This window comes from Canis lupus, chromosome 27 (assembly GCF_003254725.2).
Source record: "Canis lupus dingo isolate Sandy chromosome 27, ASM325472v2, whole genome shotgun sequence".
NCBI lineage: Eukaryota > Metazoa > Chordata > Mammalia > Carnivora > Canidae > Canis > Canis lupus.
Window position 1 is genome coordinate 15,426,945 of NC_064269.1, and position 72,089 is coordinate 15,499,033.

The 72,089-nt window shown below is 34.0% G+C and overlaps 1 long non-coding RNA gene across 2 annotated transcripts; it reads left to right on the forward strand.

Moving 5' to 3' along the window:
• The first annotated feature begins 17,473 nt into the window (after positions 1-17,473).
• Positions 17,474-51,332, forward strand: LOC112665605 (uncharacterized). 2 transcript variants are annotated; one of them, XR_003140488.2, is made up of 3 exons: positions 17,474-17,624; positions 23,717-23,786; positions 50,095-51,332. It is a non-coding gene; the product is annotated as an uncharacterized LOC112665605 (long non-coding RNA). The 2 variants fall into 2 exon arrangements; XR_003140487.3 differs by lacking the exon at positions 50,095-51,332 and adding an exon at positions 32,386-32,748.
• Positions 51,333-72,089: the final 20,757 nt, after the last annotated feature.

Here is a 72,089-nt window from a genome sequence, read left to right on the forward strand (position 1 = left end):
TGAGTCGTAATCCTGGGGTCCTGGGTTCCAGCCCTGCATCAGGCTCCCTACTCAGTGGGGAGTCTGCTTCTCCCTCTCCCTCTCCCTCTCCCTCTGTCCCTAACCCTGCTCATGCTCTCTTTCTCTCTCAAATAACTAAATAAAATCTCAAAAAAGTCAAAAAAAAAAAAGAAAATATTAAAAGTACCAAAAGAAAAGAAGCTTGCAAAAAAAAGGAAAGAAAAGAAAGAAAGGAAAAGAAAAGAAAAGAAAAGAAAAGAAAAGAAAAGAAAAGAAAGAAAAGAAAAGAAGAAAAGAAAAGAAAAGAAAAGAAAAGAAAAGAAAAGAAAAGAAAAGAAAAGAAAAGAAGCTTGTACCTTACAGGGGAATTTCATAAGACTACCAGTGGATTTTTCAGCATCAACCTTACAACTAAGAGAGAGTGGTATGATATGTTCAAAATGCTGGGCATAAAAAAAAAAAAAAAAAACACTGTCAACCAAGAGTACTCTCTCTGGCAAAACTATCCCTCAGAAATGAAAGAGAGATAAAGAATTTTTCTTTTCTTTTTTTTTTTTTTTAAGAATTTTTCAGACAAAGAAAAGCCTAGGATATTCATCACCATTTGACCTGTCTTACAAGAAATGCTGAAAATAATTCTTTAAGCTGAAATGAAAGGAAGTAATTAGTATCACAAAAACATGTGGAAACATACAACACAATGCTAAAGGTAAGTACATGGTCATATTCAGAACACTCTAATATATCATAAAATGATGGTGTGTTAACCATCATTAACTCTATTATAAGAGTGAAGAATAAAAATATTGAAAATAACTTTAGCTACAATAATTTGTTAATGAATACATAATATAAAAAATGTAAACTGTGACATCAAAACCAAAATTGGGGGTAAAAGATAGAGTTTATCTATGCAAAGTTAAGTTGTTATCAGCACAAAATAGACTATTACATCTTTACGATTATGGAAGCCTCATGGTAACTATAAAGCAAAACCCTAATAAAATAACAAAAGACAAAGAGAAGGTAATCAAAGCATACAACTATGATAAATCATCAGTTCACAAAGGAAGGCAGCAAAACAGAGAAAGAAAAAACAAGGAACTATATAAAACAGCCAGAAAACAGTAAGATAACATTATTAAACCCAAATTTAGCAGAAGGAGGACGTAACAAGGATGGAAGCAGAAATAAATAAAATAAGGACATAAAAGCAATAGAAAAGATCAATGAACTAAGAGCTGACTTTTTGAAAAGATAAAATTGACAAGCCTTTAGCCAAACCAATGAAAAAAGAGACAACTCAAATAAAATCAGAAATAAAAGAGGAGACATTAGAATAGATAACAGAAATACAGAAGATTATGAGAGTATTATGAATAATTACTACATGCCAACAAATTAAACAAACTATAGGAAATGGATAAATTCCTAGGAATTTACAACATACTAAGATGGAATCACAAAGAAATAGAAAATCTGAACAGACCAATAAGGAGGAAGGATATTGAATAAGTAATAAAAATCTCTCAACAAAGAATAGCCCAGGACAGATGGTTTCCCTGGTGAATTCTATCAAACATTTATTTATTTTATTTTTTTAAAGATTTTATTTATTCATGAGAGACACAGAGAGAGAGAGAGGAAGAGACACAGGCAGAGGGAGAGGCAGGCTCCATGCAGGGAGCCCGACATGGGACTCGAACCCTGGACTCCAGGATCGTGCCCTGGGCTGAAGGCGGACGCTCAACCACTGAGCCACCCAGGGATCCCCTCTATCAAACATTTAAAGAAGAATTAACACCAGTCTTTCTCTAACTCTTCCAAAAAATTGAAGAAATGGGAACATTCCTATATGCATTATATGAGACCAACATTACACTGATAGCAAAGCCAGATAAGGAAACTAAAAAAAGAATACTACAGGTTAACATTCCTACCAAATTTGGATGTAAAATATCTCAATAGAATATTAGCAAAATGAATTAAATTAAGTATTAAAAGAATCATACACTGTGATCAAATGGGATTCATCTCTAGGATGCAAGGATGATTTAACATATACAAATTAATGCATTTGATACAGAACATTATGAAAGATAAAAATCACATGATCGTCTCAAAAATGCAGTAAAAGCATCTATATGACCAAATATATTTTCATGATAAAATTTTTCAATAAATTGGGATAAAAGAAATGTACCTAATGCATAATGAAGGCTATATATGACAAGACCACAGCTAATACCACACTCAGTGATGAAAGTTAGAAAGCTTTTCCACTAAGATCAGAAAAAAGACAAGGATATCCATTCTCATCCTGCCTATTCAATACAGTAGTAGAAGATCATAGTGAAAATAGACAAAAGTAGGAGGAGGAAGAGGAGAAGAAGAGGGAAAAGAAGAAGGAGAGGCAGGAGAAAGGAGGAAGAGGGAAGGGGAGGATGAGGATAAGAAGAAAGAAGAAGAAGAGGGATAGGGAGGAAGGAGAAAGAAGAAAGAAGAGAATGCATCTACATCAGAAGGAAGAAATAAATTTGTCTTTATTTGTAGATAACATGGCCTTATATATAGAAAAACCCAAAGACTCCTCCAAAAAGTGTTAGAACTATCAACAAATTCAGTAGAGTTGCAGGAAATAAAATCAGCATAAAGAAATGAATTGCATTTCTATACACTAACAATAAAATATCTGACAAAGAAATAAAGAAAGCAATATCATTTATAATCACATCAAAAGCAATATAACACTTAGGAATAAATTTAACCAAGAAGGTGAAAGACCTATACACAAAAAATTACATAAGACTTCAATGAAAGAAACTAAAGACACAAAGGGAAAGATATCCTATGTTCATGGATTGGAAGAATTAATATTGTGAAAATGTCCATAGTACTCAAAGCCATCTACTGGTTCAATGTAATCCCTATCAAAATTGAAATGCCATTTCTCACAAAAATAGAAAAAACAATCCTAAAATCTGTATGGAACCTCAAAAGACCCTGAATAGCCAAAACAATCTTGAGAAAGAACAAATGTGGAGCATTTCATTTCCTAATTTCCAACAATATCAGTAAGTTATAGTAATCAAAATAGCTTAAAGTAGTATAAAATAGGCACAGAGACCAATGGAACAGAATTGAGACCCCCAGAAACAAACCTTTGAATACATGGTCATCTAATATTTGACAAGGTTAGCCAAGAATAATCAGTGGGGAAAAGATAGCTTCTTCAGTAAGTGCTTACTGAACACCAAGTAACTACATGCAGAAGAATTAAATCGGACTCCTATCTTACAACACTCATAAAAATTAACTTGAAATGGATTAAAAACTCAAAGGTAAAACCTGAAACCATAAAACTCCTAGAAGCAAACATATATAAAAAGCTCCTTGACATTAGTCATAACAATGATTTTTTGGTTATGACACCAAAAAACACAAGCAACAAAAGCAAAACTGAGTAAGTGGGACTCCATCAAACTAAAAAGCTTCTGCACAGCAAAAGAAATAACTGACAAATTGAATAGATAACAATCCACATAATGGGAGAAAATATTTGCGATTCATATATCTGATAAGAAGCTCATTCCACAAACGGTAAACAAACAAACAATCTAATTTTAAAATCAGTGGAGAAGCTGAACATATATTTCCCCAAAGAAGATATACAAATGGCCAACAGACACATGAGAAGATGCTCAACATCACTTACAATCAGGGAAATGCAAATTAAAAACACAATAAGGTATCACCTCAAATCTGTTAGAATGGCTAGCATCAAAAAAATAGATAACTAGTGCTGGTGCAGATGTGGACAAAAAAGAACCCTTGTGCACTATTGATAGGGATGTAAATTGGTGCAGTTATGTGAAACAATATGTAGGTTCCTTAAGAAACTAAAGCTAGAACTACCGTATGACCCAGCGATCCTACTTTTGGATATATATCCAAAGGAAATGAAGTCAGAATCTCAAAAAGATATCTGTACTCCCAAGTGCATTGCAGTATTATTCATAATAGCCAACCTAAAAGTCGGTCTACAGATGAATGGATAAAGAAGACACAATATATATGATGCAATATTATTCAGCCATGAGAAAGAAGGAAATCTTACCATTTGTGACAATATGGATGGATCTTGAGGACACTATGCTAAGTGAAATAAGCCAGATAGAGAAAGACAAAATACTGTATAATATTACTTATATGTAGAACCTAAAAAGCCAAACTTGTAGAAACAGAGATTAGAATGGTGGTTGGAAGGGGCTGGGGGAGTGGAGTAGATAGGGAAATGTAGGTCAAAGGATACAAATGTCCAATTATAAAGTGAGTAAGTTCCGAGGATGTAACATAGAGCATGGAAATTATGGTTAATAATACTTGATATGTACCTGAATATTGTTAGAAAGTAGATCTTAAATGTCCCCACCACAAAAAAGAAATGGTAATTATGGGAAATGATAGAACTGTTAACTAACTCTACTGTGGTCATCATTTCACAATTTATAAGTGTATCAAATCCAGACATTGTATACCTTAAACTTAATGTTATATGACAACTGTATTACAATAAACTGGAACAAAATAAATGTTAGCTCAAATTATTTTGTAAACATTATAGGAAATATAGTAATCTATGGACCAGAAAATTGGTCTGAGGGTACCTGTGTCTCCCTCTGATGCAGTTATAGCTATTTTTAGCAAGTTTGTCTCCTCCTCTGGAATATAGATATTTTTTTCTTCATATTTCATCTTCTCTTTTGTAGATGCTCTCTCTCTAGCTGTTCATATCACTTCCTATGATAAATAACTTTTACCTCTAAGCAAAGAGATCTCACACTATCCACATTCCAAGAACTCTTTTGTAGTTACTGCACTTTGCTGAACACATTATGCATTATTCAGATGTCCTAAGGCTCCTCTGCTATTGCAGTAAAACTGTAGCCAAGTAAGAAGATTTCATCCTTCCTCACTCTGGTCATGGGGAGCAAAGCTAGGTACTCCTGCCAGGGAACAGTCATTTTGCATGAGACCTAGTTAGTTTCCTTGAAATGCAACACTACGTAGATCATAGTGCCAGGCAGGCCGCCAGAATGTTCTATCAAAAATATCTAATGCTTGTAATATGTGTATGTTAAGATACATGTCACTTTCGTTGTTAATTATTTATATAATGGAAATTTCTTGATTTGAGAGGTTTACATTTATCCTCAGCAATCCTGGCTTTTACATGCTTCTTAACTTTGTGAATTATTTTAAAAAAGCATGTGCTACTGAGAAAAATATAAGCCATTTAAATTGGAAATCCAGTCATTACTCATAGTTATACTTCAATTTGTGGATTACATGAACCTCCTGAACAACAACAAAACTGACAATACCAAATGCTGACACAGTTATGGAATAGCAGGAAGACTCATTCATTGCTGGTGGGAATACAAAATAGTACAGCCAATTTGGAACAGTTTGGCAGTTTCTTACCAAGCTAAACATAATCTTACTGTACAATTCAGCATTCACACTCCTAAGCATGTATCCAAATGATTTGAAAACTTGCATTCAACCAAAAATCTGCACATGAATGTTTATAGGAGTTTGATTCATAATCACCCCAAACTGGAAGCAATCATAATATCCTTCAATAGATGAGTGGATGAATAAACTTGTACAACCATGCAATGTAATATTATTCTGTGATTAAAAAGAAATGAGCTATCAATCCATGAAAAGACATAACCTTAAGTGAATATTGCCAAGTGAAAGAAGTGAGTCTGAAAAGGGTATATACCATATAATTTTAGTCACATGACATTCTGGAAAAGGAAATAGTATAGAGAGTATGTGGAACTCTCTGTGGAACTCTCTGTACTATCTGCTCATTTTCTTAGAAATCTAAACTGTTCTAAAAATTAAGTGGAAAAAATACTTTGGTTTCTGATTTCAAGTAAATCTTATCACCTATTCAACTGCACAAGGTAGAAAATTAGGCATTATTTCTGACACCTCTCCCTCATGTTTTGATGCACTTTGCTTCCTAATTATCTTGTAAAACCACCTTCTTCTCTCCCATGCCTAACTCTTGTGAAAACAACTTGGGGCCCTGCTAGGATGTTAGGATAATTGAAAGAGCCTCCACCTACATCCACCTTGAAACTTCTATCCTCTTTTACATACAATGCCTATGGAGTAACCTTTGCAAAATGCAAACCATGTCATTCTCTCCACTCAAACCATTTAATTATGCTCCAGTTCCCTAGATAAATGCAAAGATTGCACACATCTATGCATGCACTGGCCCCTAACTCCCAGCCTCTCCTCTTACTATACTATCTTGATTTTTGTTTAGCCATGCTGATTTTCGTGTAGCCTTGCTCTCTTTATTCTTCCTCTCACTATAGGGATATTACATACCTTGTTGACTCCAATATGACTTTTTTTCTCTGCCACTCCCCTTGTTTGTTTTATTTAAATTCTAGTTAGTCCCCCTCCCCCCTTTTTTTTTTTGAGCCATCTGCTCATGAAGCCACCTGCTGCTCCTCCTGCCACTGCCACCACCATCCTGGGTCACTGCCTACATAGCTCTAGCAGCCTGGCTCCCCATGCTAGCCACCAATATTTGGAGTTCTTACAATACAGCAGGCATTGACAACAAAGAACAGCCTGAATTTGATCAAGATTTGGATGATGTTGAATAAGTAGTAGAAGAAACTTGTGAAGAAATAATAATCAAGGCACATCACCTGACTATTTGGATAATGCAAAATCCTCATATTCTTGCAGCCCTTCAACAAAGGCTTGGTGGTCTGATAAAAACACCAACAGGATACATTGGAAGTTTGCCTAGGAGAGTTAAAAAATGAATGAATGCTCTCAAAACCCTTCAAGATAAATGTGCACAGATAAAAGTCAAATTTTATGAGGAAGCTCATGATCTTGAAAGAAAGTATGCTGTTCTCTATCAGCCTCTATTTGATAAGCTATTTGAGATTGTTAATGCAATTTATGTACCTATGGAAGAAGAATGTGAATGGAAACCAGATGAGAAAGATGAAATTTCAGGATAGCTGAAAGAAAAAGCCAAGATTGAAAATGACAAAAAAAGATAAAGAAAAAGAAGACTCAAAGGAACTCCTGAATTCTGGTTGACTATTTTTAAGAATTTTGACTTGTGAGGTGTCTGGGTGGCCAGTTGATTAAGCACTGGACTCTTGGTTTTAGCTGAGATCGTGATCTCAGGGTCATGGAGCCCTGTCCGGAGCTTGCATTCAGCAATGATGATGATGAATGTGAAGAAGCAGGTGAAGAAGGAGAACAAAGAAATGAGGAAAATGATCCAGATTATGACTCAAGGAAGGATCAAAACCCAGCAGAGTGCGAGGAGCAGTGAAGTAGGATGGTCTACCTTCTGCTTCCCTGGAAAGAATGAATTTACATCGTTTGATAAGCCTATTTTAAGTTTTTTGTTATTATTGTTTGCTTGCTTGTTTTTTATTTTGCACCCTAAAATAAGAATGTCAAATATAATTTTAATTCTCACACAGACACATACAAAATCTAGTTAACATATGGTGTAATATTAGTTTTAGGACTAGAATATAGCTATTCATTACTTACTTATGACATCCAGTGCTCATCCCAAAAAGTGCCCTTCTTAATGCCCATCATCCATTTCACCCACCCCTCACCAACCTCCCCTCCAGCATACCTCAGCTTGCTCTCTCTAGTTAAGAGTCTCTTTTATGGTTTGCCTCTCTCTTCTTTTTTCTTTCCCCTATGTTCATCTGTTTTGTTTCTAAAATTCCACATATGAATGAAATCATATGGGATTTGTCTTTCTCTGACTATTTCACTTAGCTAAATACTCTCCAGCTCCATCCACTTTGTTGCAAATGCCATTTCCCTTTTTAAATGTTCTGTACACATGCTATTTGGAACCATACACTGGCGTACTTGACATGGTACAATTTTCCAATGGTCTACTTTAGTTAGCACTGTTTTTTCTTCCTTGCAGCCTTTGTCTGCATTTCTAATTTGTTTTATGAGTTTTATGTTTTTATTTGGATACTTTCTGCTCTACTTTTGCTCTGTAAGCTCTACAAGAGTGGGGATTGGCAACAATTTTTTCCTTACTTTTATCTTCATTATTTGCTATTATCTGACATACAGTAAAAAGTCAGTATATATTTTGTTGAATGAATAAAATAATGAACAAGTCAGTGAAAGTTTAAGTGAGTTTTCCAATGTGTTCTAAGAAACAAAAATCATAGTATTGAGAAAAGAAGAATAGCAGACTGTAAGACAGAGGATCTAGGAACAAGTTAAACAACAAAAAGAACCCCTTTTTGGGTAGCCCCAGTGGCCCAGTGGTTTAGTGCCTGTGTCTCTGCCTCTTTCATGAATAAATAAATAAAATCTTTAAAAAAAATAGAACCCCTTGTTTATTCTTTTCCTTTAGAATATAGAGCAGTCATATTTAGTAACAGATCTACTTTTTCCTTCTAAGCTATAATTCATTTCAAGGTATGTTGCCATTCAATGAAGTCTGCTAGAGCTGTTCAGTCTTTTTTGTAGTGTGTTCAAGAACTGTGCGGGCAGGAACAGTGTAGCTTCTGTAGCAGAGCAAAGGGAAAACAGAGTATTCAAGTTCTTTTCGTAATCAGCCAGGAAAAGAATGTAGGCCCTAGATAAAACTAAGAGGTGTGAGAATAATCATGTGATACAGAGAAGCAGCATACAAAGCAACAACAAAGGACTGGTCCGCAAATAAGACCCCTCTTTCCCAAAACTTCTAAAAGAAGGTGAACGATGTGGGAGTGGTTAAATCTGGTTAACATAAGTGAAAGTCTTCAATAGATTTTGCTGAAATAAGTACTTTTCTTTTTCTCATTCTCATCTAATAATCTTCCGTTTTAGCTTACTCAGAAAACAGAAGCACAGTTCCACAGCTTTTGAGATGCATGAAGTCTTTAATGAATGAGGTCAGTGGGTAACACAGGAAATTATAGGTCCAGTGGATTCGAAATGTCTTAGAAATAAAGGCTAAGTAGTCCTGTAATTATGTATAGAGAGTTGTTTGAGCACCCTTGCTGCTGCCGTGTTGCCATTATTGTATAATGCAAATCTAAACCTGTTTATTTACTGTTTTAAAAGTATGCAATAAGCCCTTTTAGCAGCATGGTATTTAAAAAAAATAAGTAAATTCTTAATGACACATTAAACACTGAATTTTTGTGCATCAAGGAGGTTAATGATAAATGTGTACCTTGCACTAAATGGTTATATTTATCATTCACCCTGTAGACCATTATGTCATAAAGAGCAGAACACAAAATTCCAATAACGTAGTAAGCCCATCTATTTCAAACACTATTTTTATATTAAGTAGATATTTAATGTGACAATTTAAACACATGCAATGGCAAAAGTTGTGTTTGTATATTGCTCTATGAAGCAAGACATTTTGCTCCAAACAAATGAATGTGACTATTTTCTATTCGTTTTTTTGGTGCATGCATGAGAAATGAATTGATAGCTGTCATTGTGTTGGCTCCATTCATAGATTATTCTTTTTTTTTTTTTTTTTTTTTTTTTTTATTTACGTTAGTCATACAGAGAGAGAGAGAGAGAGAGAGGCAGAGACACAGGCAGAGGGAGAAGCAGGCTCCATGCACCGGGAGCCCGATGTGGGATTCGATCCCGGGTCTCCAGGATCGTGCTCTGAGCCAAAGGCAGGCGCTAAACTGCTGTGCCACCCAGGGATCCCCATAGATTATTCTTAAATAGTTAAATGGTATTATTTTATATCAATCAAGAAATGTTTCAAACAATAAATTCATTAAACTCTACCAAAATAATTGGATTTATTTCATCCAGTTTGGAAGGCCATTCTGTCACAAATGAAACATCTAATGTATATATTCAGTTAGAAAAAAAATGACCTTGAAAATATTTCAGCTTTTGAAGGAACTAAATAAAATAGGGTGACAAAACTGTTAATATATGCAAACACATATGCATGCATGCATACACACATACAGTAACACCCTACAAAAGTAAAATAAGAGTAAGGAGTTTACAAACAAGTATTGATTATTGAGCTCCTTTCACAAATGACTGAAAAACTAGTCTAGAAATAAAATAGCAAATAATTAAAGAACAATGTACAAAAGCCACAATGTGTGGTAGAAAAACAGTAGGAATCTTATTAAAAAGAATAGACCAGGAAATTGAACTAAGAATGGGATTTACAGATACTGAAAACTCTATTGATTTATTTTCTACTTTCCCTAAATAATTCTTGACAGAACATGCTATAAAATAAAAAAGGGTACTATCTCTTTAGTTGAATGTTTATATATAACAATATATATTCTGCCTATATCTATTTAACTAATTGACATGACTGTGTTCAGTGATCAAGAAAGCAGAGAGGTTTAAGTAAATTTTTTGATACGACTCTTAATTCTTGGAATGACTTGACCATAATGGCTGAAATAATATGTTTTAAAACACAGCCTTAATGCTCTGGGCCTTTCCTCAATTTTACTAAATTAATACTGAAAGACAATATTATGTGATATAAACCAGATTATACTGTAAACATACTTAAATTTGGGGATGACTAATAAAAATACAGTAAAGAATTTCTAATAAGTTGCATTGAATGAAATGTCCCTTTAATTGCTCAACTACATATATATATACACACACACACACACACACATATATATATGTAGTTGTGGTAGTTGCTACATGAAGTCCTGCTGTGGCTCCTATTGTTCATTTATGAACTGTAAGAACACATTATATATGCACTCCCAAACCCAATATACACTAGCATAACAAGGTGAGATAATGCAATAAACAATTATATTCAGAAAAGGAAAGATGAGCACTATGGAAGGTCTGGTGAAATCTGCTGGGTAGATGGGAGCATGTTCTCTAGGTACACCCCTCTTCTGTGGGTGGGCCCTCTAGTCTACACTTCTCCTGAACCTTGATTCTGGCCTTTGGGAGGTTCTTTCTTTCTTTTATGGTGCTTGGCGACATCGCTAATGGTCATTGGAGAATGTGCCCTCTTTAAGGTCCTAGAGAATGGCTGGTCTAAAAGAAATGGAAAAACTTTCAATGGAAGATTTCATTCCTAAATCTCAGTATCTTCCTTAAATCTTCCTTAAAATCTTCCTTAACAGATTAATAAGCTTCCTTAAAAGCTCAATGACCTCTGTATCTATTTGTCTCCAGTGAGTTCTATGTTCCAATTATTCTCCTTAGATCTCTCATGTTCTACTCCCTTTCTATTTTAACTTAAATGTGGGTATTTTAATAAAATTTATACCTTAAATCTCTTTTTACTGAGCCATTTTGTCCAGTTAAAATACTTTACTAGATGTCATACCCTTAGATGACTCTTTAACATGAGACGTTTTAATATTTTCAGAGATTTTAACAATGATTGTGACAGCCATACTACTCCAATTGTCTTTGCCATGTAACAAATCATCCCTAAATTAGTGGTATAAAACAGTAACTGATTATGTTCATGGATTCTGTGGGTCAGGAAGCCAGAAAAGGCAGCACAAGGATGGTCATTCTCTACTCTAAGGTATGTGGGGCCTCAGTTGGAACAACTGGAGCTGAAGGATGCACTTACAAGATAATTTCTCTACTTAGATGGCTGGTGATGGAAAGTAGAATGGTGGTTGTCAGGGAGGGGGCAGGAAATGAAAAGTTACTGTTTAAATGGGTATAATTTCTATTTGAGAAGATGACAAAGCTCTGGGGATAGATGCCAGGATGGTTGCCCAAACTGTGGATATACATGATGCGATAGAACTATACGCCTAAAAATGGTTCAGGTGAACTTTATGTTGTCTTTTACCAGATTTAAAAAAAAAAAAAAAAAAAAAAGCTAGGGCAGCCTGGGTGACTCAGTGGTTTAGCGTTGCCTTCAGCCCAGGGCCTGGTCCTGGGGTCCCTGGATCGAGTCCCAAGCCAGGCTCCCTGCATGGAGCCTGCTTCTCCCTCTGCCTGTGTCTCTGCCTCTCTCTCTCTCTCTCTCTTTCTCTCTCTCTCTCTCTGTGTCTCTCATGAATAAATAAATAAAATCTTTTAACAAAATAAAAAATAAAAATACAAACAAAACTAGCATTGGGCTAAGATGACTTAAAAGCTGGCTAAAGTGGAACCGTTTATTGGAGCATCTAATATCTGGCCTATGTGGTTTGGGCTGCGATCTGTAGGGGCCATTCCAAAAAGAAACCTCCAGACAGTGAGCTTTCTGACCTACTCTTGAAAGTCATATAGAATACCTTCTGCCACACTGTATTGGTTGAAATAATCACAAACCCATCCAAATTGAAGAGGAGGGGTAGTAGACCCTACCTTTCAACAGGAGGAGTGTCAAGGAATTTGAGAATATGTTTTAAAAGTGCTGCATGTATCCCTGACTTAACCCTTGTGACAAAGCTCAGTTTATTTTAGTCTTTGTCATTAAAGGCCTTCTCTGTTTCATTTTCTACTTATATTTGTGAAGGAGTTCTACATTTCAACACTGCAATTCACCAAATTTCTGAACTTCCCTTTTCTTCTTTGCTTGCAAAACATTCTTTTTATTCTAAGTTACTATCTCTTATAGTCCCTTGCCCAAATGCTACCAACTAAAAGAAAAAATTAACATTTATTTTTTCCAACTTCTCATAGGAGTTACCATTCTAAACAAGTAATTGTGAGAATTTGCAAAATATGTTGCCACTACATAATGGATTGTAGTATTTTTTTCCAGACTACCAATATCAGTTTCCTCAAAGCTCTTTAAACCCCCCTTTTTAAGGCAATTCCCCATATTTTAAGCTACTTTGTGGTATTAGTTAGTCAAGATAGGTATTATGTGTTATAGGAAATGGCTTTAAAAATTCAGTGAATTAGCTACATGAAATTTTATTTCCTACACACACTTCCATTTCCTACACACACTTCCCATCCAACTCAGGTCATCAGGGACGCTCTGCTTATGACAGTCACTTGGGAGCAAAGCTGATGGAGACCTCATTTCAACATGTGGTGAATCAAGAACTGACTTTTAAAGCTTCTGCCTAAAAGAGATCTAGCCCTCACTTCTGCTCACATTTAATTAGCTAAAGCAAGTTACTTAGTCACACTTAACTTCACAGAGCAAAGATGTCCAATGTTACTGTGTGTCCATAAAGAGGAAAACTGGAAACATTTATTAAACAGCACTAATGATTACTAAAGGGTTTTATATGATAAGGTCAACAATATCTACTTTGGTAATTTGTATTTTGATGCCCTGTTTTGTAGATTCAGTGGCACTGTAGTACTGGGAATAATTACATTTTTAATTTTATTCAAATGTAATACACTTAGGTAGATTCTTTAAAACTGTGGATATATAATTTTAAAAAGAAAGTTAGGAAATAAAAATTAGAATTCCTCCAAATAAATAAAAAAGCATTTCCTGACAAATAGGGTCCCTAAATACTGAAAATTTTTCCGAGGAAAATTATGTTTTTCTGTAAAAGATCTACTATCAGAGAATGAGATTGAGACGTTTATGCACATTGAGCTTTCTGAAATAGCGTGTAAAACAAAATGGTATAGATGACTGTTTAACCCTATAGATACTGCTGGTTGGATAGTAAATTGATAAAATCTTTCTTGAGAATAGTTTGTCAATATGTATCAGTAGACTTAAAATATTTATCGTACTTGACCTAGTTATTTCACTTGAATCTATAAGAAAGAAATAATCAGATGTAAAATTATGGTTTTGAAGATTTATTTTTAAGCTTGCATACATATATAATCATATGTGATATGATTTTGTTTATACACACATTCTACAGATACTCATATGAAGAGAAAATATGTAAAAGTATCATTAGTGCTTATACATATGTTTTAGATTCATGTTAACTTTTGGGGTTCTTTTATACTTTTGATGCTGTTAATTTTCTATAAAGTGTAATTATTTCTTTTATAATTTAGAAAATCAATCCCTAGTTAAATTAGCATCATTCTATTGAACTACCTATCCCTTTGAACTCATTATCTTTAATGAGTCTTTCCATATTACTTCAGGGCTAATAATGCAAATCAACTATTTGTCATTGTATTATCTGCCCAGGATGCCGGAAAAAGTAAAAATGCTTATTATTATATAGTATCTTTTATCAGGAATATGTGTCATCATAGCTATTAGAATAAAAAGATAAATTGACCATTATTTTTGTTTGTTTATTGGAGGAAGAGCCCTAGATAAAAACAATGGAGTCTTGGACAACTTGATTTAAGAGGTTTCCCCCCATTAATGAAAATTCCAGGGTTTTAGGCTTTAGCTTCAGTCTGTATAAAGTCCTACTTTCATACTTTCCATGATTTTCATTTTTATTTCCCAACAAAAAGCTATCTTCTAATAGAATGGGTTATGAAACACTCATTTTCTTTTGTCAGGTTTTAGTCACCTGATACTAAAAGTGGCTGTTATATAATTAGAGGGGAAAATGGTGGTTCTGTTTTAATCAGTGACAAAACAAAAGAGAAAAATCAGCATTCAGCTCTCTTTTAATTTCAACAAAGTACCACAAGGATATTATTTTCCCATTAATAAATAATTGTATTTATTTAGGTCTGTAAAAGCTGAGCTTGTCCATATATATTTTTCAGTAAGAACGCTAACTTATAAAACTGAGAAATTAGTAAAAATTACATTAATTTTGATTAGAATTGCTCTCTGCATAGCGTGTAATTTCTTTATACAAAGGACCTTTAAATTAGTTACAATTATTTGCATAAGTGAACAAAGGTTAGCCCTTTTATCATTTTTGTCTTCTTTGAAAAATATGTTATAGTAAATAATACATTTTAGCATGCATATAAAAAAAAAACAGGAAAAGTTTGGAATATCTATCCCTGTGTGCGGCAGATAGCCATTACCCACAAAATAATTCTATTTCACCGGGCATCAAATACAATTTGAGAGTAATAACATAATTGTATAATCATGATATAAACCTATTAGTATGCTACTTCTCTGAAATTATCATTGCTTATTTAATTTCTTCCTCCTGCTTTTACTTTAAAAAAAATTATATCCCTAATTGAAATGTGAATCTAGAAGCAGCTGTCAGCAATTTCTTTAATAGGTAAAATTATTTTTGTCATCTGCCACCTGAACTCTTGGCTCTATCACACCACCTTCTTCAGCCTGTTTTCACCTCCATTTCTGACTCCCACTTTCTGTTGATACCTTTGCCTTTACACTAAATTACTAGTGATCTCATTTTTTCCCCTTTTATCACTTCAGAAAACCTATTCTGTAAACACAAGCCTCTGCAATATAGATTTTTAACTGTAGCCAGTGATAAGAATTACTGAAGTGATGAAATCAAATACTTATAGAGGCCAAAGCAAGTGTCCTTTAAGAGTTAAGTGGCTAAGTGAGATCAATAGTCATGGCCAAAGAGGTAAATAAATGGCGGGGGAGAAGGGGGCAGAGGGGGTGTGCTGATAAAATAGTAAAGAATTGAGTAGAAAATTAGCTACTTCACAACTAAGGAACATTTAATATCACCTTTTCCAAATCAGGAAATTAAAAGTTGGAAAAGGGATAAAAATTGGGTAATGGTGAAATTCTTAAAAATGCCCAGAGGGAGTATGATGAACTAGTGTTACGATGTAAGAAATTTACTTGAGGCCTAGAGGCAGCATTTGCCCTAATTAAAAATTCACACTCTGGGGGTGATCCTCTACCCTTTAATATAAAAGGCCACCTCCAAAGGTGGCTCCTACAGGTGTTTCAGCTCTCTTGATCTTCCATGGACACCTGAAGATACACTAATTAACATAAGCAAAGTTATAATGCTTTAATCCATCGGTATGACTTATCCACCAGCATAGAGGCTTTTTAGATAGGAACACTCATTGGCAAAATTGGTGTGCTTTTATTTAACTAAATTTGTGTACCCATTGCTGATCAGGAGGCTCTCACTCCAATAACTGACTACCAGAATCTTATTACCAGACCATTGTCGTATTTGCCTCAGATAAACCTTTCATGCAAGGCTTTCCAATAATTCAGAAATGATGGAGAACTAGGTCCTCACCCGTTTCTTGCTAGATAGATTGTACAGCAGTTTGTTTTTGGTTTTTTGCTGGCTAGTTAACAAATACTGTGTTTCAGAGTTTATTCTGAGGCCTGTTCCCATTAGAAGCTAGTAGTGATAGTGGAAAGAAGAATAAAAAGGAAGAGGAAAGAGGAGGGAGAAAAGGAGAAGGGGAAGAGGATGGAGGAGGAGGGGAAAGAGGCCTTAACAGTTACAGGTTTCCTAACTGAGTTAGGCTGGTTCACAAAAACTGGTTTGCACAAGTAAAAGCAAAATAGGCATGAACTTAAGGAAACCCCATAGACATGATAGAATGTTTAATACAAACAAAAGAACCAATAAACTCACTTTTTTTTTTTTTTTTTTTTTTTTAATGACAAGTGATAGTTTTAGATCTAGGCTCCTACCTAAAGTTAGGCTCTTTCATGGAAACTGGGAGACAGGATGCCGTCTTTCTTGATAGTTACATTTCGAAGAGATAGCTCAAGGAAAGACATTCCTGATCTTAAAGTTAGCAAGAGGTCTATCCAGCTTTTTAAAAAGATTGTACATATACTTAAAAAGGACAGAGAAAGAACTTACAGGTTTTTCTAAAGTAAATGCTCTTAGAGAAGGGAGGGGGAGAGAAATCTCTTCTATTATTTTGAATAAGGAGAATTAAGCCCCATATTCTTATTTGTATATGCCCATATACATCTCAATAATTCTCAAACACACTAACATCTGACAACACTGATTTAAGCCACTGTTTAAATATTTTGCTTCATTTCTGAGAATAAATTTTGGATTCATGGGGATAATCTCTGTGATTTTGAGGATGAAGCAGACAATAACTAGCTAAAAGACCATTTTCAAAACATAGATGAAACCAGCTCTCTCATACAGACAGATATAAAAATGCACACGTTAAAGATTTTATTCTAATCCTTAATCATGAGGGGACCAGGCAGATGTTATAATTAGTTTATAGATAAGAAATATGTAAAAACTGTTTTATCCAGGGAAGGAGGGAAGACAATTGAACCTCTACAGGCAGAACAGAATTTGCATTATTTGTCATTTCTATCAGCTACTATCTTGGTCTATTTGCACTTCTATAACAAATAGACCATAAACTGGGTGGCTTATAAACAACAGAAATTTATTTTTCACAGTACTGGAGTCTAGGAAATCCAATATCAAGGCACCAGCTACCTAGATCACCATCTTTTCTTTGTAACTCCACATTGAGGAAAAGGCAATGACATCTTGCCAGGCTGCTTTTAGAAGGGCACTAATTCCATTCATGAAGATTCTACCCTTATGTCCTAATCACCTCATAAAGGCCCCACTTCATAATACCATCACCTTGGGAGTAAGGTTTCAACATATGAATTTGAGGCAGGGGGACACAAAGAGAGCATAGTGGTTACCTGCGATGTACTGCATTACAAAATAAAACAGCTCAAAGACAATCGAAGAGTTGATTTAGATAATCTGGAGGGGGGTCTTCCAAAGGTATATAAGTGTATTTTTTTCCTATAAGACTGGTGATTTCATTTTGAAATATATAATTGATTCAAGACATGATATTTTAACTTGTAAGTTATTAAATAATTTGATTATTGGTATGCAGTAGTTGAGTACTTCAAAACAAGCTGATTTATTCCATGTATATATTTGGTTTATTAGATTTGTAAGAATTGCTCTGATAGCATTAATGGCCTTTCAATTCTACATGCATCTTACAGCTCTTAGAGCTGGAATTATAATCGAGACCTCTTTCCATATTTACCATTCGGCTTTCCAAATTATGCTTAAGAATTAGAATGGTAGTGTCTTTTGTCAGCTTCTAAAGAGGTAACCTAGTGGGTGACCACAAATTAGAGAGCTTGCAACAGTTCAGACATGTAGAATAGTGTTTCTCAGTCTTTATTCTCCTACAATTTATATGATCTTGCTTCCATAAATAAATACCACTTGCACTTTTATTTATATAGAATTATGTCATATTTATGTAGAATTATGTCATAACACATAACAATTATGTTATTATTTATGAAGTTTAATTCAATATTACAGTTACACATTTTAAAATTTTGTTTAAGCTCTGATGTCTTTTTTTTTTTAAGATTTTTTATTTAATTATTCATGAGAGACACACAGAGAGAGGCAGAGACACTGGCAGAGGGAGAAGCAGGCTCCATGCAGGGAGCCCGATGTGGGACTCGATCCCGGGACTCCAGGATCACGCCCTGGTCTGAAGGCAGGTGCTAAACCACTGAGCCACCCAGGGATCCCAAGCTCTGATGTCTTTGAAGTCATAGATTCAATATACTGTTTTTCTAAAATTATTTTTAAATATATAATCATTATAGGTATAAGTGATTATCAATGGACTACCTGCCATTACCTTATACAGCACTGCATGTGTACAGAACCCATTCTGAGAAACCCTGAGAGGAAGAGGGAAGGTCTATTATGGTGGGTAAAAATACATTAAAAAGAGCACAGAGCTTTCACATAATTGTCAGGTTCAGGGTCATTACTTTTCAGTTCCATTTTCAACTGAAGATAGAATGCAAGAAGGTTATAGCTCTAATGACCCCGGAAATTGAACAACCAACATGTATAAACATTATTAGAATGAATTAACTTATTTGAATGCATTTTATAAACTACAAAAGATAAACGAAATAATTTAAAACACTGAAGAGTTTCAGAAATTCACAGCAAGTCCTGCCATGGTTGTGGGATAAGCAAAGATTTCTACAATGTATAAATTATTAAGGAAGACTATATAATTTTTTAAAGTTTAGATGAAGTAGAAAGGTAAGTCCTAAAATTTAATGCATGCTTTGAATTAATGTCTTATTTCTTTACTTTTTGAAAAAAAAGTTGACACTTTTTGAAATATAAAGTTGATATTTACAAATAGTCCATTAAAAATTGTAGCTCTTTTAAAAAATGCATGAGTAGCATCTCTCAGTTCCTCACTTGTGATGAGACTGCCAATCACCAAGTCTGTGTGTTAATGATGTCCCATTATCTCACTGTTGTCATAGGCCCAGAATTACTCCTTTACATTCATGAATTAAGTCTGGAAAGTTCATTCATAATTCAGGGCTGGCAATTTTCTCAAGAATGAATTTGAGGAAAAGATGTAATGTCTCATACAGTCTTTAATAGTTGAGATTCTTTGCCTAAGTGATATACTTTGTATAAGATCCTTCAAGTTTAGGGTTTTCTTGTTTTAAGTTTCAAGAATCAAATATTGTGCCAACTACTTAAGATTGAAAATATTAATGTATCTGGATACTCTCCCAACTATAATCTTGAGGCCATGGTGGTGCTAAAATTATGCCTCCACGCATCCATTTTATGCAACATAGTGCGACTTGAATTGATAAGAACAAAATAGGCTGACATAACAGTGAGACAAAGAGAACATTTTCTTTCTTTTTTAAAAAAAAAGATTTTATTTATTCATTCATGAGAGACAGAGAGAGAAAGAGGCAGAGACACAGGCAGAGGAAGAAGCAGGCTTTCCACAGGAGCCTGATGTGGGACTGGATTCTGAACCCTGGGATCACACTCTGAGTCAAAGGCCAATGCTCAACCACTGAGCACCCAGGCATCCCAAAGAGAACATTTTCTAAAGTAGGTAGTACTAAAGTAAGTAGTAGCATGACTACATGAACTTCATGATAAATGAAACAACTTCATGTTTGAAAAGTTGAGCACCTATTTTCAAATTCAGTTTTATATTACTGCCAAAAATTTTAGAATCCTTTACTTTCCAGATTTGGACTCCTGGCTCTTTCTTAGTTTGCTTCCATCCTTCTCTTCTGGGAAAACTTGCTTTGCTTTATAGACTCTTCTCCTGTGATATTTCCTATTACTGATTCCTCATTCTATTACTTACCCTGAATTCAATTTCCAGAAAATGCTCAATTTCCAGAGATAGAACAAGTTGACTGTTTGTTGTTTTCTACCGAAGTGCACTTTGTGTCATTTCATTTAGGTATAACCCCATAAATATTATATAACCCCATAAATATTATATAACCAAGTATATGATTCAAAATCAAAAGCAAAACTCCTACTAAAATTCCTTCATTTCAGGCAGCCGGGGTGGCTCAGTGGTTTAGTGCTGCCTTCAGCCCAGGACCTGAACCTGGAGACCCCGGATTGAGTCCCACGTTGGGCTCCCTGAATGAGGCCTGCTTTTCCCTCTGCCTGTGTCTCTGCCTCTCTCTCTCTGTGTCTCTCATGAATAAATAAAATCTAAAAATAAAAAATAAAATAAATTCATTTAATTTCTATTGTGAGCTATATCCATTTTGGAGAATTACTTTACTTGCATATTTTAAAAAGAGGAAAAGATAACAAGGTAACTGTTTAACTTAGTCAAACAAACAAATTTTTCACTGTATAGACAGTCATTATATATAACTATGTTTATGAGCTGTCCCATTATACAGCATATCAATTTATTATTTCTTTCAACATAACTACTTTTTGGGGATTATAAATGAGGCAAATTTTAAGGTATAATTATTGCTTATAACAACCCAAGGCAATTAAAACAAACTCTTTGATTCATTTATTTGCATTAGATTATTCTTATTTTCATGTTATCCATTTTAAGTTTAAATACAGCGAATTCAACAAACTGCTCAGTGGAAGTGTAGACCTATTACATTAGTGTGGAATCATATCACTTTGTATCAGAAAAGTGTTATTCATTATTCAGATGCTTAAAGCTAGAATCAAATCTTTTCCATGCAAATAATATCAATATTAAACTTACTTCAGAAACAAAGTGTTTTAATTTAATACTGTAAGTTGTTTAACAAAGAGCAGAACTAGATAGAATAATTTTCTGATACTTATGAAATAATTTAACCTTTGGATATGGCATCCACACTTTCAGAAAACAACAAAGGATCAGGATGTATTGTTACATTAAGATATATGATGAAACATTATTAGAAGCTACAATTTTTTGGGTGGCTCTGATGGGCCTGGCATTGAACTATGCTATTTTCCAAAACAATCCCATTTAATTGTTATTTTTAACATTATTCCAAATGTTAATTTCAACATACTTTAATTAAGAGAATTTTAAAGTCAACAAGGGTTCTTTTCTTTATTTAGTAAATGCTGTAGTATTATATTTTAATATAAATTAATTTAGTCATAAATTTAATCTGTTACTTTCTTCTATATTTCTATCCTATTTTATTATTAATATTCATTGAACCATGATCTTCCAGGGTATGATTCATACATGGACAGTTTGGGCTTACTCAATATGGACAACTCTATCATTTTCCTAACCCTTTATTGCTCTTAGTATGAACCATCCTACTTTATAGCAAATCACACTCAGTAACTAAGGAATCAGAATATTTGATGTAAATACTCATTAGTCATTTTCACTATGCACAAGCCATTCAATACACTTTAAGGAACACACCTTACTCAAAAAACTTTATATTCTTTTTGTATTGCTGTGTAACATATTTATTACCATAAACTTAGCAGCTGAAAAGAATATATATTTATTATCTCAGTTTCCATTGGTCAGAAGTCAAGGAGGGCATAGCTGGGTTCTCTGCTCAGGATCTTACGAGGCTAAAATTAAAGTGTAAGCTAAAATGTGTTTTTATCTGTAGTGTGGGGTCTTTTCCCAAGCTTATTCAGGTTGTTGGCAGAATTCAAATCCTTAAAGTTGTACAATAGAGACCTTCATTTTCTTGCTGGCTGCTGGTGGTTCTCAGTTTCTAGAAGCAATGCCCAAGTCCTCTACATGTGGGCCTTTTACAACATGGCAACCTTCTTCCTAATTAAAGTCCAACTGCAGAATCTCTTTAAGCTTGTCAGAGCAGGATCTTACATAATGTAATGAAATCCCAGATGCGACTGTCCTCTCATATTCACAAGTGCTACCTATACTTAAGGGGCAAGGATAATACACAGAGCAGTACAGCAGGAGACAGGAATCTTGGAGGTCATCTTGGAATTTCTAAGTCAAATTAGAAACTAGAGGGATATCAGAAACATTTATCAATGGGGATCCCTGGGTGGCTCAGCGGTTTAGTTTAGTGCCTGACTTGGACCCAGGGTGTGACCTTGGGGTCCCGGAATCGCGTCCCATATTGGGCGCCCTGCATGGAGCCTGCTTCCCCCTCTGCCTGTGTCTCTGCCTCTCTCTCTCTCTCAGTCTGTGTCTCTCATGAATAAATAAATAAAATATTTTTAAAAAGAAACATTTATCAAGATTTTTATGTGTACTAGATGCCATGTCAGGCCTTGAGTTACAAAGATAAACAATATAAGGTCTTTGACACAGAGGACACTTAGGTGGACACTGAAGTATTACAATGTAATCATAGAGAATCTTCACAATACATGTAATTATAGCCAGCTTTATCCATTTCTAGGTCTGTGAAGATTTTAAGGGATGTTTTTATTCCTAGGGTAAGGACACACTGGCTTTCAGTCTTTCTCCCTCTTTCTATCTCAATAAATATTTGCTGTCTTATCTTTTACTTTTATAAATATCATTGGGAGAAAGCTATAGTAGACCTACTTAATATGCAGATACAGCAATACTTATGTATTGTTAATTGAAAGTCAAAGCATCAAAAGAACAAAGAAAAGAACAGCTTGAATGTACAAATGTGATTCGTGTGCTGAACTAAATAGAATATTAGGAAATCAAATCCATATGTTTTTTGTTGCACATTTTCGTTTTTTGTTTCCAAAGAAGTATTCCTTAAACTTTAAATCAGTTGACATCTCTAATTAGTGGCCTTTGTTGATTTTTAAAAAAGATTTACTTATTATGTTAGAGAGAGAGAGAGACAGAGAGTGCACAGGGTGGATGAGCATAGAGAGAGGAGGAGAGAATCCTAGGCAGACACCACACTGAGCATGGAGCCGGTTTGGGGGCTCAATAACACAACTGTGAGGTCATGACCTGAGCCAAAACCAAGAGTCAGAGGCTTAACTGACTGACTTAACTGACTTAATTGATCACCCAGGTGCCTCCTTTGTTGATTTTCAGAGTGTTTTACTATTGATAAGCTGAAATATTAAAGCATTCATGGTTTATTTAAAGAAAGTGATGGTATTTTATTCCTGGCATGAATTGGTATCATATGCAGTCTATAATAACTCACATTATTAGGACCAAAATTCTGCCTCTTCTCTAGGGAAAAATATTTACTGAGTTACTGGTTAAAACACTTTTAAAAAAAGTAAAAATATGCTCCTCCAGTATCAGAAGAAATTGGGAAATAAGGAACATTTAGAAAAGTACTGTCTGTGAGTTGGAATATTTCAAAATTAAAATCTTTACTAAAAATATCCCAAATGTTTTACCCACACTCAAAAATCATAAGTTACTTGAGAAACCATATAATTTATGATTAAAAAGAAGACTTCTAAAATTCATTCTTTCTACTCATGACTGAGGCTGAATTCACAAGGACATTTGAATTGAGATGCATAGAACAGTAGCTATAAATATTTTTGGCCCATGAGTCACATTGCAGAGGCAGAAAAGTGTCTCACTTTTATTTTTCCTTTCCTTGTTGTAGAGAGAAAACTATCTCCCCCAGACTGGTTCATTTTGAATGACTGAGTCTCAACTTTTGGAGCCAGGCAAGTGTAAGCCTTCTTCTTTAATCATAAATAAAAAATAAAAAGGTAATGAAAACCTAAATAGATAATATAGTTATAAGAGCCAATATGAAGGAATAACAATAATAATTTAAAAACTATATTGAGGTAACTTCCTTCTACCTCTACTTTCTTGAGGATTTTTATCATGAATGGATGTTGTTACTTTGTCAAATGCTTTTCCCACATCTATTGAAATTATATTGTGGTTCTTATCCTTTCTTTTATTAATGAGGTATACCACACTGATTGCTTTGCTGATATTGAATCACCCATGCAACCCAGGAATAAATCCCACTTGATCAGTGAATGATTTTTTTAAAAAAATGTATTGTTGGATCTAGTTTGCTAGTATTTAATTGAAAATTTTTGCATCCATGTACATCAGGGATATTGGCCTGTAGTCCTCCTTTTTAAAAGAGCCTTTATCTGGTTTTAGTATCCAGGTAATGCTGGCCTCATAGAATGAATTTGGACGTTTTTCTTCCTTTTCTATTTTTTTGAAGTAGTTTGAGAAGAAAAGGCATTAGCTTTTCTTTAAATGCTTAGTAGAATTCACCTGTGAAGCCTTGCACATTTGTCAGGAGTTTTTTGATTACTGATTCAATTTATTTGATGGTTATGTCTGTTCAAGTTTTCAATTTCTTCCTGTTTAAGTTTTAGTAGTTTATATGTTTGTAGGAATTTATCCATTTCTTCCAAGTGGTTCAATTTGTTGGCATATAGTTTTTCATAATATTCTCCTATAATTGTTTGTATTTCTGTGGTGTTGGTTGTTATTTCTCCTCTTTCATTTGTGATTATATTTATTTGGATCCTTTCACTTTTCTTTTGGTAAGTCTGGCTACAGGTTTACAAATTTTATTAATTTTCTCAAAGAACTAGTGCCTGGTCTCATTGATCTGTTTTATTATTTTTTCATTTCTACATCATTTATTTCTGCTCTATTATCTATTATATCCTTCCCTCTGTTGGCTTTTGGCATCATTTGTTGTTCTTTTTCTAGTTCCATTACATATAAGGTTAGGTTGTTTATTAGAGGTTTTTCTTGACTCTTAAGGTAGGCCTGTATTACTATATACTTCCCTCTTAAAATCACTTTTGCTATATCCAAAGGTTTGGACCATTGTGTTTTCATTTGCATTTTTTACTATGCATTTAAAAAAACTTTTTTCTTTGATTTCTTGGCTCACCCATTCATTGTTTAGTAGCATGTTATTTAAACTCTATGTATTTGTGTCTTCCTAAATTTTTTCTTGTGGTTGGCTTCCAGTTCCATAGTATGGTCAGAAAAAGTATGTGATATGATTTCAATCTTTTTGTATTTGTTAAGGCCTGTTTTGTGACCTAATATGTGATCTTCTCTGAATATCCCATGTATACTTGAAAAGAATGTGTATTCTGTTTTTTTAGGATCGACTATTCTGAATACATCTGTTAAGTCTATCTGCTCTAGTGTGTCATCCCAAAACATTGTTTGTTTATTTTCTGTTTAGATGATCTGTTCCTAGATGTAAGTGGGATGTTAAAGTCCCCTACTATTATTGTGTTATGAATTAGTTCCTTTCTGTTTGTTATTAATTATTTTATATATTTAAGTGCTCCCATGTTGGGCACATAAATATTTACAATTATTATATATTCTTATTGGATTGTCCCCTTTCTGATTATAAAAGGCCATATATGAAAAACCTGCAGGTAATATCAACCTCAGTGGGGAAAAACTCAGTTTTTCCCCTTTAGTCAGGAATAAGATAGGGATGTCCACTCTCACTGTTGTTATTTAACATAGTACTAGAAGTCCTAGCCACAGTAATCAGACCAACACAGAAATAAAGGCATTCAAATCAGGAGGAGGAAGTAAAACTTTCACTATTTGCAGATGATATAATTCTCCATATAGAAAAACCAAACACTTCACCAAAAAACTGCCAGAACTGATAAATGAATTCAGCAAAGTTGCAGGATACAAAATCAACATAGAGAAATATGTTGTATTTCCATACAGCAATAATGAAGCAGCAGAAAGATAAATTAAGGAATTAACCCCATTTATAATTGCACCAAAAACAGTAAGACATAATCAAGAGGTGAGGGACCTGTACTCTAAAAACTATAAAACACAGATGAAACAAATTGAAGATAACACAAAGAAATGGAAAGATATTCCATGTTCATGAATAGGAAAAACAAATATTATTAAGATGTCTATACTACCCAAAGTAATCTATACATTCAATACAGTCTCTAACAAAATACCAACAGCATTTTTCACAGGGCTAGAACAAACAATTCTAAAATTTGTATAGAACTTCAAAAGACCCTGAATAGCTAAAGCAACCTTGAAAAAAAAGAAAAACAAAGGTGGAGGCATCACAATTACAGACTTCAAGTTATATTAAAAAGCTGTAGTCATCAAGACAGTATGATACTGGCACAAAAACAGACACAGAGATCAATGGAACAGAATAGAAAACCTGGAAATAAACCCAAACTATATGGTCAATTAGTCTTTGACAAAGGAGGAAAGACTATCCAATTGACAAAAGACAGTCTCTTTAATAAATGGTATTGGGAAAACTGGACAGCCACATGCAAAAGAATGGAACTGGGCCACTTTCTTACCTCATACACAAAAATCCTAGAGAACACAGATAGTAACTTCTTTGACACTGGTCATGGCAACATTTTTCTAGATATGTCTCCTGAGGGGAGAAAAGCAAAAAGGAAAACAAAAGTAAAAATAAACTACTGGAACTTTATCAAAATAAAAATCTCCTGGGGATTCCTGGGTGGCTCAGCAGTTTAGTACCTGCCTTCAGCCCAGGGCGTGATCCTGGAGTCCTGGGATCGAGTCCCGCATTGGGCTCCTTGCATGGAGCCTGCTTCTCCCTCGGCCTGTGTCTCTGCCTCTCTCTCTCTCTCTCTCTCTATCATGAATAAATTAAAAAATCTTTTAAAAAATAAAAATAATAATAAAAATCTCCTGTACAATGAAGGAAACAATCAACACAATAAAAAGGCAACCTTTGGAATGGGAAAAGATATTTTCAATTGGCGTATCTGATAAAGTGTCAGTATTCAAAATATATAAGGAACTTGTAAAACTCAACACTCAAAAAATAATCCAATTTTAAAAATTGCAGAAGACATGAATAGATATTTTTTCCAAAAAAAAAAAAAAAAAAACATACAGGTGGTCAACAGACACATGAAAAAATGTTTAACATCACTGATCATCAAGGAGATACAAATCAAAACTACAATGAGATATCACCTCATACCTGTCAGAATGGCTAAAGCCAGCAACACAAAAAACTACAAGTGTGATGAAAATGTGAAGAATGGAGAACCTTCTTGCACAACTGGTGGGAATGCAAACTGGTGCAGCTTCTCTGGAAAACAGTATGGAGTTTCCTTAAAAAGTTAAAAATAGAACTAGCCTATAATCCAGCAATTGCAATACTAGGTATTTATACAAGGAATACAAAAATACTAATTCAAAGGAATACATGCACCCTGATATTTATAGAAACATTATCTACAATGGTCAAATTATAGAAACAGCCCAAATGTCCATTGACTAATGAATGAATAAAGAAGGGTTGATGTATATGTTTACATATGTTTTTATATATTAAATGGAACATTAGCCACAAAAAAGAATGAAATTTTATCATTTGAAATGACTTAGATGGAGCTAGAGAGTATTATCTAAATGAAATAAGTTAGCCAGGAAAAGACAAATGCCATATGATTTCACTCATATGTGGCACGTACGAAACAAAACAAATGAGCAAAGAGAAAACAGAGAGACAAATCAAGAAACAGACTCTTGTCTATGGAGAAAAACTGATGGGGGCATGGGTTAAATAGGTGATGGGGATTTAGGAGTGCAGATGTTGTGACGTGCACAGGGTGATTATGAATCACTATATTGTACTGAAACTAATATTACACTGTATGTTAACTAATAGGAATTTAAATAAAGACTTAAAAAAACCTATATGATAACATTGACTCCTTGAAAAGAAGTGAAAACAAAAAAGAAATAAGAGGGGGAAAAGGGATGGGGCTTGGTTGTCTCAGTCAGTTAGTCTGCCTTCAGCTCAGGTAGGTCATGATCCCAGGGTACTGAGATCGAGTCCCACATCAGGTTCCCTGCTCAATGGGGAGCCTGATTTTCCCTTTCATGAATAAATAATAAATAAATAAATAAATAAATAAATAAATAAATAAATAAATAAATTCTTAAAAAAAAAAAAAGAAACCAGGGCAGCCTGGGTGGCTCAGCGGTTTAAGCACCTGCCTTCCTCCCAGGGCATGATCCTGGGGTCCCAAAATCGAGTCCCATGTAGGACTCCCTGCATGGAGCCTGCTCCTCCCTCTGCCTGTGTCTCTGCCTCTCTTTGTGTGTGTGTCTATCATGAATAAGTAAATAAAATCTTAAAAAAAAAAAGAACCTTAAAACAGTCTTAAGAGAATCTATTTGCAATTGGAATTGGAAGACAGAGAGAGAGAGAGCATGCACAAATGAAGAATAAAAAATTAATAAATTCATTTCATCCAGCACATGTTAGACACAGGAAACAAAATAGTGTCCAAAAATTCCATGGCCATTGTCCATTTAATTTAATGACTACTGACAGAAATAATTTAATAATTGTTCAAAAGAAGGTACAAGCTTATCTGGAGTCAGTGCCATGGAAGATTCCTACATGCTAGTACTAGCATGGCATGGGGGACTCACCAAGACTTGGGGCAGGAAGGAAGCTGCACTGCTATTTGAATGGTCTTCATGAGCAGAATTTTCTAGCTGAGGAGAGTGGAGGATAGACTGGGTGGAGAGTAAGTGTCACAAGCAGAGGAAAAGGCAGAAACAATACCTGAACTAAGGAAAGGCTTGATTTGCCAAAATGAAAGATGCAACGAGAACCAGAAAATTCATGAAAACAAACTAGTAGCCGGACATATGTGTGACTATCATAGAAGATGAAGATGGGCCACCAACATTCAGGCTTCCAAAGCAGTTCATATTTTTAAAAATACCAGTATTTTACTGGTCTCAGACATCTCCACACCTCCATATTCTGTTAGAATATTGTGTAATATTTATAAACACTTGCGGGAGAACACACTATGACCCAGGCTTTCATTTATTTCACCCCTTATCCTATCCTGTTATTTCTTCATCAGAAGTACTCACACTCCTGGATCACATATTTTAAACTTTCTCTTGGGTTTCTTTGTGTTTTACCTACTAACATCAGTATGTACTTTTTTTTTTAAAAAGATTTTATTTATTTATTCATGAGAGACACCGAGAGGGAGAGAGAGAAAGAGAGAGAGGCAGAGACACAGGCAGAGGGAGAAGCAGGCTCCGTGCAGGGAGCCTGACGTGGGACTTGATCCAGGGTCTCCAGGATCAGGCCCCGCCGGGCTGAAGGCGGCACTAAACCCCTGAGCCACCCTGGCTGACCCTCAGTATGTACTTCTAATGAATACATTTTTTAGCTTTTCTCTTGCTCTTGGACTTTATAAAAAAAAAAAAAATAGTACTGTGCCATATAGGTTTTTTGCAACTTTTATGCAAATTTCATTTCTAATATTCACCTGTGTTCACATGTGTAGCTGTGATTTATACGTTTCTAATGATATCAAGTATTCTATTATGTAATAGTTCACAAGGTATTTATATCTCTTCCTGACAATACGTATCCGGGCTGTTCCAGCTTGGAGTTACAAGCAAAGCTGCTATAAATGTTCTCGTACATGTATCCCAGGGCACAGTGTAAGAACTTTATAATATCACTTTGATGCTGAGCAAATGTTACTTATTCCATCTAGTGTTTTCAACTAAAAGATGAAGAGGCTTTTGCTGAAATTGAAATAACATCTATTACCTGAGTTTCCTGGGTTCTTGCCTGTATTAGAGCTTTGAGAACACATTGTCTTGCATTATGGTTCTTAACATTTGTGTAATTTATCCTACAATATTGCGAGCAACTTGTCAGAATGCTATTTCATTCTTTCTGTTTCCCACAGTGCAGCATCTTGCATAGTACAGCACATTGCTCAAAATTTCTTGAAATAAATTGAACATTTAAAACTGCATTTAATATATCAAGATTAATCATTTTTAGCCTTAAAATATCTGCTTTCCTACCAGAGGCAGAAGAGATGGCTATGTTGCTTTTTAATTTTTTTCTCTGACTTTTTAATGTAGCTTTGAACCCTAAGTCCCTTTGCCTGAGAAATCCATTTCAGAGGACTGTTTTGCTAAACTGAGCATCAGTTAGTACAAATCTATCTAATTCATTGGATACACTTTGATTTAGAGTTGAGGGAAAAACATAACTTAAGACTATATTTCTACCACCCATATTTAATATAGTGAATAATTTGTAATGCATTTCTTACTTTTAGTCTGATTGTCCACTCTGTCCTTTTCTTGAGCATCAGGAAGCTTTCTTCTAACTTCTATTTAAAATGTAAACCTGCACTCTGGCCTAAGAGGAAATATGTCCAGTCCCTGACTTTCTACATAAATTTAATAGGTTTTAGTGTGTATTTGCATGGTTATGAGAGCCAAGAAAAAAATCCAATAGACTGCTGCTATATTCAGGGATAATTCTTGGGTAGATTTATGATCCTTGTCTTAAAAGATTATAAACACAAGGGATATCTGAGGATATACCATCTAAATAATTCCATGGAAACTTTCCCAATATAATGTGTTACATCTACTCATTATTTAAACTACAAGTTGAACCAACACAAGATTGTTTTAGTATCAGTTTTCTTAACATATAAAGTGGAATTTATTTGACAACTGAGTATGTGGTCTTTTTTTTTTTTAATTTTTTTTAAATTTATTTATGATAGTCACACAGAGAGAGAGAGGGAGAGGCAGAGACGTAGGCAGAGGGAGAAGCAGGCTCCATGCACCGGGAGCCCGACGTGGGATTCGATCCCGGGTCTCCAGGATCGCGCCCTGGGCCAAAGGCAGGCGCTAAACCGCTGCGCCACCCAGGGATCCCTGAGTATGTGGTCTTTAAATTCTATCACGTTGCCCATGATTTGTCTATCTGAACCCATGCCCTAGTTAAATTAACAAAATATTTAATCAACTTATCATTATTTTGTCTAAAACAGAAAATATAGAATATTAAAACAGGAATGACTTGAAATTTTTCCAATTACTTCAATTTACAAATAAAAGGCAAAGATACAAAGAAGTGAAGTTATATAGCTAGTTTATGGCAGAGTTAAAAAGATCATCCTCTATTCAGTGATTTTTATACTGATAAATAATTTCATCTTTGCCTCTCATCAGTCACCACCCCTCCCACACACACATACCACATGATCATTAATATCACCCCCAGCTTCAAACTTAATTCCAAAAAATGTATTCAGTTAAATTATGCCATGAATTACCTAGGTACTTAATAAATAACTTTCTAGTAAGAAATAAAGAAGACTTTCAGATTGCTTATAATTCATTTTGACTTAATAAAAACTGCACAGAAAGTTGGTGACTACACAGAGTTTGAAACCCATTTGTAGATCAGTTAAGATAAATGTTATAAGCATCTAAAATATGAATTAAAGGGGATCCCTGGGTGGCTCAGCGGTTGAGTGTTTGCCTTTGGCCTAGGGTGTGATCCTGGAGTCCCGGGATTGAGTCCCACATCAGGCTCCCTGTGTGGAGCCTGCTTCTCCCTCTGCCTGTGTCTCTGCTTCTCTCTCTCTCTTTCTCTCTCTGTGTGTGACTTTCATGAATAAATAAATAAAATCTTTTTAAAAATTTTTAGGGGATCCCTGGGTGGCTCAGTGGTTTAGCGCCGCCTTCGGCCCAGGGTGTGATCCTGGAGTCCCAGGATCCAGTCCCACGTCGGGCTCCCAGCATGGAGCCTGATTCTCCCTCTGCCTGTGTCTCTGCCTCTCTCTCTCTCTATGTCTATCATGAATAAATAAATACAATCTTTAAAAAAATAAAAATAAATAAAAATATTTTTTTAAAAAATATGAATAAAAGAGAGGAGTTTCAGAGTTGCATTGCATTTTGTTTTGTGTTGTACATATATTAAACATACTCTTTTTTCTTATCCAAATACCTAGTTATTTTGAGTGCTTTTATCAACATTCCAGCAGATCCCCTAAATTAGCACCGAAGTATTTAGCACTCTTTGATGACCTTCTCAGACAATATCAATCTATTACACTATTAGGTGATCATGTTATTAAAAATCAGTTTTCCTGGTTTGATTACAGATCACTGATGCAGCTAAGTGTTGGCAATTCAGCTCTAATATGTGAACACTACCTTGACATTTCTAATAGGGAGACTGTGGAGTATTTACAGTCATGAACATAGAACTCATGAATAAAAGTAATTGTGGATTTCAAAGGGTCCAGCTTTTCTGACAACATAGATAACACGACTTCACTTCTCAATTTCTTATGGCACTTTTTGAAAAAAGTCTGTTTCTTTCCAGTCAAATAAAAGATAATGCGTTGATTTTTTAAAATTGTTTTTGAAGTTTTGTTGTTTTATTTTATTGTTATTGTTATTTTACTTTAGGGTAGGAGAATCCAAATTAAGGTGGTCATCATTGAGATGGATGCCAGTGATCCAGTTTCAATTGCTTTTACCTGTTTTGAAAAATGTGCTCACAAGGGATGATCAAGAAAAGCACCCCATTATCTTGCTGTTCTCTAAAGCTCTCCACAAGGCAGGTGAAACACTCTTCAAAGCTCCAAGCAGAGAAATTCCTGAGTTTACTATAAAGAAGTCTGGGGGGATCCCTGGCAGCTGTTTGGCGCCTGCCTTTGGCCCAGGGCATGATCCTGGAGACTCAGGATCGAATCCCACATCGGGCTCCCGGTGCATGGAGCCTGCTTCTTCCTCTGCCTGTGTCTCTGCCTCTCTCTCTCTCTCTCTCTCTCTATCATAAATAAATAAAAATTTAAAAATTAAAAAAAAATAAAGAAGTCTGGGTATTTTATCCTAGGTAGAGCAAGAGATAATAGTCATCTCTCCTAGAAGTAGCTTTTCTGCCTTTTCCCCCAACTCTTAGATACATGCTGAAGGATAAGCAAGGAATTGAATCCCAAGTGGGGGTATAGAGCACCAAGAAAAGAGGAGATTCAACTTATGACCATATTTTCCTTAGATGTAGTCCTATTTATGAGGACCCTTTGGGAAACTCTGGAAAGTCAAAATCTCTATGAAGACAAACAGGATTTGAATCATCAGAAAAACTGCCATTCAAGTGAATGTAATTTTTGAGAGGGTGCAACTGTATGCTATCAGTAACCAACATTCTCAGTAGCTGGGGATGAGTGCTTAAGATTTGATTGGGAGCCTAGGTGATTGGGCATGGCACTGACCATACACACTGGTCCTGACTTCTTAAAAATGACTTCCTTCTGCTCTAAAATAGATCCATCAAACAAAAAAATTTTCATGTGATAGTTTAGACACTGTCTTTAGTTATCTCTTGCTGTATAACAACTTGCCTGAAAACATAGACATTTATTATCTCACAGTTTTTGCTGGTCATTCATGTCAGTGGTTGCAGCACACCTTGGTGCCTCTGACTCAACTTTACTTAGGAGGCTACTACAATCAGGCCGTTGGCCAAGACTATGATTTCATCTGAAGGCTCTCCTTGGGGAAGATTCACATTCAAGCTCATTCACATGACTGTTGGCACTATTCAGTTCTTCACAGATTGTTGGGCTGAGATCTCCCTCAGTTCCTTGCCATATAGATTGTGTCCTCGATCAAATTCATATGCTCAAACCCTAACCCACATTATCTCAGAATGTGACTGTATTTGGAAACAACATCTTTAAAAAGGTGATTAAGTTAAAATTGGACTATTGGGATAAGCCCTAAATCAATCTGACTGATGTCCTTATAAGAAAAGGAACTTTGAACACAAAAAGAGACACCAGGAGACAACCATGTAATGACATAGCAAGAGAAAGGCCTCAAGGGAATCCAACCCTGCTGACACCCTGATCTTGGACTTGTGAGAAAACCAATTTCTGTTCTTTAAACCAGCTGTTCTATGATATTTTGTTATTGGTGGCCCTATCAAATGAATATAGGGCAGTTCACAAGATGGCAGCTGGCTTCCTTCCTTTAGAATTAGGGAATGAGTAAGTATACTCAAAATGAAAGCCACATTCTTTTTGTAATTTAATCTCAAAAGTAACATCTAAATACTTCTGTTGTATCATATTCACTGGCAGTCAGTTAACTCAGCTCAAATACAAAGGGAGGGAATGGTATGAGGGCATGAGAACCTTGAGTTTGGAACCATTACTAGGGGCCATCTGAGAGGCTGCCTGCCACAAACATATACATCTATAACTTAGGGGCTCTAATTTAGGTAAAGAAGAAAAAGCTATAGATAATATTATGAGTGGATTATGCAGGAGCTACGGTAAACAGTCCTTATGAGTGTTTGAATGGGGTTTAAACTGGAGGAGAAATTTCCAACCCGGGACAGTTGTAATTGTTTTCATCCCATGGTACCACATGAAAAGAAATTTAGGAGATCCTTAGCAATGATCACAGGTGATATGAGCACTAAATCCAATTTTTCTTTATTATCATCTATATTTACTCTCCTGTTGACAAGGAAGAATAAGTAGAAAGGATTTTAATTAGGTGAGTGTCATCAACTGCCCTTGTACTGCTGCTTTGCATTTAGTTTTCCCTCTACCCCTTGACAGTTTTCGTGCTTGGCTTAGAAACACCTCTTCATGAGTAAAGTTTGCAGTCAATTATTATGTGACAGTACCAACTACTGTCCTAAATATATATTCAAATTAGGGGTTATATAGCGGGCATTTCTAAAGCAGAACATTCCTGTAAAACAAACAAACACCAAGCCAGCTGGAATGTTATTTTGGATGCACCGTCCTGCCTCAGGACCATTATTAGTTTTTCAGGACTTATCTCCAAAACTTCTCTCAGAGTAAAACAAAAAAACAAAACAACAACAACAACAACAAAAACCCAGGTAGACTTGGTTATAAGCAAACACTAGTTAAATATACACTATTAAAGGTGAGAAAGAGTTGCTAAGAATCCTAAACAATCTTTTCTCTTAAGAAAAAAAGAAAAAGCTACATATATTTTAAGAGGTAAAAAGACCACCAGAGGCATATTTATGATTATTTCTTTCCAAGGCTATTATAATAAGATAAAGAGGAAGAAGGTCAGTTTGGAAAATTTTGGAGAAGACTATAGTTTTTGGTCCAGGCACTCCATTTTTTGTCAGTAGAATAAATCCATAAGTTTAAGTTCTGAATCACCTGGCCATTAAAAAATACACGCACATAAAAGGTATTTGTACTTTTGGCATAGGGCACACTTGGAATTGTGATCTCTGGTGTTTAAAATTGGCCTTGGGGACCTTAAAACTTCATTACCAAAGCCTCTTAAGTGCTTTCACTCTCCATCTCCATCTTTTCTAGTGTCATCTAAGTGGCACATGGCAATGAAGGGTATGGAGTTTAGACATAGACCAGCTGAGTCTGAATCCCAGCTCTATCCTTTGCTAGCTAAAAGACGGTTCTGAGACTCAATTTCTTAATCTGGAGTGTGGAAATATTAATGGTAATTAAAAGATTCCCATGAGGAAGAAAGGTCACTTTTTAATCTAGCCTCATAGTAAGCATTCAAACCACATATATCCATTATCAAGTCGATTATTCTGTCAAAAATGCTTTTCCTTAATTTGTTGGCTTGCCAAATGTATTTTCCTCCTTCAAGATACAACTCAAATATCTCCTGTTCTAGGATATCTCTGCTAAGTCCTCCAAACTCCTTCTTTTGGGCTTTCATTTCATTTTATCTCTGTTTGTATACTTGTCACTTTCATCATGACTGTTTTTCCCCCTTTTTACTCGACTCTTCATTTGACCTGGAGTTCCTTAAAACAGGGTCATAACTTATCCTTTTTTTCAACATGGTGGATGCTCAACAAATGTTTATGAAATAAATGAATGGTCACTCAGCCTTGATATGACTTCCTTCTGGATAAGTGGATGTCAGGGTAGAGTAAGTTATGTTAACTAGCATATTTGAAAGGAGGATTAAGAAAAATCATTCTAAAAGTGCCTTGAATCAATACATTCTATAAAAAGACAAAAACTACTCATTAACATCTTGGCATGATGGACATTTTGAATAGGGAACATGTTTAATACATGATGCTCATGCTACTGAGATCACTTATTTAAAAAAATGTACGTATTAGGATTCATTTTAACTAGTCAGATAGCACTTACATTTGTCATTTCAAGCCGTTTAATGGAATAGTACATCATGGATTCAGATAAAAATGGCATATATTAAGAATGTTAGTGGTTAAAAGATTTTGAAAACAGGTATTTGAGGGACTAGTCAAAGCAACTATTCAGCCTCTATCTTTAACCACAACCAGTATTAAACATTACAATTATTGATATCCATCCTGATGCCTGATGATAGGGCAAATCCATTCATTCATATCTTAGTTCAAATAAATCATTACTCTGTGCTTCCACATCTTTCATCTAAATATTAAAATGTTAAAGCTTTACTTTCTAACCTGACCTTTAATGATATGTTTTCTAATTAACTTTGTGCATCATTATCAACTCTTCAGTACTTGGTTTGAAGTCCTAAGTAATTAAGCACATTTTCAAATCAGCATTATTTCATAATGTAAACAAGATCCTCATTTGAATGAAAGATTTAAAAATTTAAAAGTAATGTAATTTAAATCTGGAAGTGCTTTTGTTAGTGTTGCGAGTATCAGTGTATATCACAGTATAAATAATCAACTTTCATTTATTAGTGCACCTAAAAAAATTTTAGTGGCTAATATTGTCAAAAATAGTCCTATTACGTGTCATTCACATAATTGGATATCAAAAGATTTGTGGTATAATTATATTGAATACACTGAAATAATAAATTTTGAATTAACTTTCCAAACTTATGCAGATGTCCTTAAGATTGTTTGTTGTTCCCTTAGTGGGGTTTTAAAAGCAAAGAGAAGATCAGAGTAAACTGAAAAAGAACCTAAATTCTTAAAGTTCATGCCTCAAATAAGGACTCATTTCTTATTTCTAAATGTTCTCACCCATTTGGCCTTTACTTTATATGCATTATAAAATGCTCTCTCTGCCATATCCAAATTATACTAAAACTATTTCTTTCTTTCTTCACTGCCACCATCACAGACTAAATAGTATCATTTTTTTGACTGACTACTGGCAATCACTTCCTAACAGATAACACTAATGCTTCTCCCCTCTATTATTTTTCAAAGATGAATATATTTTGACATTCAGTCAAATGCCTCATCAGATATTTTTAAAATATTCTAGAAACAATACTAACATTCCCCTGTTTAGAGAAATGTTGCTGGTATAAGTGTGCTGGTATCTGAGCATATTGCAAAATAAAGACTTCAATTCCTGATGCCTTTCTCCTATCTTAGATCAATAGACCACTGAAGCCCAAGAGGTGAAGCTGTAAAGGCTTAATCTCAGCCTGACACCCCATCCTTATGTATTTATTTTTTCATCTGATGAAGAAAAAAAAGGTAGATAAAAAAGAGAAATAGGCAAATCTTCCATTATAGTTAGAGTTTAATAATATAGCTCTCTCGCACAAAATAAATAAGCAGATATAAAAGTCAGTAAACATAAAAATTTGCATAGCATATTTTAACCAACTTAATCTAATTTATACCAACAACTGTAGAATACATAATTTTTCAAGTTTTTGTGGAACATTACTAAGTTTTCTACTATCACCACATTTACTCAAAAATGTATTGGAAGTCCTAACCAGCACAATGAGGAAAAAAAATGAGATATAAAAATTAGAAAGATTGGAAAGGAAGAGTAATGATTTTGTATTTTAAAAATCAAAATGAATCTTTAAACAGGTTACTAGGAATAATGAGTAGAGCAAGATCATAGACTAGAATATTGATGTACAAAATCTAATTGTATTTACATATAAAAGAAAAAATAGAAAAGGAAAACATAAACATTTACAATAGTAAAAAGTAATAATCCTTTAGCATAATTCTATAGTTAAGAATAAATCTAAAAAAATGCAATACTTCTGCATTTAAAACTACAAAAGATGAATACTTTTTAAGAGAACCTAAATAAATTGAGAAGTATAACATTCCAATGGATTGGAAGGCTCTGTAATGTTAAGATATCAATTTTCCCAAAGCTGATCTACAGATACAGATTATGCAATTCCATTTAAAATCCAAGTTGAGGGGCACCTGGGTAGCTCAGTGGTTGAGTGTCTGCCTTTGGCTCAGGTCATGACCATCGGGCTCCCTGCAGGGAGTCGGTTTCTCCCTCTGCCTATGTCTCTGCCTCACTCTGTGTCTCTCATGAATAAATAAAATATTTAAAAAATAAAATCCAAGTTGAATTTTGTTTTATCTTGTTAATTTATTTTGCTTTTAAATTTCATATTTATCTGTCTATTTATTTATGAAATTGCCAAGCTTACACTAAAATAATTATGGAAATAGTCAAGAATAATAGATAAAATCTTGAGTAACAAGTTGGAGAATCATGCTACCAAACTTACTGTGAAATTACAGTAGTAAAGCCAGTATGATATTGCTATGAGATTATTACAATACACTAATGGAATGGAATAGTGTTGGAAAATACCAATACAAATACATGTTCTTAATTTACAAGAAGAAGCCACTACAGTTCAGTAAGGAAAGAGTTGTTTTATAAATGGTGCAGGAATAGCTGGATTATTATACAGAAAAAAAAATGATACTAGATCTCCTTTTTATACTACACATTAAAAATTAACTCAGAAGGCATGATACACTTAAAGACATATGATAAAATACTAAAAGTTCTAGAAGAAAAACATAGGAACATATCTTCACAAATATAAAGTTTCCTTAAATAGGATATGAAAAGAACTAACCATAAAAGAAAAGACTGGTAAACTACATTTCATAAAAATCAAGATAGCAATAAGATAAGCAACAAAATGAAAGCAGAGATTCACAACACAAGGCAACTCAGCTTAAAATTCAGCAGAAAACTTTGTGGAAGGAGCCATGATGTTGAACAGATGAAGATGTGATATATATATATCTGGAATACTAATCAGCCATCAGAAAGGATGAATACCTACCATTTGCTTTGACATGGATGGAACTGGAAGGTGTCATGATGAGTGAAATAAGTCAATCTGAGAAAGACAATCATCATATGGTTTCACTCATATTTGGAATATAAGAAATAGTGAAAGGGACTATATGGGAAAGGAGGGAAACCGACTGGGGAAAAATTAGAGAGGAAGACAAACCATGAGAGACCCCTAACTCTGGGAAACAAAGGGTTGCAGAAGGAGAGGTGGGTGGGGGCATGGGGTGACTGGGTGACAGGCGCAAAAGAGGGCACTTGATGGGATGAGCACTGGATGCTATCCTAACATGCTATCATGTTAGCAAACTGAATTTAAATAAAAAAGAATTGGCAGAAAACTTGAACAGGCATTTATGAAAATACCAAAATGGCAAGTCAACATATGCACAGTAAATAACATTAGTCATCAGAAAAAATGAAAATCAAACTACCTACAGTGTGATACCATCATGCATCCACCAGAATTACTAAAATTAAAAAGTAATTTCAAGTAATAACAAGTGTTGGCAAAGACTTGGAAAAATTGGAAGTCTTTGTCAATGGTAGTGAAAACTGAATTAACCCATATTGAAAACTCTTTTTTTTTTTTTTTTTTTGGTGGTGGTGGTTTTAAAACTTTTACTGCAATATAATAATGAAGTAAACAGTAATTAGACACCTACCAATTCTTTCCCAAAACAAACCAAAAAAAATGTAAACAGGAAAATAACTCTGCCTATACTTGTACAGCTTCTTAAATCGTGTTAGAAGGGTCTCACATTCAATGATGAAGAAATTTTAAAATCGCAGTAATTATTTTCATTTAAGAAATTTTCATTTAAGAAAGGGACCCCCTCCTCTCCTCCCTCCCAAGTATTTAACATGAAAGAATGGGCTTTCTTACACATTAATTCAATACATATTTGAAGCAGCAACAATAACCATCAATAATTTGGCATTTCTGATTACAGTTGCTCCAAATTTTTTTTCAATTTCACAAAGCCATTATCCAGTGTTGCCATGAAATAGAGACTGTAAATTCTAGGTAGCAAATATTCTTTCTGAAACTAATGTTAAAACAAAGAAATAAAAAGCAGGGTATTACACTTTGGTTTTATCTACTACAACTAAACATACATATGTCCTTACTCAGCAACTGTACTGCTGAGTATATCCTCCCTGAAGTAAGTAATGATGTTGACCAGAAGGCATGATCAATACATTCATAACAATTTTGTTGGCAATGGCTTCATAATGTAATAAACCCAAGTTCCCCTCAACATGGAATAGGTAAATAAACTGTGGAATAATATTCATACAGTGAAATAGCATAAAAAAGAATGAACTACTATGCACACTATAAGAGAATGAGCTCAGCAACATTGTTGAATCTCACAGACATAAGTTTTAGTGAAAGACTTCAGGCACAAGAGTATATACTGTATGATTCCATTTATATAAGGTTATAAGTGGGCCAAATCCATCTTTAGCAATAGAAATCAGAATAATCATTGTGCTTGCTGGGTTAATTTGGTACTGACTGGTTGGGGCCATAGCACAAGAAAGAATTCCAGGTGACAAAATTTTCTCTATCTTGATAGAGAAAATACATTTTATATGTAAAAAACATATTTAATATAACTCCACGTAAGTTGTATTTCAATAAAATATCACCAAAACAAGAACAAAAAGTAAATTCTGTGCAGAACAATAACTACTCTATGATACTGCTTTGGGTGGAAATTCATTAATAAAAGTGCATTTACTAAAATACCTGTCACATAGTAAGCACCAAAAAATATTGGATGAACAATACCAAGTTTTGTTGATGATATGCAGCAACCAGAAACCTGACATACTGCAGCTGGGAGCATATATTGGTACAACCATTTCGGAAACAATTTGGTGGTATCTACTAAGGTGAAACATACTTCTAGCCTGTGATAGAAATGCCTCTTAGGTATAGAACTAAAACATATTAATACATGTGCTCCCCCCCCGCAAAAAAAACAAAAACAAAAACATGCATAGTAACACTATTTTCAGCTTTGTTCATAATAGCTAAATACTTAACAATTCAAATACCTATTAATCCTAAAGTAGATTAATAAATTGTATATTGTATAAATGAAATACCATTTAGTAATATAATCAGGACAAACTATGACCAAAGGCAACAACAAAGGTAAGTGTTAAAGGAAGTAAGGCCAAAATCAGAAGAATACATAAGATACAATTTAGATTTTAAAAAGTAGATGCTGTGATTCTTTCTATAGGAAGCTCAAGAATAGATTAAATTAATATGCAGGAACAGAATTCAGAGTGGACTACTTTTTTTGCAGAAGTGGGAGTTATTGTCTGGAATAGGGCATGAAAAACCTGGGATACTGGAAATTTTCTATACGCTTATTTGGAGGATGGTTACACATTGTATGCATATTTTAAAAATTGTATGAAGCTGTATGTTGACAATTTGTGTACTTCACACATACATTATACCTCGATACAAAATTGTAGTAAGTATTTTAAAATTTAGGATATAAAATAATACATCAAAAACTAAACCTAGTTGTACCATGAATTTTTAAAAAATCAGAAATAGTACTGTCAATACATTTTATAAATACATTACTATAATATTTGGATTAGCAAGGGTCATTTTTGGATAAAGAAGATGGCAATATTAATAGGTTCACAATATTTAGAAAGGACATAAATTCATGAGCATATTACATTTAATAATTTATGAGATGTAGAGATTGCTGAAAGATAAAAAAATTATTATATAAAAACAAACCAACTAAACTAACATAACCTATAAGACTGTATAAAAAGAACATCAGAAAAAAAAAAAAGAACATCAGTCTTCTTCCTCAATTTCAAATAAAAATACAGAAAACAAAAGGAACAAATTAACATGAAAAATTCATGACCTAGAAAAATATAAAAATTGATTTAGACAAATCTAAGAACTGGTACCTTAAAAATATCAATAAAAGAGATTGTTTACTTCTAGTTTAATCTAGAAAAAAAGATAATTAAATTAAGAAGAGAATATTATATTAGCAAAGATATAAAAGATTACTTTAAATTTGTTATTACCAGGCTAATCTGGAATCTGGATGGCATGGCTGATTATTAGGGAAAATATAAATTAACAAAGTTAAGAACTAAATGGATTATCAAAACGCCAATGAAATAATTTTAAAAATTGAGAATGCTGCCAAATAACTACTCCTCAAAAAAGAAAACACCATCCTCTGCCAATTTTCTTCTTTTGTTTCAGCAGTGATTTCATATCTTCAAGGAGCATAGATAACTTGGCATGATTTTGCAAAATTAATTTGGAGACTCATGATGAAATAAATTAGCCTTTTTCTTTGTAAAAATAGCATATATTGATAATAAACCTGGAAAAAAGGCCCTTCTAAGATCACACACAAATATAACTGCTAAATATAAATTAAAATTTATAAGTGAAACATTTTTACATGTATTTTTTTTTAAATTTTTTATTTATTTACTCATGAGAGAGAGAGAGGCAGAGGGAGACATGTATTTTTCAAGTTAATTGTAGTTGTGGTTTTATATTATTAATTAATTAAATGAGAACTGTATTTCCCATAATTCACTCCCATGTATGGTTCTGGGCCAGGTATGTGGCACAAGAAAAATTTGCATTAAATCTGGGAAGCAGAAGTAAAGCAGCAATCATTACCTTCTGAAAGTCAGAGTAGGGATCTAGGAGCCACTGCATCCCATGTGTCATCCACTGGTTTATTTGCTGCCAATCAGCAGCAACTGGGCCTGCAGCACCTTATATCCAACTAGATATCTGGCAGATTATGCATCCTGGGCCAAATGAAGCTTTTTTACCATATCACTTCATAATCAAGGTTAAAGATGGTGAATGAAAGATTTGGCCTGTACTCATGGATTGCAATTCATCCCAACTCTTGCCTGATTTACTTCTAGACTGTCAGCATGTCAATATATGGAGATTCTGGCCTATTGCCTGACACAGAAGTCTAGCATTCTATGGACTCCTCTACTAGCTCTCTATTTTAAGATCCCTGATAAGTAACTTTTATCTGATCCTCCAACTATCTCCTTCCAGACCTCTAGTTCTTCAGTTCTCCCTTCCTATTCCTTATAATAATTCCTTTATGCTTTGTCATTCATAATTGTTCTGCTTCCCTGATCAAACACTCATGGTCAAGCGGCATTAATTTCAAGAAGGTAAGGATTGTTTCCATTAGAAAAATCTACCGATGTAGTTCATATATTTCCTCATATTAATATGTACAAATATCACCTTTCAAAAAAAAAACCTTCCAATGTCAGAAAGCTTCCAGTAAATTCTACAAAACATTGTTTAACATCATCTCTTTCAGAGAATAAAAAAACTAGGACACAGTCTCCAATCCATTATGATCTAGCTTAACTTTAATATTAAAATATAGCAAGGACTATAGGGGAGTGAAAATATATTTTCCTCATTAACATAAACAGATAAGTCCTCAACAGAATTTTAGCACACTGAATCCATTTGTTTGTGTTTATATATGTAAATATAGCCATTAGATTTTAATCCAGAGAGACAAAGCTGGGGATGCCTAGGTGCTCAGCGTTGAGCCTCTGCCTCCAGCTCAGGGTGTGATCCCAGGTGCAGGGATCCAGTCCTACATTGAGCTTCCTGCGAGGATCCTGCTTATCCCTATTCCTAGGTCTCTGCCTCTCTCTGTGTGTCTCATGAATACATAAATAAAATCTTAAAAAAAAAAGACAAAGTTGATATAATTTAGAAAATCAAATAATATAATTCACTACATTAACTAATAGAAAAACTATTTGACAACAATAAATGTAGAAAAAGCATACAAGTATTTACTTAAAAAGCATAAAAACAGAAATGAAGGAAAGTCTCTTTTAAAAAAACATTCCCATAAATACCATACAAGTGTTAAAAAATGTTCTTTTGAGATTATAAATAAGATAATGAAAGAGTTTCTGGGTTGGTTACCGAATGGGAGGGTGGCCCACCTGGAAGGAACAAAAAATCTCTGCACCCCTTCCCACATCTTTGCCCTATGCATCTTTTCCATCTGGCTGTTCCTGAGTTACATCCTTGTAAAATAAACTGTTAATCTAGTCAGTATGGTGTTTTCTTGAGTTTTGTAAACATCTCTAGATACAAAGAAGAATCTGAGGAGTATGATGATGACATGAGCTTTGACCTTTTTGACAAAACTTATTTTGTAACATGTTCAAGAAAAAGCTGAACTTGAAAGAAGAGGAGAGAAAGAAAGGAAGAAAGAAAACCCTTTATTACCACTGCTATTTAACATTGTATATACAATGAAATTAGACAACTGTAAGTAATATAAGGATAGAAAAGGAATAAAGCTGCCATTATTTTAAGATAATTGTATGTGAATATCCTGAAGTGTCTATACATAATAGAATAAAAAAGCTTAGCAAAACATAAAAAAAAAACTATCTATAAAACAAACTGTTACTTTATAGCATTGACAATTTTAGAAAGTGAAATTCAGAAATACAGCACTTAGGGATGCCTAGGTAGCTTAGTAGTTGAGCATCTGCCTTTGGCTCAGGGCGTGATCCCAGGATTTCAGGATCCAGTCCCACATCGGGCTTCCTGCAGGGAGCCTGCTTCTCCCTCTGCCTGTGTCTCTCTGCCTCTCTCATGAATAAATAAATAAAATCTTTAAAGAAATACAGCATTTATAAAAGTAACAAATAATGTGAAGATGTATAAAATACCTCAAAAAATTATAAAATATTAAGAATTATTTAAAAAGGAAGTATTCACTTGGAGAGATATATTATGACCATAATTTCAAAGATTCAATATTTTTTAAATGTTAATTCTACATAAATTAACATATACAAGCAGGCATATATTCTAATTGTAATTCAAAATTTACATGGAAATGCCAAGGGCCAAGAATAATCAAGATACAATAAACAAAAAGAACATGTAGAGTTACTCTACCAAATATCAAAATTAATCATAAGCCTCTAATAATCAAGACTGTGTGCATTGGTACAAAGATAAAAAGACCAGGGGAACCCATATAGGGAGACCCAGGAAAGAAACCAAACCCAGGAATATTTGAGCAATTGTTACATGTCAGAGTTAATAAAGCAGATAGGGAGGAGAGAATTTTCAAGAAATGATGCCAAAATCATTGGATATCTATATAGGAAACAAAATGAAATTAGATCCCTACTTTATACTATATATGAAAATAAAATAAAATAAATCAAAGATAAAAAATGAAGGGCAAAAGTATACAGGATTTAAAATAATACATAGAATTTGAAGTTAGGAACATTTCCTTAACAAAATAGAAAACCTAACTCTTTCTTCCATAAATCAAATGATTGATAAATTGAATTATGTTAAAATTAAAAATTTTTCCACATGACATGAATAAAAGAGAAGAAAGGTAAGGCATACAAGATTTACAATTTGTATTATATACAAAGGTTTAATATAAGAATATTAAAAGAATCCCTACTAATACTAAAGAAACTAATAAAAATGAGCTAAATTTTTTGAATCAGTACTTCCTAGAAAAGAATATCCTAAACGGCCAATAAAAATATGAAACAGTGCTCAGCTTCACTAATAATAAAGTAAATGAACATACAAACCAAGATGAGATATCACTGCAGATATCACTGCATACCCACAATGGACAGAAATTTAGAAGACTGATACTATCAAATCTTGGCAAGGCTTTATAGCAAAGGAAATTTGAACAAATTGGTGGTTGATTCCAAATTGAATCATAAGACAGTTTGGTTTTATGGACTTTAAAGGAAAAGCACTGTAATTGCAGGAATTCCATCCATAGGTATAATATCCTTAAAAAACTCTTACATATATAATGTAAGTTATATATACATATATATGTAAGTTATATATGTATATAGCAGCATTGTTTAAAAAGCCAAAACATGGTAGGAACAAAAGCCCAACGACTGTAGAATTCATAAACAGAGTGTTATAATCTTGTAATGAGCTTCCACATAACAATGAAAATTAACAGACTATAGTTACTTGCAATATGGGATGAATCTCAGAAATATAAGGCTGAATAAGTTACGTAGCAGAGTATAAAATTAACATCCAAAATCAATGTATTTCTATATAAGAATAATAACAACTTGGGAAAATATAATTGAAATAGATTGATGATTATAAACATAAAATATATAATAATAAATATATCATGACATGCTAGTGATCTATGTCTATGAAACATTACCCTCTAATGATGTAATTTTTAAATACCCAAATAAATGTAAAGACTTCTTATCATTGGAAGAAAAAACTTCAAATAATAGAAAAATACGTTTTGAACGAGCACCAATGAGTGATTAATGAATGAATAAGTTCATTCAATGAAATTATGTTCAATGAGTAAGTTTTAATGTTATACCAATCAGCACCCCAGAGGTATTTGAAAATAATTCTAAATTAATCTATAAAAATTAGCATAGGAAAATAACTAAGATAAATATAATCATGAAAATTAAAGAGAAGTGACTTAACATATAATATTTTTAAATTAAAGCAATACTTAAAATAAAATACAAAAAAATAAAAAATAAAAAAGTTAAAGCAATACTTTTGTGAAGGTGATATCATCCACAGAATAACTTACTGCAGAATGCAGCTACTGAGTGACTTTCCAATGAGACATTAGTATAGTATATGATATGCAATGGTATTTCAAATAAATGGGGAAGGGGATCCCTGGGTGGCCCAGCAGTTTAGCACCTGCCTTCAGCCCAGGGCATGATCCTGGAGTCCCGGGATCCAGTCCCACATCGGGCTCCCTGCATGGAGCTTGCTTCTCCCTCTGCCTGTGTCTCTGCCTCTCTTTCTGTCTCTCTGTCTCTCTCTGTGTGTCTCTCATGAATAAATAAATAAAATCTTTAAAAAAAATCAAATAAATGGGGAAATAATTAAAAAAAACTATGTTAGGACAATGATTAACAATGAAGGAATTGAAAAGCTAGGCCCTCATTTCACTTTTAGATCAAGTAACAATAATTCAAAATAAAGAACTTTATTATGATGCAGTGTACACCTGGACAGTAAGCTTTGGTTGTAAGGCATCCATTTCAAAGAGGCATCCACTGTGAAGAGGTCCATTTCCCATGAATACATTGCCAGCCACAGGACTGGATAGAGTAGGCCATACACCCCACTAAGGTTACTTTGTTTTAGAGACCTTGGTTGATTTCAACAACTGACCATTTGGACCACTCGCCTTTTCTCTTCCCTGCACTTTTTTAAAAAAGATTTTATTTATTCATGAAAGACACAGAAAAACAGGCAGACATATGCAGAGGGAGAAGCAGGCTCCATTCAGGAAGCCCAATGTGGGACTCCGGGATCACACCCTGAGCCAAAGGCAGATGCTCAACTGTGGAGCCACCCAGGTGTCCCTCTTCCCTGTGCTTTAAATTCCTGCTTAAATGTTATAAATTCACCTGTAAAGAGTGAGCTCAAGAAGTCCTAGACTAAAAGCAGAACCTCCAGCGCATGCATGCTCCCCTCCCCCCTCCACCGTGTTCTGTGGTCCCAGGTGTACTGTGTGATTTCCAGGTCTGGTAATTATAAACATTTATATTTTCAGTTTTCTGATTGTTGCTGAAGGGCCATGGAATCATAATAAGAACCACAAGGGGTGGTCCAGGCATAAAATGTTATAGTTTGGAAAAGGGAGATTGTGGGAAGCTCAGGGGGGCCAGGTGAGTGCCCCCAGGCATTTATACGGTAGCATTGGGAACAGGACAAAATTTGCACTCTGATTTTCCCCTTCTGCTTACTTGCTTTTACGAAATGCTGTCCTTGTGCCCTCTTTTATTCTTCAGGTATTAGATTTCCTCTATCACAAAATATATTCAAAATTCAATTTCACTTTCTTCTTTCTCTCCACTTCTCAGATTCTTTGTTAATAATTTCCCACCTCACTGTCAAATTTGTGAGAAATTTTCAAAGGAGTTCACATTTTCAGCTTAAGTTTGTTTGGTTACACATCGCAGTATTTCTTGTTTATCTTCTCATTTCTACCTGTAACTCCTGCTGTTAATACTAGAATCTGTTTTCATTTACACACAGTCTGTGCCAGGCACACAGTGAGCACTAAACTCATCTGTGTTGATGAGAATAAATGGAGAAATAAAGAATGCTTAACGTTGGAGAGGAAACTAAGCCACTCCTCTGCTATCATGATTTGCTTTCCTCAAACCTAGAGCAATGACACAGAGCTTTCACCAACTGGAAACATTCCCCCCAATTAATTTAATTTGTGTCAAAATACTCCTTTTGCAATAGAACTGGTATAGTAATGGTGGTGTAGCTATAACCTTACAAATGTGAAAAGCCTAGTTACTTTAATGTTCAGTGAATTGTTTTCTTTAGATAACAAGTATTGAATGAATTTCAGCAGAGCCATTTTCACGTTTTGACAGAGTCTGTTTCAAGGACTGTGAAAAACTGCAGATTATCCAGCCCTACCCACGGAGATTCTGATTTAGAAAGTCATGCATCAGTCTCAGTGATCAATATTTTTGACAGCAGCAAACTCATTCAACAAATATTTTTGAGTGCCTGTCATTAATATTTTGTTTTGTATATAGCTATGAACAAAACAGACCAAAATTCTTGCTTTTGCAGAGCTTACAATTCAATGAGACATTCTGGCATAAGGGTTTGTAGTATTTAACAGCAATCTTTAATATTAAACAAGCTTTCCAAATATTGTTGTTTTATATTGAGCTATTTAATGCTTCACTGTATTTGGTGTGACATTTGACAAGGAAATATTTTGAGCAAAGATAGCATGTAATGTTGATGATACCATGACTCCATATCAATATGCTATTTCCTGATTCTCTGTAATTTTCAAAGCCAAATACCTGATCTGTATCTTTTTTACTATAGAATTGATCCTTTCAGATAAAATCATTAATGAGGTACGTGATGAAATAAAATGGGAGAGGCTTTCAAATCTACAAAAGAGCATTTAAAACTCTCAACTATAAATAACACTATCATTTTTAAAGTGAAGTGATAGGCACTGGCGTCAATTAGAAAAAAGCACATTCAACATTATCTTAAAGAGAGGAATGTTTTTTTGCAATTCTGAACACCATCATGAGACCCTTCCCCTCCTCTTTTTTTCCCCTCCCGCTGTAGCAAAAGACCTATTATACAAGCTTAGAATTTTATCAAGTGTTAATACACCATTAGTCATATCAGGCTCAACAGCTGGAAATGGAAGACAGGTTCTGAGGCATAAGCATCTCACCTCAGGAAAATTCACACTTTTAGGCAGAAGGGATGAGATGACGCTCTCCACAGCAGGGAAACTGCCCCAAAGCCAAGAAACTACAGTTGGTCCAAGCAGATATGACAGGGTAAAATGAGGGTGTACACTATTTAACATGTTTAGTTCAAATACAACCACAGCGTCTGTCTGTAGAAGCTTTCTTAGGCCAGTTGAAAGGACAGAAATTTGAGAGAAGCTGGCAAAAAGACTTGAGGCTAATTATTCTGGGTATAATGAAAGACTCGAACTGCTGTATAGCACCATTTTATAAAGAAACCACTGCCACCACTACTGAGCATAGACACTGGTTTTCACTGCTATCACCTTTGTTCCAGGAGCTCAAGTCAACACACTTTCTGCCTCTTTGTGTCCCCAACTCCTGAGAATAATTCTGAAGAGAGTACATTTGAATGGCAGAATGTGTTAACTTCTGTGCCTTTAGAGGCAAGGGAGCACAGAAAAAACTTGTCCCTTTTAGCTTCAAAAGAGGAGACCATCCCCTACCAATATGCAATTCCCTGACTGTGAGTTCAGATGGACTAACTGAGCATCGAAGGACAATTATAGCCTCATACTACTAATTTATTTTTATTTTCTATATCTTTCCACTTTTGAAAACTGTGCTATGAGCACTCAGTGAACTCTGCTATGGAGGTCAGGTTTCTATACTCTGCAACAATTTCTAGAAGAAATAAATGTATTTTTTTTTCTTTTAGGGGATGAGAGAGAGCTGATTTCCTTCCCAGTGAATCACTTGCCAAATGGAGTGATCCTGAGTCACATCTGAATGGAATGAAACGTGACCACCGAAATGCAATTCTTCCTGCAGCATCAACACAAATAATTCAGATGATTCTAAATTTGATAGAAGAGAAAGAAGTATTTCAGTGCTTTTTGATACTGCTTGAGTGTTCTTCCCGTGGCAATTGTTTGCTAGTTTTATAAGAATTCTCTTGGCCTTCTCTTCACACTTTCTATTTCCTAAAATGAAGTACAAATTTTTAAATAATTTTTAAAAATGATATCATACCTCCTCTAATAAATTTAAATGTACCCCTAGCTAGAGAGCAAATTAAAATCAGAGGCTGAAATCTCAAATTTTAAGATGCATGCCAATTGCCAGAGTTTAAAAAAAGATACAGATTCTGCTTCCAAATGTGTGGGCGGGGACTGAGATTTGCATCTCTAACAAGCTCCCAGGTGATACCAGCAGCTGGCCCACAGAACACACTTAGAAATAACAAGGATTTCATGCTTTTTAAAGCAATGGTTAATGAAGAATCCTGTACACCTGTTGTCACAGGTGCTTTGAGAAGTACAAAGCCCTGAGCTAGCCATTCCTATCTATTAAATTTGGATAACAGGTTTGGGGCTCTGTTGAAGAAAATTGCTTTAAAAAGACAAAGAATAGAAATCTTCATTTCTGTTGGGGTAAAGATTTCTTCCTGTTCAATTTAACACTTATCTTGTGCTCGTGACCATGAAAAGATCATGATGGATTTGCTGATAGTCCTCTTAAATTTATGTTCTGTAAATTATAACCCACTATCTCTGACTTCTTTATTTTTTAAGATTTTATTTATTCAGAGAGAGAAAGAGAAAATAAATATGAGTGGAGGTAGGGGCAGAAGGAGAGGGAGAGAGAGGGTCTTAAGGAGACTCTGCTCTGAGCACAGTGCCCAAGGGGCTTGATCTCAGGACTCCAAGATCATGACCTGAGTCGAAACCAAGAGTTAGATGCTTACTCGGCTGAGCTACCCAGACACCCCACTATCTCTGACTTCTTAAAGTTTATTCTAAAATACCTCTGGGTACAAAAGCTTAAATTCACATATTAAGAAAATTCAAGTGCTTTCGTTTCAATTTTCTCATCAAGCCTGACTATAATAAGAGCTATGACTAACTGGTATTTTTTCCTCTTGAAATAAAATAAATGTTTTCTTCTTGCAAATGATTTACTGAGTTATGATTTACTAAAATACAATACAATGTACAATGTAATTTACCAGGGAATAGGCAGAAACAATTACCTGAGTTTACTACTGTGTAGTTGATAGAATTAGGGAAGTAGCATAAGACGATGATGATAGTTCAGGTCCTAGGGAAGGCGGAGAACCAAGTTTGTACTCTAGCTCTGAGTCTAGCTGTGTAGTCTTGGACAAGTCATGTCACTCCTGCAAATCTCAAGTTCCTCATCTAATAAATGATGTTATTAACAGCAAGCTTGACATAATGACTGCCAAATGCCCATTATTTTTACTATTAATTATAAAATCTCTTTTTTTAAGATTTTATTTATTTATTCATGAAAGAAAGAGAGAGAGAGAGGCAGAGACACAGGCAGAAGGAGAAGCAGGCTCCATGCAGGGAGCCTGACGTGGGACTAGATCCCAGGACTCCAGGATCATACCCTGGGCTGAAGGCAGATGCTAAACCACTGAGCTACCCAGGGATTCCCTATATAATCTCTTTTAAAAAAAAGAAAAAATAGCTACATTAAGGTAATGGATGCTTGATAAAATTTCATTAAACTGACTAGAGGAAAAATGATGATGTTTGTAAAATTATGAGAAGCATTGTCTCTTACACATTGTAAAAACTGATGTTTGTGAAATAGGGGTGGCATACTGTTAGAAAATTGATGTAGATGACATCATATTGGTAGCTATATCTTGGTCTTATTCTTCAGAGGCATGAAAACCTGATATTTTCTACTTAGCCAATTATATAAAGGTCAATCCTATTTAAAATACTGCAAATGCATTAATTCACAATGATACATTTAGTGGCTGAGAAGAAGAGATACTCAAATCCTCTAGTCAGTATATTTTTTACCTATAGAGAAATCTACTTTGGAATTTAAGTTTTAATCTGAGAGTAGTTCAGGGGTCATAGAATCAAGAAGGCTGAACAGTTAATACCAGCCTAATAATACATAGTTACTAGATAGAAGTAAAAACTGGTTTTCAGAGAGGCTAAATAACTGCCCAAGCTGGTATATAGTTATTAAGTGATTAAGACAAGATTCAAATCTAGTTAGGACGTTTCTCAAAAATCTTATCTTTTAAATTTGGTTCAGTGTTATCGGAATAGTAAAATTCTTGTCATATGTGGTACTTGGCTGCACTGCTGTTGTCTTTCTGACTTTTTTATGCTCTAAATATGACTAACCATACTCTAACCTGAGAGCCATTTTAGCTCTGCTTATTTGTCCTTTGACCATTGTGGCTTTCTTTGTAATTTAAGCCTCACAGAGAGTATTAGTTTCTCATTACTTGTGTAACAAATCACTGCAAACTTAATAACTTAAATGACACAAATTATTCGTTTTTGGTTCTGGAGGTCAGAAGTCTAACCAAGTTTCAGCACTTATGTGTTCCTTTTAGAGGCTCTAAAGAAGAATCTGTTTTTTGATATTTTCCAAATTCTAGAGGGCATCTACTTCCTTGGCTCATGGCCCTTTTCTCCAGCTTGAAAGCCAGCAGTGTAGCAACTTGTCTCCTCTCTGACCTCTGCTTCCAGCCTTACATCTTCTCTGTATATAACTCTTCCTCTTGCCTCCCTCTCACAGGCTTATGATTACAATGGCTCTACCTGGATATTCCAGGTTAAGCTCCCAATATCAAGATCCTTTACTGAACCATATCTGTAAAAGCCCTTTTACCGTGAGGTAACATCTGAAATTAAGTCATGGTTGCCATTGGGAGGCTGTTATTCAGTCTAGCATTGAGCACTGAGAGCAAACGAAATTCCAAATTCTCAGGGAAGAGTTGCATAATAGCTTCACTAATGTATTGTTTACAAGTGAAGAAAAAAGTTAAAGAAGTTGAGCAGATGGTTTTCCTCCTATAAACTTTACAACAAAATTCAACTCCTAATGAAAAGAATAAATGAAAGACATTTAAGAATAAAAGTATGAAGAGATGATAGAATCTATGCCATGGGAAATGTACTAATTTTGCATCTGTCGAGGATACGATACTATACTATTTGATTACACAAACTTGTATAACTGTACTTTTTTTTTAACAGTACTTTCACTTTGACATAATAATAAATAAAGAGCAGGAATGTTATCTACTATGTACTAAATCACTACTTTTATGAGAACTGCAGCAACAAAGAAAAAACAAAACAACAGAAATACCTTATTCAGGGAATAGGCAGTTCCTCCCACAAATAAATTATACTAGATATTTTTAAATTTTTGAGAAAAATTTAAATAAAGTGCACATTTCTTTTTTAGGTGTTTAGAAATTGAAATATGTTCGGTTAAAATCTTAAGATCAGACAGTTACTGCAGTGTACTAAAAAGCACTGAGGCTTGAATCCTCAATGTGTATGGTCTTGAGATTCAAAGTAGAATAGAATAGTAATTCCAAGAGTTCACCTAACTCATTTTTGGAATGGCCATAAAATAAAAAATATTTAAGTTTTTGGAAATATTTTTCTTTGGATTGAAGGTAAAATCTATTAGAGTTGGATGAAATTATTCAACCTCTTTTCAAATTTATGAATTTTTTTGTTTTAATTTTTATTTCTACCTTAAATTAATAATTTTACCATTTCCCAAGGAATTCAAGATACTTACAAAAGCTCACCTCTACGTATCTTCCTTCTATGGTATTATTTTCATATGTATTATCTTATATATGTGATATAAATCATATAAAAGTTAATACTGTTTTTTTGCTTTAAATAATCAGTTTTATTTTATATTTATCTTTATTGTACTCTTTATTGCTATCTGTAGTTTTGTATTTTCATCTGAGATTACTCTGCCTTAGTATGAAAAAATTTAGTGTTTTTTTGGTGCAAGTCTGCTTACAATGAATTAATTCAGAGATTTTGTTTGTTTTGTACAAAGAGGTTCTTATCAAACCTTCACATTTGAAAAAATACTTTTCACTGGGTATTAAATTCTTGGGTGGCAGGTTTTCTTTCACCACATTCTATTGTATTCCACCTATCATGTTTGCTTTTAAGAAAAGTTAACTGCAGGGACACCTGGATGGCTCAGTGGTTAAACTCTGCTTTCAGCTCGGGCATGATCCTGGAGTTCTTGGATGGAGTCCCACATGTGGCTCCCTGAGGGGAGCCTGCTTCTCCCTCTGCCTATGTCTCTGTTTCTCTCTCTGTGCCTCTTATGAATAAATGAATACAATTCTTAAAAAAAAAAAAGTTAACTGTAACTCTATATTAGTGCTCCTTTAAAAGCAATATATCAGAAAAAATAAAATAAAAGCAATATATCATGTGTTTACAGCTTTTAGGATTTTCTCTTTACTTATTTTCTTTCAGAAATTTGACCATAAGAATGTGCTAAGGTGTAGTTTTCTTCTTATTTATCCTACAAAGAGTTTACAGACTATTTGAATTTGAGGGTTCTCATCTTTCATTAAATCTGGAAAATTCTTGGTCATTATTTCTTCAAAGAATGCTATTGTCCTAGTTTTCTCCTACTTTTCTGATTTTCTAATGACATATATGCTAAACATCTTGAGTAGTTCCCTGATGTCTCTTATTCAGTGTTATATTTGTTTTCATACATTTTATTCTCTGTGCTTCATTTTCAGAACTTTCTACTGATCTGCCTTTGCCTTTACTATTCCCTTTTTCTGTTATATGAATTTTGCTATTAACCTTGTTCAATATGTTCTTAACTGCAGGTATTTTATTTTACAGTTCTAAAATAATCATTTCGCTGTTATTAATTCTAACCCCCTGTTGACATTTTCCATTTCTTTATTCATTATGCCCATCTTACTGTTTATTTCCTTTAACCTATTAATTATAGGAATTATGAAATCCTTACCTGGTAATAATAATATTTGGATTATCTTTATTTCTGCTTCTATTGACCATTTTTTCTCTTTGCTATTAGTCACTCTTTCTCCTGATTATTTGCATTTCTAGTATTTTTTTTTAATCCTCTGCTTTATATTGTTGAAGATATACTGCAGAGTCTCTGGGGTTTAACTTATTTCACTAAAAGGTGTTGAATATTGTTTTTACAGGCAGATTAATTCTCAGAACATTACCTTGATCATTTTGAAGCTTGAATTTTATGGTTGGCATTCTATTTGGTCTTGCCTAAAAGGCTGAGATATTTACCAAGATATTGCCACTCAAACTTGGCTGTAACTCCAATATTTACATAGCACTGTGCAACATCTATAATCTCATCTCTCCAGCCTCCCAGCATCTTATAGGCTGCCTAGAGTTTTTACCTGTGTATGTACAGGATAAAATATATTCAAGATATTTGTTACTATTCCAGAACTCCAATTTCCATTTTCTATGTTCAGCAAGATTTTTGTTTTCTACTTGGACTCTATTCTGATAATTTGGAAAATATCCTAGGAGGAGAACCAAGATGAATATTTAGCTCTCCTCTTTGTGACATTCTTTTCAAGAATTTTTTCTCTGAATTGGTTTCCATTCAATGACAGGAAATAAATGTTTTATAAATTTTGTAAGTTTGATATCAGTCACTCTGATAGGAAGTGGGAAGTCTGATTGCAAAATTCACTTTAATTGTAGCTCACTTTAATTGATCAGTAACAATAGTTTGAACACTCAATAAACCCTACTTTTCTGGGTAACCATCAAACCCTGCAACAGTAAAGGAGACATTTTTCTATTAGTACAGCTTTTATAAGGTAACTTTTTATTGATGGGACTAGATAGATAGATAGATAGATATGCACAAATATATATTCATGTATACTTTTACATCTATATTTACATATAGTAATTTGATTTCATTTATATTTTTAATGAAACTAAAGGATTGGTGAGGATATATAATTGATATTTATTTGATAGCAGTTTTATGAAGCAGTCACTAAAGATTATTGAACAGATACTTAACTTCAGTTTTTAAAAGACTATGGCAGATATAGAAATAATTGTCCTTGGAATTCAAATTAGAATTTCAATGAACCTTCTTTCATGTACATGAATAGTACATTTATTCAGGGTTAATAAATTATTTTCCCACCTAAAATTGTTACTGCCTATTTTACATTGGCTCTGATAGTCTGGAAACCTGCCAGTTTGAACAAGCTATCATAAAATGATCAACAAATATTGTCTGCCAAAAGTTGAGATGTGAAATTATGCTTCCCATTCCATTTGTTTAATGTAACTAAAATCTGATTGTTTCCAAAGTGGATATTAAAAAACACAACAACCCGCCTCTGACTGATATTGTTTGTGCTCCCACATAATGATCAAAACAGAAAACAATATTTCTTGTCAGATCCATTGTCATAACTTTCAATTATTTTATTATTACTTACTTATTTTATTATTGGTTTTAAGTAAAATTCTGATTTTTTAATTGGTCTGTATAATCCATATTCTCAAATTAATGTAATGGTCATTAAAATAGTCTAAAAATTATTATTATTTTGTTTACTATATACTCTTAGTTAGAAAAAATATTATGATAGAAATTCATTGAGTAGAAATGAAAGGTTCACGTTTAAAATATAAAATTTTGAGGGGGTGCCTGGGTGGTTCAGTCAGTTGGGTGTCTGCCTTCAGCTCTGGTCATGATCTCTGGATCCTGGGAAGAAGCCCTACGTGGGGCTTCCTACTCAGCAGGAGGTCTGCTTCCCTCTCTCTCTGTCTCTCTCTTTCTCTCTCTCTCTCTCCTTCTACACCCCCATCATGCATTCTCAATCTCTCTCTTTCTCTCAAATAAATGAATAAAATCTTTTTTAAAAATATTAAATTTTGAGAGAAGAGAACCCAAATTTCTAGAGAAGATACTTGTTTAACATCAGAAAATGGCACAGCTAAAATATAAATTCAAAAATGAAATGAATATAACTTTCATTGGATATTTAGTGTATACTAAACACTCAGAGTAGAGCCTCACATATATAGCATCAATAAACCTTTATAACAATCCTAGAGTGATTATTTGAGCCTTTTATAGATGAAGGTATAAGGCTCACAGTAGCTACTTAATCTGCTCAATTTTGTATAGTTTAATAGTGGCAGAGTTGGGGTACAAATAAAAGTCAGCCAGACTCCAAAGCCTGAGCTTTTTGCAGAGTGAAGTGGAAATTTTACTCGGGAGTAGAAAGTAGAGAATAACCATTTTTTGCTTGTAGAATTACCTGACTCTCCTAATTCATAGTTGAAGTAAACAACATTGTTTGCCTTCACCCGCACTTTGTGTTCTCCACTGATCCTCATTCAGGCTAAATGTGCTCTATTCACTTCTCTACTTCTATTCCCCCACCCTCACCCTGCAACTAGACATCAGCTTATTGTCATCTTTATAATGCAAATGTGGCAGGTTTACTGTGCCCTAGATGACATAAACTCTTTGGCTGAAGATGTACCCTTAGCCCAATACAAAATAAGTAAATAGTTTTAAAATTAAGTTCTGGGGACTTATTGTACGACATGGTGTCTAAAGTTAATAATATTGTATTTTATACTGAAAATATGCTAAGACAAAAAATCTTAAGTGTTCTTACTACATACACACAAAAGTAACTATGTGAGGAGATTGATGTGTTAACTTGATTGTGGAAATTATTTCACAATGTATGTATACATCAAATCATCACATTGTATACTTTAAGTATGTAATTTTATTTGTTAATTATAGCTCAATAAGTCTGGAAAAAATAACTAAATAGTGTTTCCTTTTACCCTTACCCATTATGTATATGATACATTTTTAAATTAGAAAAAAAGTGGTTAAAAAAAAAGTGGTTAATTCCTTTTAAAAAGTGGTTCATACATTGAAACACTAATTTTTAATAATGTGATTCACCAGTTTTACCTTCATAAATAACAAAACACAGATGGCCAGTACACAATAGCAAAAGAAATAGGATGATTTCAGGATAATTTTATCACCTCCCATTATGTATTAAGAATGTTCTTGCTAAAAAAAAAAATGTTCTTGCTACCATACTCTCAATAAATCTCATCGTTATTGGTTTAAGATTCCACTAAGTCGTTTCTATATCTTTGGATATTTAGATTGTTCAAAATTTTCCCTATTGAAAAGCAAAATAATGCTAGACAACAGAAGGAAAAAGAAATCAAACTAAAAACTTCTGCATACCAAAGAAAACCATCAGCAAAATGAAAAGGCAGCCTACTGAGTGGGGGAAAAATATATTTGCAAATCATATACCTGATAAAGGGCTAATATCCAAAATATATAAATAACTCATACAACTCAATAGCAAAACAAATAATCTGATTTAAAAATAGGCCAAGGGCAGCCCAGGTGGCTCAGCGGTTTAGCGCTGCCTTCAGCTCGGGGTGTGATCCTGGAGACCCGGGATGGAGTCCCAAGTTGGGCTCCCTGCCTTGAGCCTGCTTCTCCCTCTGCCTGTGTCTCTGCCTCTCTCTCTCTCTCTCTCTCTCTCCTCTGTGTATTCTCATGAATAAATAAATAAAATCTTTTAAAAAATGGGCCAAGTATCAAAATATATATCTTTCCAAAGAAGACAGATGGTCAAATGTACATGAAAAGGTGCTCAACATCACTAATAAGCAGGGAAATGCAAATTAAAACCAGAATGACATATTCCCTGACTCCTGTTAGAGTAGCTGTTATCAAAAAGACAAGAGATAACAAGTGTTGGCAAGGAGGTAGAGAAAAGGAAATCCTCATGTCCTGTTGATGGGAACATAAATTGGTGCAGCCACTATGGAAAAGAGTATGAAGATTCTTCAAAATATTAAAAATATAACTGGCATTTGACCCAGAAATTTCACTTCTCGTATTTATTTGAAGGAAATAAAAACATGACCTTGAAAAGTATATGAACCTCTGTTTTCATTGCAGAACTATTTACAATAGCCAAGATATGAAAACAATCTAAGTGTTCACTGTTGGAGGAATTAGTAAAGAAAATATATTAACATATATATAATGGAATATTATTCAGCCATAAAAAGGAAATCTTGCTATTTGCAACAACATAGTTGAATATCGAGAGCATTATGCTAAGTGAAATAATTCAGACTATACCATATGATCTCATTTTTTTGTGGAATCTTAAGAAGAAGAGGGTCAGAGGTGGGGGAGAAAGAGGAGAGGAGGAGGAAGATGAAAGAGAAAGAGAAGGAGATGAGGAAGAACTGATAGAAACAGTGAACAGATTGGTGGTTGCCAAAAGTGAGGGGTAAAGAATGGGCAAACTTTTTACTATTTCTCTAATTCATAAAAATAAGAGGAAAGTTCTCCATATTCTGTTCTTGGATCAATGTCTTACCATTGTCACTCAATGATCTTTTACTTACTACTCTTTTGAAAGCTCTATTATCCACTTATTTTTCTACTCTTCTTTCATATTTCTATTATAATCCTTCTCTTTCCTTTCCATAAATTTCTAGGCACTCTGGTTCCTTTCTTTCTGATCTTAGATCTTTTTACTTTTAAAAAAGATCTTTTTACTTTATCCTTTCACATATCTCTGATTATTTCTGTGTCTAAAGAAGAAAAAGACAAATCCACAATTACAGTGAGATATTTCAATACTCTTTTCTCAGTAATTGATAGAATAAATACAGATCTTCAGTGACTTACAATGGGATTATGTTCTTATAAACCCAGCATAAATTGAAAATACCCTAAGTCAAAAAGCATTTAATACACTGAACCTACTCAGTATCATAACTTAGCCTAGCCTTTGTTCAATATGCTCAGAACATTTACATTAGCTTAGAGCTGGCAAAATCATCTAAGACAAAGCCCACTTTACAATAAAGTGTTGGATATCTCATGTCATTTGTTAAATACAGTACTGAAAGTGAAAAAACAAGATAGTTGCATGGGTTGTTTATCAATTGTCTACCCTCGTGATCACATGGCTGAATGGAAGCTCTGGCTGCTGTTGTCCTGTATTATGAGAGAATATCATGCTGCTGTCACTAGTCCAGGAAAAGATCAAAATTTAAAACTTGAAGTATAGTTTCTACTGGATATGTATCACATTTGCACCATCATAAGTCAAAAAAATCAAAAGTTGAAGCATCATAAATCAAGGGCCATTTGTAGATAAAAATTCAGTAGGATATAGGAGACTGGAACAACATTATATACCAACTTAACATATAAAATTTCAGATCAACAACAGCAGACTACATATCCTTTTAAGTACACACTGAAATATTTCCAAAATGTACCATATTCTGGGCCCTAAAATAAGACTCAATAAATTTAAGAGCATTAAACTAACACAAAGTATTTTCTCCGACCACAATAGTACTGAACTATAAATGAGTATCAGAAAGATACCTGGAAAATCCAAAAATTGTTTGAAATATAAGTAAGACACTTCTAAATAACTATAGATCAAAGAAGAAATTACAATTAAAATTATTTTGAATTGAATAAAAATAAAAACAAAACATACCAAAAGTTTTGGAAGCTGTGAAAGCAGTTCCCAGAAAGAAATATATAGCACTAAAAGCTTATATTAGAACAGAGAAAGCTCTCAAATTAATGATCAAGCTTGTACTTTAAGATGCTAAAGAAAGGCCAAAGAAACCGACTGTAAAACATAGAGAAAACATGATAAGGTTAAATACAGAAACTAATAAAATAGAAAATAAACAGAAAAAAAAGAAATTAAAACCAAAACTATTTGAGAAGATTAATAAAATTAGTAAATTTCTAACAGATTGATAAAAGGAAAAAAAATACAAATATATTAAAAACAAGCTGAGAACTTAGTAGGAAACTAAAACATGTTAATTAATTTTTTAAAAAAGATTTTATTTATTTATTCATGACACACACACCACACACACACACACACACACACACACAGAGGCAGAGGGAGAAACAGACTCCTCACAGGGAGTCTGAAGCGGAACTCGATCCTGGATCTGGGGATCAGGACCTGAGCCAAAGGCAGGTGCTCAACCGCTGAGCCATCCCGGCATCCCTAAAACATGTTAACTTATGAACAACTTCCCTACGGACACAAAATACTGGAAAAAAATGTATATGAAAACAAACAATAACTTGCGTCACATTTAACTACTTTCTTTTGTCTCAGTATGACAAAATGAAATTTCACATGACAAAATTTCACCCAACATGCTCAGACTGAGTTGTGTTAGAAGGTTGCAATGTGCCAATGGCATTTCTGTGCCATTTTTACCTCCTTCAAAAAACAATTTAAGGGCTAAACACAATACTAAATGTCTGTGTGGAAAATGTCTCAGCACAGGGACACCCGGGTGGCTTAGTGGTCTTGAGAGGTCATATTTAAATAAGACTTTTACCAATATTCATTAATACAAATGCTGAAAGTGTGATATTAAGTATGACATTATCATAAATTGTACCAGTAGAAACTGAGTATTCTCTTCAAATATCTTTTTTCAAATACTTCTTTCTTAAAAGGGTAATTAGTAGAACTAAAGTTACCAAAATTTGGAAACTGAAGTTTAAAAATTGAAAATATTTACGAATATATATAAATCACTGCTTAAACAAAATACTGAAAACGAACTGAAAGGGTAAACACATAAAACAAATGGGATCAAATAATTATAAAATTGAGTACCATCAAGTTTTAATATGCAAGGGCATTTTATTTTTATCTTTAAGAATAAGGTTTCATCAGATCAAACACATTGAAAACATCTATCAGATGGAAGACACTAGAATTAAGTGTCCTCCTCCTAGAAGCAGGTAACTGAACCAGCAAAAGACAGACTGACTTTTAATTATGAACTGCGGAGTCATAAAGCCTACGAGAGAAGGTCTAAAATGATCAGACCTCAACATGGAGCTGATTTAAGCTCCTGGTAAATTGCTCAAATCTGGATATAGAAGACTTTGGTTTACTCCAATCTAGCAAGAATGTAGCTTTTTAAAATTGCTACTCTGACCTAGGTTATTACTCCCATCAAAGTTTCTTCACAGCTTCTAAATTAAGAAATCATTTTGAAGTAGAAGGAAAAAAAGGAAATATAAGGCCATTAAATTATGTTCTCTGGAACAATGGTAAAACAAAAATAAAAACGTAATAGTCACAGATAAAAAAATGTTTTAATAAATGAATTACATTGACCCAGCTGTTAAAACCTGATTTTGGACTTGCACAACTTTTAACCCAGAGAGGGAGAGAATGAAATAACATAACTTTATTGCAATTCAATGGACTTACATAAGTTATTTCCTCAAATGATAGTGCTCTCATGATGTCTGTCTTTTTTTCTTATGTTTCTTTGTTTCTGAATGGAAAACCACAAAGCTTCTTTCTGAAGAAAGTATTGAGAGAAAGAGGTCCACAGTTCTTTAAAGAGCCAATTTGAAAAATTAACATGCTATATTTTCCTGATTTAAAAAATAAATCTTTTAAAATCATTGTTTATTTATGAAATAAATGAAAGTAAATTGAGAACTTGTTCATTTTTGAGTATTCTGACTTTTAAAATTATAATTAATTGAAAATCTTGCTCCTTAAGGTTTCACTTAAAAAGATAAATCACATTTATTTTCACTTTATGCTAGGCACCACGGAAAGCAGATGAATATGGCACCAGTAAGAGTAAAAAATACAGTCATGTAAAATATTTACTCAAATGATATTCATTCAAAATTAGAAAAGTCTTACAAAGCTTTCTGGAATTATTAACCAATTATGAATATCTAAGAGGTTCTACCATATAACAGACACTCTATGAATCTATGTTGCAATAAATTGAAAAAAAAATTTTGGTAAGTGATCTTACTTATTGAAATATCACATCTTTTCTTTATTTATTCAAATGCTGACTTATGGGACGCCTGGGGTCTCAGTGGTTGAGCCTCTTCCTTTGGCTCTCTCTCTGCCTCTATCTCTCATGAATAAATAAATAAAATCTTTAAAAAATTCTGACTTATGTTTGTAATTTAATATTTCTTCTAAGTATACTTTATTTTCAATATCACTAAGGTTTCATCTTTAAAATTCAGTATATTTCTGTAACTTTCATTAGAATATCTTTTACAAAATCTAACAAGCACTCAAATTTAGGTTCTTTTATCCACCAACTGTTAACTTCTTTAAATCTTCATTTTCTCATCCATATATGGGTATTATTACAAAAGGACTGAGCATTAAATAATATATTGTAAAAATGGTTTGTGCATAAGAAAATGATATATGTTTTAGCTAAATTAAATGTATTTCAATAACATTTTATACTCTATGCAATTATTTTTTAAGCATTCATTATGCTATATCCTGGAGGATTTTTTTTCCAAGCTCACAAGATACCCAGGAAATTAACTTAATAAATAATGATATAAATCAATTACTTCACTGTTCATTGTGTCATTGTTTGATAAAACAGTTTTAGCAAATGATTCAAATTACATAGGTTGTATTTCAATCACTCTTTCTTTTAGAAGATTTATTTCATTTAAGAGTTCATTTACTCTTAGAACAAAGTGGAAGGATCATGACTATGGCTTCCTGTATAAATTTTGGAGAAAAATAAACAGTTATTTAGCACTTCCTATATTGGGTACTGTTTTAAACATTTCAAAAGAATTACTTCATTGACTCTCTGGTCAATCTCCTGAGGAAAGTATTATTGTCAGTATACTAAAGATGGGGAAACTAAAGCTCAGGAAGTTTAAATAAATTGCCAATATGCACATTTAGTAAATGGTAGACAGAAACAGGAAGAAGATTCCAGTTTCTAGTTCATTATTTAATATTTTAGAGTTTCTCAAATATCACTTCTCTCTTTTTTATTATTGAATATAGATGACACATATGTTATATTAATTTCAGGTATGCAACATAGTCATTCAAGAATTCTATACATTACTCAAGGCTTATCATGTAACTGTATTCACCACCTGTCACCATACATTATTACCATATTATTATTAGTTGAGAGAGAGAAAGAGTGGGGGAGTGGAGTGGGCAGACGGAGAGGGAGAGAGAGAATCTTAAGCAGGCTCCACAGCCAGCACAGAGCCCAACTTGGGCCTAGATCTCAGGATTCTGAGATCATGATCTGAGTGGATATCAAGAGCTGGATGCTAAACTGAGCTACCCGGATGCCTCTATTACATTATTGACTATTCTCCCTATGTTGCACTTTTCATCTCCAGGATTTAGTTATTTTGTAACTGAAGTCTCTACCTCTTAATTTTCTTTGCTTTTTTTTTTGTCAGATATCATTTCTTATCACTTTTTTTAAAAGACTTTATTTATTTATCCATGAGAGACACACACAGAGAGAGGCAGAGACATAAGCAGAGGGAGAAGCAGGGTCCATACAGAGAGCCCGATGTGGAACTCGATCTTGGGACTCTGGGATCACACCCTGAGTCAAAGGCAGGCACTCAACTGCTGAGCCACCCAGGCATTCCTCTTATCACTTTTGATAAATAAATTCATTTTAAAATGCAACTCTACATTTAAGCTAAACAGAATTTGAATAACTTTTGTTTGTATGAGTACAACTAAAAATTAACTGAATCTTCAGTTCTCTATTTCCATAATCCATATGGGTCTTAGGACATAAATGTACCCTAACTTATTAAAATAAGAGCTTATTTAAATAATATCATTAAAATATCTTTATTATGACTAATACATCATAAATGGTAACCACTACCACATCATCCCACAAAGCACTCTAGAATGGTGTATGTTTTACTGAATACTCTTTTTTTAAAGTTTTTATTTAAATTCCAGTCTAGTTAAAATACAGTGTAATATTAGTTTCAGGTGTACAATATAGTGATTCGGCACTTTCATACAACACCACGTGCTCATCACAAGTGTCCTTCTTAATCCCCATTATCTATTTAATCCATCTCCCCACCCACTGCCCCTCTGGTAACTATCAGTTCTCTATAGTTAAGAGTCTGTTTTGTATTCTTTGTGTAAATACCTAGTAGTGCAGTTGTTGGATTATAGGGTAGTTCTTTATTTTTTTAAGATTTTATTTATTTATTTGAGAGAGAGAGAGAGTGCACATGCAAGGGAGGAGAAGCAGAGGGAGAGGAAGAAGCAGACTCCTTGATGAGCAGGGAGCCCAATTTGGGACTTGATCCCAGGACTCTGGGATTATGACCTGAGGCAAAGGCAGATGCTTAACTCACTGAGCCACCCAGGCTACCCAGGATAGTTCTATTTTAACTTTTTGAGGAGCCTCCATACTGTTTTTCACAGTGACTGCACCAGTTTGCATTCCCACCAACAGTGCACAAGGGTTCCCCTGTCTCACATTCCTTGCCAACACCTGTTGTTTCTTGTGTTCTCGATTTCAGCCATTCTGACAGGTATGAGGTGATACCCTTAATAACATATTATTTTTCCAGGCTTAATATCATACTTAGGGAAAATTTAAAGATCTTACCATGACCCATAAGGTTCTACATAAACTATCCTCTAGCTACCCTCTTGGTCTCATGTCCTCCTTTACTTCTCTTCAGTTTACTTTCTCCAATACACAAGGCAGCTTTCCTCACAGGGTCTTTCCACTGCTCTTACCTCTCTGCCTGTAGCACCATTCCCTGGAAGTTCATAAGCTCCCTCTTTCACCTCACTAGGGAATGACTTAAATTACACCTCCTCAGAGAAGTCTTCTTTGAATCTGTATCTATACTAACACCTCCATCTCTCTCTATCCCCTCACTCTCTTTTCCTTTCATTCCTCTTTTTTTCTTTCCATTTCTTTTTTCTTTCTTTTTTCTCTTTTCTTTCTTGTTTTATTTATAATTTTATTATACTTAATCCTATTATCATTATAGAATACATTTTTTTCTGTCTCCCCACTAGATTGTCATCTTCATGAGGGCAGAGACTTTACCTTTTTTTTATTCACCACTGCTTTCACATGGCTTAGAACAGTAGCTTCTCAAGAAATGTTTGTTGAAAAAATAAAAATTTTTACTTGTTATTTCCCTCTGACAAAGGCTACTCAGAATATCTTTTGACAAAAGCCATCAAGTTTACTAATAGATTGTTTTGATTTGATGATAATAAAAACAAAAAATCAAGATTTTTTTTGAAAGGAATTATGCAACTTTATATCTTTTAGTCATTTCAGACTATGCAGTATAGGAGACTATAAGGTAGAGGGAAAAATAAACACCAAACCAATAATTAAGAGACTCCATTTCTGATATCATCTATGCTTATGGCCTTAAGTCATTTCACCATTCCCGGACGCCATAACCTCAATGCTATCAAAATTCTAATTCAAAGTAAAAAAAAACGTGTCCAAATTCAAAAGCATATTATGGAAGACTCTTATTTATAGCCTAGGTATGTTAGTCTCTGAAGTTCAGTCTCTTCTCAGTAGCCTTTCTCCCACATTGAACTCACAAGGAAAGCTGACATTTATATAATGATTTAATCTGTGAAAATCACTCTAATAGCTTTTATAACAGTCAACCACTGTGGTATTTAATTCACAGGGTAAATTTTTGGTTATTGTCCAATATATACTTTCATTCTTTTTGTAGATTAGTAACACAGAAATACTGATTACAGAGGGGGGCGAAATGCTGGTATAAAATGCTTGACCAGAAAAAGAAAAGTTTGAAAATTATCAAATTGACAGATCCAATTTAATTCATATTGTGTAATAAAATTAACCAGAGCACCATTAAACATAAGCATTTATTTAGAATCTCTGTGTCATGAAAATACCCCAAAGTAGTGTTCCTGTTAAGAAAGAGAGAAAACATTATACAACTTTAGTAAGAAAGGTCATTCAAAGTTCAGCTCTTTCTGGAATAACAGTCAAAAAAGTAGTTGGAAATGAGAGGAATAGTTTTTGTAAGTTTAGTTTAGTGTTAGTTGAGCAATTTGGGTTTTATCAAGAGAAGTAGGAAAGGAAGTAGGCACAGAATCTAATGACATGAGGATTACAAGTAGAAATTTTTCAGTCCTACAAAATGTCTCAATATCCCTCTTTTTGGTCAGGGGTGGGATAGAAATAGTCTCAATGATTGACTGTAAGTGTATATCAGTCAGATCTATATCACTTGGGGCAATTTTAATCTCAGACTCAGAACTTTTGTCTTCATACTATAACTTTAGTCTTTCATCAAGTGAGTAGTTCCACAAAAATATTTAGGATTGTGGACAAAATATAGCACACAAAGATTGAGACAAAAAGTATTAACAGGGCAGCCCAGGTGGCTCAGCGGTTTAGCGCCGCCTTCAGCCCAGGGTGCGATCCTGGAGACCCCGGATCGAGTCCCATGTTGGGCTCCCTGCTTTAGAGCCTGCTTCTTCCTCTGCCTGTGTCTCTGCCTGTGTCTCTGCCTGTCTCTCTCTGTGTCTCTCATGAATGAATGAATAAATAAAGTCTTTTTTAAAAAAGGTATTAACATAAGAATTATCAGAAAGCACTGGACAACACCTCTGAGCTAAGTCCTGCTGCTTTTGGGATCAGCTAGGATAATAAATCCCGCCCCACCCAGAACTATAGAGAAGAGATGTGGTTTGATATTAAGAAGCTGCGTAATAATTTTTCATATTCCTAAATTACTAAGAGTAATAAAATTAGGGGAGGAATCTTGAGAATCTCGCTTTAGCGATTAGAAAACAGAAAGGGGAAAAGATATCTGAGAAATGAAAGCAAAAGAAGATTAGAGAGTATCAGTAGATCTTGGCATTTGAGAATCTTAATATGTAGGTCTTGAGTAGAAACCATCTGTCTATAGTAAGTAAGCTGCTGCTTGATCTGAGGTTCTTTAGAAATATGTCTCTTGAGATGCCGAGGAGGCTCAAGGTGTGATCTTGGGAGTCCTGGGATAGAGTCCCACATTTGGATATTTTTGCAAGTCTCAGTTTTAAAATGCCATTCATTTGTCCCATTTTTCCTGAGGAAGCGGTTTAGAATTTTATTGTAATTTTTCCATTTCAGCATCTCAGGGCAGACATCTTGGTGCTGTTGGAGCAGAGAAAATCTTATCTATTCTAACATATTCCTTCAAAATCAGGTGCTTAAGCAGTAATTGACTCAAGATTTGATGCCAATATTTAGGAGTTCATGTCGCTTTGATAGTTGGACTTGCTAGACAGCCTGGGAATGTGTCAAAGCAACTTATTTAGCATTATACTCTGTGAAAGAATTACCCCTTTCTTTTATACTCTTGCTGAATATGTTTCTCAATTTTACTTAAAGCTAATTCCTTTAAAGAGGCAAGGCACTTAACAGACCTTTTAGGTGGCTGCCATGTTTAATGAAAGCACCAACTGTAATGGTGAAGCCACATCGCTTCTAAAATATATCAAAATAATGAACCATGTAAAAAAATAGCTATTATCCATGAGTACATTTGTTTCAGTATCTCTAGCTAACTGGTAGACCTCAGAAAGATCTAAAGCTTCATAATTTCTGCAGATTTGGCCTTTGGGAGATGGCTGGACTCAAACAAGTCTGAATGGGTTATGACAGCATGACCAGTTCGAGAACCTCTTTCATTGGTTTAATCTGCAAACAGTACAAAATCTGGGTTGTACTGGAAATCTAAGTGAAGTAAAGGCAAATTTCCAAATAAGGTTATAATAGTCATAATGTTTATGTTTCTCTTGAGAAGTGAGAAAAATAGTAGATCCCTTTCCAGTGATCTGGTGCCATTTTTTAAAAAAACAAACACTTAATCCTGATATGTAATTCTTTCTTGAATTATATTTTGTCCAGTAATCATACTAACATTACAAAATTTCCATCTTGTAAGAAATCATAAATGCTATCCATACTGTTTCTACATTTATTGTAAGATTGTAAAACTAATGTAAACAATATAGAACATTTAGAAAATAAGTATAGAGATAAAAAATTAATGATGATTCTCAGAGCCACTATTCAAACATGATCAATTTTTACATGTTGTTGTCAATTTGATAGGCAATAGGAAAGGAAACAATGACAGAGAAGTCCAAGTGGTAAAAAGAAATCCAAAAGGGCATTGCATGAAAACCACGAGGAGAAGGATTGAATATGTGAAATACGGTCTTTAAAGACCAGTGCTGCAGGACAACTGGGTGCCTCAGCAGTTGAGCATCTGCCTTTGGCTCAGGACATGATCCTAGGTCTAGGAATCGAGTCCAGCATCAGGCTCCCTGTGTGAAGCCTGCTTCTTTGTCTCTGCCTCTCTCTGTGTGCCTCTCATGAATAAATAAATAAAATCTTAAAAAAATAAAAACAACAAAAAAATAAAGACCAGTGCTGAAAAGCAATTAGCTGTATTAATTAAAATGTCCTTGTGACTTTCAAAGAGTAATTAAAGTGGAATGTGACAGCAGAAATTAGACTAGAAGAGGTTAAGAAGATTATTTGGGATTAGAAATTGGAGGAAATGTATGCACATAAAATATTCTTTCAAGGCTTGAGAGAGGATGGAAAGTAGAAGCTTAGAAAGGAGGGAAGAATATTTTAGAGATTTGGAACTTGAGCTTATTTTTAGATGAATAAACAAGAGGCAGACCAGAAGAGAATGAGAATGAGATAGAACAGACTTTAACAAAAGGTTTTGTGAATAGTTAAGTAGAATTCTGCAAATACAATTAAACTATCATTTCTCTTTTAAAAATATTTTAGGGGGCACCTGGATGGCTCAGTGGTTGAACATCTGCCTTTGGCTCAGGTTGTGATCCCATAGTCCTGGATCGAGTCCCACATCAGGCTCCTCGCAGGGAGCCTGCTTTTCCCTCTGTCTCTCTGTGTCTCTCATGAATGAATAAATAAAATCTAAAAAATATGTTTTTAGAAGAAAATATATATTAATACATGTTTTGAACAAAACATTCTTTGGTTTCTCCTGTGCTTCCATGTTTGTTTATATCTTGAGTCTTCTTAAATTTAACACTTCTGTGTTTCCACAATTAATTGCACTGTCATCCTTGAATAGATTATATTTTCAACCAAATACATTTGGGGGAACATACTGAGGTATTTACTACATATCACCACACTAAAAGATGGATTTTTCTAAAGCACTGAATTTTATTAAAAGTTCTAGGAATATTTTGGTTGTTGACATATGATGTGTATAATATGATATTTCAAAAGTCAACAATCATTTCCCAATATACACTGAAAGGAAATATGAAATGGGATTTTGAGTTTTACCTTAGTGATTTAAGTCAGTGAGGGCAGTAAACATGACCATTCAGGCCTAAACCCATTTTGTCTTCAATAAAAATGTGTTTGAAACTAGTTACTTAAACAGTTGTTTAAGTTCATCATCTGTTTTTTCTAGTGGAAGACAGAAACTTTGACAATTTCTAAATTAGTCAAGTTAAGAACCATGTATTGAATCTGATTCCTCCCTGTGCCTAAGAGTACAAATAAAAATCGTTAAGTGAAATAAGTCAGACAGAGAAAGATAAATATCATATGATTTCACTTATATGTGGAATCTTAAAAACAAAACAAAACAAAAAACAGAAACAACTCATGAATATACAGTACAAACTGGTGGTTGCCAGAGGAGAGAGATGTGGTGAGGTGGATGAAATAGGCAAAGAGGATAAAGAAGCATAAAATTCCAGTCATAAAATAAGGAAGTCACAAGAGATGAAATGTACAGCATAGTTGAAACATAGTGAATAATATTGTAATAATGTTGTATGGGTGACCAATAGTGACTCCAGTTGTGGTGAACATTGAATAATATATACATTTGTGGAATTACCACATTGCACACTTGAAGCTAATATAAGATATGTCAACTATACTTCCATAATAATAATTAAATAATATTAAGCCGCCTGTGCCTGAATAAAATGTGAAACACAATTCATCCAGCCTCTACTGTACCTTTTCTGTGTAATAGCAGATACGTGACTATAAAAAGCATCTAGTTTGATTACAGAATTCTTTACCAATCAATTTATTGCATAACATGCAGGAAAAACATTTTCCATTATCAGATAATCATGAATTTGCGTAATTAAAACATAGTTTTATTTATGATTAAGAACAAAATAAAACACCAAAACAGGAGAGAGGCTTCTACAAAATGTAAATTACATGAAATTCTATGATAGTTAAATACTGTGTGTTAACACAGTCGTTGTGATATAGCCAAGGCAATTGGTTATAAGAGAATCTGATCAGTAAGAGAAAACAGTACTCTGATTCATTTACTAGCATCTTTCTGAATGTTCATTTGAACCTCTGTTTAGGACAAAATCATGTTTAAATGCCTCCACTGAAAGCAATTAAGTATACCTAGATGGATGCATTCTCTCCATTCTATGTCATAAAGAAACCAGTTTTGGCCCTACTGCTTCTTACTTACTGGACAGTACACTTTGCTTCATATAATAAGAAGTATGCTTGACAAATCTTTTGCAAATTCAATCCCATTTTTTAAAAAAATGTATGCAATTTGCTATCTAAAGTTTTCCATGACTGGACCATTTTGCAATATAAAAATTATATAATTTGTTCATATTGATATTGAAGCAAATCTAGATTTTTCATAAGCTTTAAAAAAAGCACATCGTTACAATTTCGCCACTCTAGTGCACGAATATGAAAATATCACACCAGTTCCCGTGAAGAGCTATATTTATATATGAAATATGTATATTTGATAATACATATTGTTGTATTTCTGTTTACATTCATATATGTATACATATATACATCCTGCATACATATGGAAAGGAAAGCAAGGAAATGCCTTGCTAATATTGCTGATTATGGAATCCTCTGTACCCATAGCCTCTGT